Raw genomic sequence first — 72,089 nt, forward strand, 5'->3', positions numbered from 1 at the left:
GACACTCTTAAAGGTGTTATACGACGACCTGAAAGGTGTTATGCGTCACTTAGAAACGTGTTATGCTACACTCTTAAAAACGTTATTTAAACTCGGAAATATGCTATTCTACACCTTTTAAGGAGTTGCACAACACTCATATGAGAGTAAAAAATTAACTTTTAGTTCGATATAAGAGTTAAAAAGGTGTTAAAATACACCTCTATTGCACCATTTTATTCTTATCTTTAACACCAATTTCTCAAATAAGTGTTATTAAACCCTTTCAGGGGTGTAAATGAACACCTGTAACGGTGTCAAATTTGGACCCATATAAACTACTTTTAAAGGTGTTAAAGCACACCCCAATTTCTTAGAGTGTATTCCGTCTTAAAAAAAAATCTATCCCTGCTAATAGTAATTTGATTGAACGAGACAGAATTCACTTAATGCTCCTACCCTCTGTGTCTCCTTTGAGTAAAAGATTTGACTAACTTTGAAAAACTTGAAATATTAGTCGATTCTAATACTACCGACGATTATTCAAGATATTTTAATCGATTAATCAAATTGAATGCCAGTATTTGTGTTAGAAAACATAAGAAAATTATAAAATTTTCAAAAACAGAATAGTAACTCGGGAAATAAGAAAATTAATTTGGTACATTTTTACTAGTCCTAGGCTTTCAATTATATAGATTGTAATTCTTTAAGAATTAAGTTAATTTTGAATTCATTATGAGACGCGAGTAATTGTCTTTTGTCTCTAATGCGAGGCATTACTACAAAAGTCAGAATCAACTATTCGCACCTATTTTCCCTTAATTCGCGAAATGAATTGCTTTATACCAAAGGTACATGAAGACGTTTTCCTGACTTCACCACACAACGTTAATGGCTAACGGGCAGCTGTAATAAAATTTTCTATATAACTTTCAGGTAGGATTTTGAAATTATTAGCGATGAAGACCTTTAAAATATATACAATAAACCAAATTTTTTCAAGTTATGCGATTTTACGGAAAATATTGAAAAACTCTGAAAATTAACCTACTTAATAAGTAATTAACCCTTTTATCGGTTTTAGAAATCGCATGTTATTGCACAGAATCAGCCAAGTTCATTTTTCCGTACTCGATTGGACCATTTCACTCCGTGTCCGCCCGTCGGAATAAAGGAGATGATTATCGTGTCTAGACCTCAAGTGACAGACACTTCCAATTCCTGGTCCTTCTTAAATATGGACACCGAAGTAAATTTTGGTCAATAACAATATTAAATATTCTTTGAGTTTCGATAATGTTTCTTTTAGGTGTGAATTTTATTACCGTTAACCTTGGCCCTCCTGTCAATTTTGCTCGTCATTCACTCCATCGTAACCAACAAATACAAATCGGTGCCCACCAAGAAAGTTGTCAAGAAAATGACCCACGAAGCCCTTGAAAATGTTTGGGTGCACGCGTCACTCTTGTGCGCCGAACGTAAGCAATTAGGCCATCCCTAATATTTAAAACTAATTCAACTTCGTATACAGGAGATACAAATAACCCCCTTAATTACGAAAGATGGGTCCTTATTTAGACCTAAAGCGAATAGGATAATCATGTTTTGTAGCGATTCCTGCTGTTCTTCCGCACATTACTTGTCGTCTACTCGCTTCATCGTGGCTTATCGGAGTGACTTTCGTACTATTCTTCTTGGGTTGTTACTTGTGTACGGACTTCTTGACGGAAAGCTACAACTGCATCGACACTCTCTCGGACTTGATCAAATCGGGAATTGAGCCTGCATTTATAGATCAAGACGATTTCAAATATATTAAAGATTGGGTGAATATTATTCTTTGTGTTAAGTGCTTTATATATTATTCTGACGGCATTGCTTTGTATCAGGCGGCCCGGGACCCTGTTGCTAAGAAATGGCTAGAAGCGTTCGATGAGGAGAAAATGGTCAAGTTCTACAATCCTTCAGTGATTGATTCGTTCCAAGTTATTTTTTCGGTGGAAAGAGCTCTGATCATAAACTCATACTCGATGAATTTTATCTTCGGATTTTTATTAAATGATTGCGAGACGGATAAAGAGTTCTTCGTGAGAAAAGGAGGATTTTACTTTTCGAGACAAGTTTTTAACCTCGACTACAAACACTTCATTTTCAACACCTCTGGATCCAAAGTATACCACAATTGAACGCTCAATTGATGTCAGTAACAATTTCATTTTAAACCTATTAAAAGCATTAATTTCGGTTTTGTTTCAGGGTGGAACCGATGTTCGAAAAGCAAGTTTTGAAGTATCATAAACTAGCGTTGCAGTACTGTATTGAACAGTTCACGTGGAAGAGACCATCGCAAAGCACCGTAGCCTTTGGACCTGAGTAGCGTCAGCGTTCCTTTCTACTTTCTTCTCATGCTGTTGTTATTACCGAAATAATCTTCTACTAACTCCCTGAAACGCTGAAGATTAAATGGGTTAGAACATGAAATGGAATTACAGTTTTTTTCGAAATATTCTAAAGAAACGAAATCACTAGGTGTTACGTAATTTTAAATACACGTTTTCACGTATAGGGAATAATTAGGCATTTAGGATATGAATTTGATTGACTATTATTATTAGAATGTTCCGTCCATTTCCGTCGAAGTGTTACGGATTGGATTCGAAAGAGTTCCTGAATTTTTATTTTTTATTCTAATTTTTATTTGTTTATTTGATGTACCTTATGCTTTTGGGGGGTTGCACACAAGCCGACTTGGCTTATCGACCCGATCCCCTCAGTTCGAAATAAATAAATGTCATTTAAAATTTTTAGTAAAATTGTTAGTCGCAAAACACGGATATTCTTGTAGAGTTTTTAATGTCTAGGAAAATGCATGGAAATTGCAATTGCGCATATATAAAGAATTCCTCATTCTTGCATTCACATACTAAATTAGGCAATCATGTATAGTGTTGTGCCGTGCATAGATAACAGAAAAACGTGTAAAAAGCTTTACATAATTTTGAGGGTTACCGTCTCAAGTTCTCAACGCTGCATTGGTAGTTTTTTCTAATGATGTTCACAATATTGTTCATGCTATACTCCAAAATCCATCATGATGTTGAATGCCCAATTTTTAGAAAAAAAAAACCTAAAAACTTTATTGGAAAAATCTATTGATTAAATTCCACATGATTTATTCAAATTTATTGAATATATTTTTGTCACAATAAAAAGTTGATGTTTAGTCCATAGACAGGGTACAATTTTATTGTCTAGACATTACATATAAAGCATCAAACACACCGACTTTAATGTAATTTTAATGCAAAATTTGTTCAATTTATTGAATAACATTTTGAGAAATAAGCCTCGCTCAAAATATGTCTGCAGTTTTTTACGCAAAATATTGTGCAAAATATACCCATTCCATTTCCAAAAAACATTTTATGGCATTATATTTAAACATTGCACGAATGGCAATCTGTATAACGTATTTTTATGCTTTGTAACTTAAATAATGGACCCCACGTTCTTTGCGCAAATTATTGAGCGTGAAGGGTAAGCTTTAACAAAGTATGAAAATACTCCTGAGGTTAGTTTTTTATTATTTGGTTTACTTCCGTTCCTGATCCCACCCTAAACATTGATCATGCTCAAAAGAAAGAAAATTATACTATTTGTTTAATTTCAACGGGATTAGTACGTAAATCTGCATTCGGATTTGTGGGATTATTTGAAAATCCTAGTGACTAGATATCCGACGTTTCGCTTTTTCTGAAACGCATTGCCGCATATCAGTTGAATGGGAATTCTGTCCAATGGTATCTCAGTTCAATTGGAGGTTACCGAAATAATTAATAATTGAATTTCTTGTAAATTGGCCATAAGAACATTATATATTATTTTTGGAATCTAAAATGTTATCGTTATTCAAAAAAGAGTTAAAGAGTCAATTAAGATAGATGCATTCCAAGCTAAGTTGCAAAAATTTAATTTTCACACTGCAGATATTTTATTTTCTTCTAAAAGTTAAAAGATTAAGTTGTAATAATGGCTTGAAAAATTCCATAAAACCTGACCTATATTATTTTGACTTAATATGATGAAGTAAATTTGATGAAAAAGCTACCAAGCGTTATGTTTCTGCCTCATTGTTGAATTGCGTGTTCTTAGATAAATAAATATTCCCATGCATTGAAACCCCTTTCCCCTGATTAAATCTTATCAAGTTTTCAAACATCTGAAAGGAAAGTTTTACTACTCGATTGAAAAGTTCATTTGGAAGAGACCATCACAAAACACAGTAGCCTTGGACCTGAGTAGCGTCAGCGTTCCTTTCTACTTTCTTCTCATGTTGTTGTCACGAGCAATAGCCGTTTTCATTACCGAAATTATCTTCTACTAACTCCGTTAAACGGTTAATATTAATTAGGTTTGAAGTGTAGGGTTCTAAATCGGTAAATTACCATGGTAATTTACACGGTAACTGTAATTTACGATTTTCTCGGGTAAATTACGAAAACGGTAATTACCCTGGTAATTACCGTGGTAATTTACGCTGGTAAATTGCCACGATGGTAATTTACCACCGAATTTTTATTTCTTTCACTTGGAAAACGGTCTAAAAGCTCCATATTTTGCTCTACCCGTGCAAGCACACATTTCTTCCCATGAGACATGAGTAAGTCATAAAAGTTCGAACGGCAAGCGTGGGAAAAATTTGATTGATGTCTGCCAGACCCGTACTACTAATAGTTCTCGGAACCTCAAATCCAGGGGAATAAAATTATGGAACTCTATCCCTCGCGATATAAAAAAAATTAATTCAATGTCTGTTTTTAAAACAAAGATCCTAGAATATATCAGAGATCACTTTTAATTTTAATTAACGTTTACAAGTTAAACCGGACTCCTATGTAAACCAGTTGAAAACTGATAGGAATATCCATAAATAAAGCTATTATTATTATTATTATTATTATTATTATTATTATTATTATTATTATTATTATTATTATTATTATTATTATTATTATTATTATTATTATTATTATTATTATTATTATTATTATTATTATTATTATTATTATTATTATTATTATTATTATTATTATTATTATTATTATTATTATTATTATTATTATTATTATTATTATTATTATTATTATTATTATTATTATTATTATTATTATTATTATTATTATTATTATTATTATTATTATTATTATTATTATTATTATTATTATTATTATTATTATTATTATTATTATTATTATTATTATTATTATTATTATTATTATTATTATTATTATTATTATTATTATTATTATTATTATTATTATTATTATTATTATTATTATTATTATTATTATTATTATTATTATTATTATTATTATTATTATTATTATTATTATTATTATTATTATTATTATTATTATTATTATTATTATTATTATTATTATTATTATTATTATTATTATTATTATTATTATTATTATTATTATTATTATTATTATTATTATTATTATTATTATTATTATTATTATTATTATTATTATTATTATTATTATTATTATTATTATTATTATTATTATTATTATTATTATTATTATTATTATTATTATTATTATTATTATTATTATTATTATTATTATTATTATTATTATTATTATTATTATTATTATTATTATTATTATTATTATTATTATTATTATTATTATTATTATTATTATTATTATTATTATTATTATTATTATTATTATTATTATTATTATTATTATTATTATTATTATTATTATTATTATTATTATTATTATTATTATTATTATTATTATTATTATTATTATTATTATTATTATTATTATTATTATTATTATTATTATTATTATTATTATTATTATTATTATTATTATTATTATTATTATTATTATTATTATTATTATTATTATTATTATTATTATTATTATTATTATTATTATTATTATTATTATTATTATTATTATTATTATTATTATTATTATTATTATTATTATTATTATTATTATTATTATTATTATTATTATTATTATTATTATTATTATTATTATTATTATTATTATTATTATTATTATTATTATTATTATTATTATTATTATTATTATTATTATTATTATTATTATTATTATTATTATTATTATTATTATTATTATTATTATTATTATTATTATTATTATTATTATTATTATTATTATTATTATTATTATTATTATTATTATTATTATTATTATTATTATTATTATTATTATTATTATTATTATTATTATTATTATTATTATTATTATTATTATTATTATTATTATTATTATTATTATTATTATTATTATTATTATTATTATTATTATTATTATTATTATTATTATTATTATTATTATTATTATTATTATTATTATTATTATTATTATTATTATTATTATTATTATTATTATTATTATTATTATTATTATTATTATTATTATTATTATTATTATTATTATTATTATTATTATTATTATTATTATTATTATTATTATTATTATTATTATTATTATTATTATTATTATTATTATTATTATTATTATTATTATTATTATTATTATTATTATTATTATTATTATTATTATTATTATTATTATTATTATTATTATTATTATTATTATTATTATTATTATTATTATTATTATTATTATTATTATTATTATTATTATTATTATTATTATTATTATTATTATTATTATTATTATTATTATTATTATTATTATTATTATTATTATTATTATTATTATTATTATTATTATTATTATTATTATTATTATTATTATTATTATTATTATTATTATTATTATTATTATTATTATTATTATTATTATTATTATTATTATTATTATTATTATTATTATTATTATTATTATTATTATTATTATTATTATTATTATTATTATTATTATTATTATTATTATTATTATTATTATTATTATTATTATTATTATTATTATTATTATTATTATTATTATTATTATTATTATTATTATTATTATTATTATTATTATTATTATTATTATTATTATTATTATTATTATTATTATTATTATTATTATTATTATTATTATTATTATTATTATTATTATTATTATTATTATTATTATTATTATTATTATTATTATTATTATTATTATTATTATTATTATTATTATTATTATTATTATTATTATTATTATTATTATTATTATTATTATTATTATTATTATTATTATTATTATTATTATTATTATTATTATTATTATTATTATTATTATTATTATTATTATTATTATTATTATTATTATTATTATTATTATTATTATTATTATTATTATTATTATTATTATTATTATTATTATTATTATTATTATTATTATTATTATTATTATTATTATTATTATTATTATTATTATTATTATTATTATTATTATTATTATTATTATTATTATTATTATTATTATTATTATTATTATTATTATTATTATTATTATTATTATTATTATTATTATTATTATTATTATTATTATTATTATTATTATTATTATTATTATTATTATTATTATTATTATTATTATTATTATTATTATTATTATTATTATTATTATTATTATTATTATTATTATTATTATTATTATTATTATTATTATTATTATTATTATTATTATTATTATTATTATTATTATTATTATTATTATTATTATTATTATTATTATTATTATTATTATTATTATTATTATTATTATTATTATTATTATTATTATTATTATTATTATTATTATTATTATTATTATTATTATTATTATTATTATTATTATTATTATTATTATTATTATTATTATTATTATTATTATTATTATTATTATTATTATTATTATTATTATTATTATTATTATTATTATTATTATTATTATTATTATTATTATTATTATTATTATTATTATTATTATTATTATTATTATTATTATTATTATTATTATTATTATTATTATTATTATTATTATTATTATTATTATTATTATTATTATTATTATTATTATTATTATTATTATTATTATTATTATTATTATTATTATTATTATTATTATTATTATTATTATTATTATTATTATTATTATTATTATTATTATTATTATTATTATTATTATTATTATTATTATTATTATTATTATTATTATTATTATTATTATTATTATTATTATTATTATTATTATTATTATTATTATTATTATTATTATTATTATTATTATTATTATTATTATTATTATTATTATTATTATTATTATTATTATTATTATTATTATTATTATTATTATTATTATTATTATTATTATTATTATTATTATTATTATTATTATTATTATTATTATTATTATTATTATTATTATTATTATTATTATTATTATTATTATTATTATTATTATTATTATTATTATTATTATTATTATTATTATTATTATTATTATTATTATTATTATTATTATTATTATTATTATTATTATTATTATTATTATTATTATTATTATTATTATTATTATTATTATTATTATTATTATTATTATTATTATTATTATTATTATTATTATTATTATTATTATTATTATTATTATTATTATTATTATTATTATTATTATTATTATTATTATTATTATTATTATTATTATTATTATTATTATTATTATTATTATTATTATTATTATTATTATTATTATTATTATTATTATTATTATTATTATTATTATTATTATTATTATTATTATTATTATTATTATTATTATTATTATTATTATTATTATTATTATTATTATTATTATTATTATTATTATTATTATTATTATTATTATTATTATTATTATTATTATTATTATTATTATTATTATTATTATTATTATTATTATTATTATTATTATTATTATTATTATTATTATTATTATTATTATTATTATTTTTATTATTATTATTATTATTATTATTATTATTATTATTATTATTATTATTATTATTATTATTATTATTATTATTATTATTATTATTATTATTATTATTATTATTATTATTATTATTATTATTATTATTATTATTATTATTATTATTATTATTATTATTATTTTTATTATTATTATTTTTATTTTTATTTTTATTTTTATTTTTATTTTTATTTTTATTTTTATTTTTATTTTTATTTTTATTATTATTATTATTATTATTTTTATTATTATTATTATTATTATTATTATTATTATTTTTATTATTATTATTATTATTTTTATTATTATTGACATTATTTGTCTTACGGAAACATGGTTTAACAATGAACACTTTAATTCGAACTATTTTCCGGATACTTACCTTGTATATAGAGCTGATAGACCAGATATTGATTATAAGGATGTTAGGGGTGGTGGCGCTCTAATTGCTATTAAGAAATCAATCGTTAGTATTAGGCGGCATGATCTTGAGGGCGTCGCGGAATGCGTCTTTGCACAAGTTAAGTTGCGTTCCGACGAGTCCCTCTTAATCGGCGCTGTCTATTTTCCCCCTTCTTCCAATGACACCATTTATTATACGTTTAAACAACGCCTTCTCAAAGACTTACCTGACCAGGACACCAATTTATTACTCCTTGGTGATTTTAATTTACCAGGTGTGCACTGGACCACTAATGACACTCTGGGCTGCACCACCCTTACTACTAAAAAAGCGCGTCATATTTTCGAGATATGTTATTTCTATAATCTTAGGCAATTTAATGACTTAAGAAACTCTTGTGATAATGTTTTGGACTTATGCTTAGCTAATGTTAATGACTTAGATATTTTATCTTTAAGTGAACCTTATGTTAACCCGGATGCCTATCATCCTCCCTTTCTAGTTAATTATCCGATTCCCTCGTGTCCACCACCCCTCATACTGAACTCATCATATAAATTCATGAATGGGAACTATTTTCACCTCTACAATACCTTGCGCGACTGCGATTGGCTAACCATATTAAATTGCCAAGATGTTAATAATTGCGCTAAATTGTTGACACTCTATATTAAGCGCGCTATGGATGCTGCCATACCTATCCAGGTCGGTAATCGAACCTCTTCATTTCCGAAATGGTACTCTTCTGAGTTGCGTTCTGCCATTTGTCGCAAGAAATACTACTTTAAGAAATATAAGCGTACAGCCTTCCTGCCTGATTTTATTAACTATAAAAAACAACGGGCACTAGTAAGACAATTTTCAAAGCGTGATAAAAACTTCGAGGGTAAACGTGTCTGTCGTGACGCACTAACTCATCCTAAGAAATTCTGGAACTTTGTTAACGGTAACATCAAAGATGTTTCCCATCGCATCTCCCTGAAAATTGACAAGGAAATGGTAACTGATCCTGAGTTGCTTGCATCTCATTTCGGGGACCATTTCTCTCGAATATCAGTAAATAGTACTCCATTCAATAGTCGCTATGATTATGACTCATCTTCTATCAGGCATAACGCATTATCCTCCATGTTTTTCACGCATAACGACATTAATAGTGCTATTACCAAACTCCCCAACAAAAAGTCCACCGGCACGGATGGTATACCAGCCTTTATTTTAAAAGGTTGCCATGACCTCTTACTACAGCCGCTTGCCCATATTTATAACTTATCTATCACGAAACAGACATTCCCTACCATTTGGAAAGAAGCGGCGGTTACCCCTGTATTTAAATCTGGCGCAGCTTGTGACGTTAAAAATTATCGTCCCATATCTTTATTATCCACACTTTCCAAGCTATTCGATATGCTTGTACATACTAAATTACAGGAGTGGTTTAATACCTTTCCAAATGATTGTCAGCATGGTTTCGTACCGGGGAGGAGTGTTGACACGAACCATGCGGCATTCATGGACTACGTGGCACCGGAGGTCGAAAGTCGTGGTCAAGTCGATGTCATATATCTCGACTTGGCCAAGGCTTTTGATCGTGTTTCCCATGACTATTTACTGGATAAAATGCGCATATTGGGTGTTGGCGGTGAGCTTCTTGGTTGGTTTAGTTCCTATTTACACCAAAGAATTAACCGTATTAAGTGTAATGGTGTACTCACCTCCGTTGAGTACAAGGTCAATTGCGGGGTTCCACAGGGTTCATCTCTTGGCCCTTTGTTATTTAACTTATACGTATACGAATTGCAATATTTAATTAAATACTCAAAATTAATAGCCTTTGCGGATGACCATAAGGTCTGTAAAATAATTAATTCCTCTGATGACTGCGCGGCTCTCCAAGCTGATTTAAACGTAATAACGGCGTGGTGCGACAGGAATAATTTGCCTGTCAATCCTACTAAGTCCCAACAGGTCGCTTTCACTAGGCGCATAGGTAGAAAAATATGCTTTCCTTATAAGGTTGGGAACTCTCCCATTCCTCGAGTGTTAAGGGTAACCGACCTCGGTGTTATATTCGACAGTGCCTTGCTTTTTCGGGAGCAGGTAACCTGTACCGTAAATCGTTGCCGTAGGACATTGGGAGTGGCTTTAAAACTATGTAGGCCCCTCAAATCCCTTAAACACTTCCGACTGCTCTACCTCAGTCTTGTCCGCTCACGTCTTGTATACGGTTCGATAGCTTGGAGTGGCTGTAGTACTTACCTACGGAAATGCATAGAGGCCGTTCAGCGTAAATTTGTTTCATATGTCCATACATTCTTCTTGCGTAATCTAGATTACGACTCTCTTAATTTATTAAATCACTTGGGCCTTCCGTCCATAGACTATCACTTATCAATGATAGACATTAAATTCCTACATAAATTAATTCATGATCAAATTACATTGAGTGAGCTACTTGCTAAACTAAACTTTTTGGTTCCCCTTCGTCTTCGTAAAAACGTAACTTTTCATGTGCCTTGTAAAGATCTAAATCCAATCTATCGTATGCAAAAAACTTATAACAATTTTTCTAACCAGTTCGATATCTTTTCAATGAAACTTAAACAAATCTGTTAGCCAACATAGTTTTTGTAATTATTATGTAAAAATGTAAATATCCTGTAATTGTATTCAACACTCTACTGTGCATAATCTAGTGAACTACTTGTATAGTTTTTTTTATGCACAATAAAAATCAATTTCATTCATTATTATTATTATTATTATTACGCCAATAACCTGCCAATTAACCCTACCAAATCGACTCAGGTAACCTTCACGAGGAGAGTGGGCAGAGAAATCTGTAATACATACACCATTGCAAATACTACTATCCCTCAGAAATTACAGGTGAATGATCTTGGCGTTATTTTTGATCGTGCCTTGCTTTTTCGCGAGCAAGTGGCGATTACAGTTAATCGCTGTCGCCGAACTTTAGGCGTTTCCTTAAAACTATGTGACGTAGAATGAGGAGTAGTGACCCTTTATCCGTGTATTCAGACGTATGCATTCTATGGTTTTTAAGAATTCGAAAACGACTTAAAAACCATAGAATGCATACGTCTGAATACACGGATAAAGGGTCACTACTCCTCATTCTACGTCACCTCTAGTGACGAGGAATTTGACCAGCTAAGCGATCCCGGAAATTTTCCAGAAAATTGTTTAATAACAGAATTTAGAGGCCCCTTACATGAAAATCAGAAATACAAGAGCAACCATCAAGAAGCCCATGTTAGGATTGAAAATATAAGTAACAGCTCTGAAGAAGATCATGCCTAGACAACATAAGCTAGTAAATATATACTACCAGAACACAAGAGGCCTACGTAGTAAAGCGAATACATTCTTTGACAACCTGATAGAAACCGATCTAGATATCATATGCCTAACCGAAACCTGGTTAAACAATAGCCATTGTAGTATCGACTATTTTCACAACAATTACACCGTGTTCCGCACTGACCGTACGTCACATCTTCGCGGTGGTGGAACTTTAATTGCTATAAAGAACAACTTTAAGGTAGTCCGGAGACCTGACCTCGAATGCCATTTTGAAGCAGTTTGGATTGAAACTCGACTTAACAAATATAAAAACCTCTTGCTGGGCTGCATCTACCTCCCACCACAGACACCCATTACATCTTACGAACTATTGAATATTACCCTTAAGAATAATTTGCTAAAATTTAAGGGCGACATCATTCTGCTAGGAGATTTCAATCTTCCACGTGTAGAGTGGAATCAATGGAGCTTGGAACACTGTAATTGTTATACTAAGAAAAAAGCTCAACATATTTTCGAACTATCAAATCTTAACAATCTTAAACAGATAAACACAATCAAAGAACTACAAAAATGACATACTTGATCTCTGCCTCACCAACAATCATAAATGTAGAACAAATATAGTGACAAATCCCTTAGTCCCAATAGATAACTTCCATCCTACTTTCTTAGTGGAATATGAAACAAATGGCCTTAAAGACCAAAATTTAGACGAAAATGTATTTACCAGCCTTAATTACAAAAAAGGAGACTACCTAAGGCTTTACAAAACTATCAAGACAATTAATTGGGACCCCATCAAAACATCTAACGATCTAGAATTTGCAGTACAATTTATAACTGGTAACATACAAAAGGCCATGAACGAATGTATTCCTACATATACCAAACCGAAAAACATACTCAAAAAAAGATACCCTAACTGGTTCTCCCGTGATCTTATCAAGAGTCTAAAAAATAAAATATACTACCACAAAAAATTTAAAAGAACAAAAAACTCCAATGATCTACAGAAATACAAAGATACCAGGCAAACCGTAAAAGATTTATTAAAACGCGATAAGCTAGATTATTCCTCAATAATATGCAGTAGTATAAAAAAGGACCCAAAAACATTCTGGACCTATGTAAATAAAAAATCGAAAGAGCAGAAAAAAAATATCACTCTGAAGAAAGGAGACAAACTCCTAATAAATAACCTTGAAATAGCCACTGAGTTTCGAGAAATTTTCTCCAATATCGCAAATGACACTTCAAACGACCTCGAATTCTCTCCAAAATGCATTCAACGGGAATTTTTCTACACCAAAATAACAGAAGATGAGATTAGAAGTACAATCAAGAAACTAAAACCCAAGTTGTCCTCTGGTGTTGATGGAATTCCCAATATAATTATTAAAGGCTGTAGCGATCTTCTGTCCCCAATACTTGCCAGAGTATATAATCTCTCTTTGGAGCAAGGTCTCTTCCCTTCAGCGTGGAAGGAGGCACTGGTAACACCAATATTTAAAAAAGGGCATCAAGGAGATCCTTCCAATTATCGACCAATTTCTCTACTGAACAGCTTAAGCATGCTTTTTGATATGATTATGAGTGCTAAACTATATTCATGGTTTAAAGTAAATCTTCCGGAAAGCCAACACGGTTTTGTAAAAGGAAGATCCGTTGAGACAAATCTTATAAGCACACTGCAATACATTGCACCCATTGCGGAAAATAGAGGACAGGTTGACATTATATATGTCGACCTATCTAAAGCGTTCGATCGGGTATCCCACAAGATACTTATCCAAAAACTACAACACTATGGATTATCGGGTAAACTGCTTGAGTGGACTAAAAACTACTTAAGTAACCGTAAAAATACCCTCAAAATTAATGGGGAAAAAACAAATGTCACGTACAATGTAACTTGTGGCGTTCCACAAGGGTCATCCCTTGGCCCGCTATTATTTAATATTTATACAGCTGACGCACCCTCGTTTATTAACCACTCTAAAATCCTCCAATTTGCCGATGATACTAAACTTGGGAACTCTGTATCGACGGACTCAGACTGCGAAAAACTTGAAACCGATCTCATTAATCTTAACAACTGGTGCACCCAAAACAATATTCCCATAAATAATGATAAAACCTTTATAATGTCATTTACTAGAAAAAAATCTAAAATTGCATATAATTATAAACTAAATGGAGAAACCCTTATCAGAGTCCAAACCATAAGAGACTTAGGAGTCATATTTGATGAAAAACTAAATTTTATCGCACATATTAAACATACCTTAGCTGATTGTTATCAAAAGCTAGGCCTAAGTCTCAAAATTGCAAAAGATATAAATTCACCAACTTGCTTTGTAAAACTTTATCTAACTCTGGTCAAACCAAAATTAATATTTGGAGGCCTGGTTTATAGCGGCTGCAGTGAATATCAACTATCCAAACTAGAACGGGTACAGAATAAATTCCTGAATTACTACAAATACTACTTTTTGCCGAAAGATACACATAAGACAACCCAAAGTAAATTAAAACTAGATACCATCAGTAAAACCCTAATTAAATTAGACATCATATTCCTGCAAAAGCTAAATGGAAATTTTATAGACTGCTCCATGTTGTTAGAACAAATCAAGTTCCATGCTCCCAACCTGAAAACTCGCCTCAGAAGCGACAGATTATTGAAACCCAACATAACTTCACTAGAGCCAATGAGCAGAATGATGAAAAACTATAATATTTATGGATCTCATATAGACATTTTTGACAAAGCAAAACCCTCCCTGAAAGATATTTGTATATAACCCTATAACTCTAATTTTTATCTTAGGACTTCTGTTTTTACCTCGCGACATTTATTCTTATGTATTTTCATATTCCGACTTATATTTTTAACTTATTTTTATCGTATGTTTATATTTTTATCTTATGTTTATATTTTATCCTATGACATATTTTTACATTATTTCTAAATAATTATTCTAAAATATACCCTTCACCCCTAACTTATTACCTCATCCCCGTGTAAATACTTGTAGGTCATATACATGTACCGTTTATTTGCACGTAATAAACACTATTATTATTATTATTATTATGTCGGTCTCTAAGATCGTTAAAACATTTTAAACTGCTCTACCTCAGTCTAGTACATTCTCGACTTGTTTACGGTTCATTGGCATGGAGTGGCTGTAGTTCCTATTTACGACAAAGAGTAGAATCGGTTCAACGGAAATTTATATTATACACCCATACGTTCTTCTTGCGAAATCTCGCTTACGATTATCAATTGTTACTAATAAGGCTTGGCCTTCCATCTCTAGCCCACTTACTTGAAATTATTGATATTAAATTTCTTTCAAAATTAATTAATAATAAGATTAAATTAAGCGACTTACTCGCAAAACTTAACTTTTTAATTCCGAATTCTCTCCGTCATACCGTGACTTTTTATGTACCAATGAAAGGTCTTAATCCAATTACTCGAATTCAGAATACGTATAATAAATATTCCCAGACAATAGATATATTTTCCGTACCGATTAAAAATATACGCTAGTACAAAGTTAATCTCAATCCCATGTATATATGTAAAAAGTGTATTTTCTGTAATTATTGTATTGCTATCCTATGATGTCTGTCTATATTCTCGTGAACTACTTGTATAGTTTTTTATATAGACATTAAAAATCTATTTCATTTCATTTCATTATTATTATTATTATTATTATTATTATTATTATTATTATTATTATTACAAACATGATAAAATGTAATGGTGCCTTAAGCTCTTTTACTTACCCTATAACATGCGGTGTACCACAGGGTTCATCCTTGGGCCCTTTATTGTTCAACATATATATATACGATCTACAATATTCAGTAAAATCCTCCATGCTAATCGCGTTCGCGGATGACCTTAAAATCTGTAAATCTATTAACTCTCGCCAAGATTGCACTAAACTCCAAAGTGATTTGCACGCTATTGCTTCATGGTGTGACGCCAATAACTTGCCAATTAGCCCTACCAAATCGACTCAGGTAACCTTCACGAGGAGAGTGGGCAGAGAAATCTGCAATACATACACCATTGCAAATACAACTATCCCCCAGAAATTTCAGGTAAATGATCTAGGTGTTATTTTTGATCGTGCCTTGCTTTTTCGCGAGCAAGTGACGATTACAGTTAATCGCTGTCGCCGAACTCTAGGCGTGTCCTTAAAACTATGTCGGTCTCTAAGATCGTTAAAACATTTTAAACTGCTCTACCTCAGTCTAGTACGATCGCGACTTGTTTACGGTTCATTGGCATGGAGTGGCTGTAGTTCCTATTTACGACAAAGAATAGAATCGGTTCAACGGAAATTTATATTACACGCCCATACGTTCTTCTTGCGAAATCTCACTTATAATTATCAATTGTTACTGATTAGTCTTGGCCTTCCATCTTTAGCCCACTTACTTGAAATAAATGATATTAAATTTCTATCTAAATTAATTAATAATAAAATTAAGCGACTTAGTCGCAAAACTAAACTTTTTAATTCCAAATTCTCTCCGTTATACCGTGACATTTTATGTACCTATGAAAGTTCTTAATCCAATTAATCGCATTCAGAATACGTATAATAAATATTCCCAAACAATAGATATATTTTCCGTACCAATTAAAAATATACGCTAGTATGATGATAATCTCAATCCCATGTATATATGTAAAAAGTGTATTTTCTGTAATTATTGTATTTGCTTTTATATGTCTGTCTATATTCTCGTGAACTACTTGTATAGTTTTTTATATAGACATTCAAATCTATTTCATTTCATTATTATTATTATTATTATTATTATTATTATTATTATTGTCCCTTCCAATCTACGTAGGTGTACTACGTTTTATCCCTCAAAGTTTCAGCTCAACCCTATCTTACGTATGCAAAGGACATGTAATCTCTTTCAGGAGAAATTTGACATATACTGTACAGATTTAAAACTCTTAAAAGCAATCATACTTTAATATTTAAATAATTAATTGGATTTTACAATTTCGGCACATAATTAAGCTATGTTTTTAGAACGATAAAACCAACCAATTCGTACCTATTATAAAATTTGAGCTATTATGGATTTTGTGACAAGTGTGTATAATCTCGTGAGCTTCATGTAGCTTTTTTTTATGCACAATAAAAATGTATTTCATTTCATTTCATTTCATTATTATTATAAAGGAAATGAAAATTGATTTTCTCGTCTATTCTTGTTGTCGAGTTCGTTTACGTCAGCTGGAAAGCTGTAGTTGCTAGAAATTTCTAGAGATGGGCCAATACCAATATCGGTACCGAAATTTGACTAAACCGATATATCGGTATCAGTTTAAACTGGTTTCGGCCCTTCTCTAGAATTTTGTTCTAAAATCGTAAAATAGCAATAATTCGCAAAATTGGTAAGAAAAAGCAAGTGGATGTTACTGTTCAAAAGTATTTTGGGGCTGCAAACATCAAAACTCGGTGTTTAAATAATGTACTGTACGATATGCTATAAAAATAATAGCTGTGTTCAAGTGATATTTTTCATTATTTAGCTTATAAACGATCAACATAATATAATTTTTGAATTTCGTAAATTACCGTGAATGGTACGGCGTAATTTACCATTTTCCAAAATTACCGTAATTTTCGAACCCTAGTCAGAAATTCTTTGATCGAAGTTCGGATCTTTTAGAGCGCAGTAATTTCATTGTCGGTGATTTCTCATTATTCGCAACTACAGAGAAGAAAGAACAATTTAGAAAAATCGTTTTGCAGATTTTATATCTAGTTAAATTTAGGAGATTATTTATATATTTTTAATGGTTTTAGTTAATGGTATTTTCAATATATTTGAGAGTCATGATCGATGATTAATATGAATTTCGATGCTAAGTTGGTTTATTATATATTTTTTTCATAAGTAATGGGATTTACTCGCAATTTATTTATGATTTATTAGTAATTTCTCAACCTCCGAGGGTGACCACTCTTCTAAATTTCCTATTGTTTCCCTATATTTTTAAGCCCTTCCTATTTTCTCCAATATTTTTACTTTCTTCCTATTTTCCCATAATTTCATGGTAATTCCTATATGGTCCCATAATTTCATGGTAATTCCTATATCGTCCCATAATTTCATGGTAATTTCTATATTCTACCATAATTTTAAATTAATTTAGAAATTTCAGTGGTCATCCTAGATTGAATTCACGTTTTCGATTTTAAATGCAATTAAATTGAATACTCTCATGCAGGATACTACAGATTCTATATAAATTTAGTGAAACGTACCATTTTCGGCATTGGATGCTCCCATTGCTAACACCAGCAACAAAACAACGCAAAGGGTTGAGAAGTACTTGCTGTTCATCTTTAGGCAATAGTGAAGAGTTTCGTTGACAGTAGAATTTCCAGCAGTCTGGTTATCGTAATATCTCTGAATGATGTATGTATGTTTAGATGTATCGCAAAGTTCTCCATCGAATGCGTGCGTCGAGCAATGCCCATGGTCTAGAGTTTTAGACTCCACTCACCCATCCATGACGCAATTTTAATTATCTCGGCAAGAACAATAATCATCCAGGCTAAGGCCATAAATTCATAACAAAATTGCAGGTTTCATTTTTGCGAAAAACAACTAGGTTTTCGTAAGAAAACATTCAACTACATTTTGTATATTTTGAGCATCGGAAATGTAACTTCTATCGCCATGTTGCCACCCTAAAGGACACAGTTTACAAGGTTTTTTAATCGGAATGTTTTAGGGGTGACCCCTTAAATTTATCGTTTGAGTAACACGCACAATTTTCACCAACCAATCACGCGGCGTTTCAAAATCATAAACAGAGACTCGGACAATGAAGATTTTAATCGGTAATATAATTAACCGAATATGATAAATTCAGGACAAAAACACTTAACTAACTTTAATGAGTTTGTGTCTGATTTCATTAAGTGTGCGATAATATTTCTCTTTATTTCAGTATTTATACATTATATTAAACATTATTGTACTTAATTAGTATATTTTTATTACAATAATTGCGAGTGTTTTGAAGCTGCCACCTTTTCCAAAATATTCTCCTATTAATTTGCTGCCACCTTTTCCAAAATATTCTCCTATTAATTAGCTGCCACCTTTTCCAAAATATTCTCCTATTAATTAGCTGCCACCTTTTCCAAAATATACTCTTATTTATTTGCTGCCACCTTTTCCAAAATATTCTCCTATTAATTAGCTGCCACCTTTTCCAAAATATTCTCCAATTAATTAGCTGCCACCTTTTCCAAAATATTCTCCTATTAATTACCTACCACCTTTTCCAAAATATCCTCCTAATAATTAGCTGCCACCTTTTCCAAAATATTCTCCTATTAATTAGCTGCCACCTTTTCCAAAATATTCTCCTATTAATTAGCTGCCACCTTTTCCAAAATATACTCTTATTAATTTGCTGCCACCTTTTCCAAAATATATCCCGCGAACCAGTCCATAACCTGAGGATCACAAACGGTTATGAAACGCTGTAGTGCTAAACCGCTGGTTGGGAAAATAGCGCTATATTGAGAAACGCGGAAACAGCAACCGCTGTTTTGGGAAATAGCGCTATATTGAGAAACGCGGAAACAGCAACCGCGGTTTAGCTTCCACGCGGTTTTGCAAACCGCTGTTTTGGGCACCGCTTTATTCCAAAACGCTCTTTTGAAAACCGCTCTACTACCCGTGAACCAATCACAACATGTAATATATGCTGTTAAAGAAAATGGTTTTCCGGCTCTTTTAGATAAGGAATTCTTTGATCGAAATTCGGATCATTTAGAGCGCAGTATATCCATTTTTGGAGATTTCTCATTATTCGCAACTATAGAGAGCCAAAAAGAGCGGGATTGATCGAGATTTTGCATCTAATTAAATCTAATAAGTTTTATATTTAACTATTATATTTAATTGCGTACTAAATCATTTTGAATCTATGATAATTTACGCCAGGATTTTACATCTAATTACGTAGTTATTTTCGTTATACCAGAAGTAAGATAAGGGGCTAGAAGTAAAGTGCTCTAGCATTGGTAATAGATCCTGGCACTAGTGAACAAATTTGAGGATTTTTTGCCGCTTCCATCGCGCCTACACTAGAGAGAAAAAAGTTGGTAGAGTTCCAAAAACATTTCCTACCCCCTTCCCCTCAATCTAAAGCGGCGGAACACAGACGCGGGTGCTTGAATCTAGTTCGGCCGTCTACCGCCACGAGCGTCTCACGTTTTGGAGGGAAAATTCAGAAACCGCTACCAGAGGGCCCTTATCTTACTTCTGATTTTACTGGATTTCATTTACGTCAAAGATGAATTTCAATGCTTTAATTTATTTTAATTATTTTGATAAAATCAAGGGATTTTCTTAACTAAATAAATTTAGTCCCGATTACCTCAGATTTATAATATGTACTTGGACTGAAATATAACTGAACTTTAGGCTTATTTTCATTTGAGTAAGTGTTATTTTAGGGGTTTTTTAACTACTTATTTAGTTTGGTCTTCAAATTTGACGGCTTTTTTAGTTAATTAATGTGTATTTTTAATTATGCTAGTTAGATCTCAGTATTCAAGTGATTTTTAATTGGTTTATGATTAATTAGTAACTAGATTAAATTGATAATTTATGATGATTTAAGCGCAATAAATAGCGTGCGTGAATTGAATACTCTCATATGCAGGATACTACAGATTCTATATAAATTTAGTAAAAAATACCACTTTCGGCATTGGAATCTCCCAGCATCGCCACCACCAGCAACAAAACCACGCAAAGGGTTGAGAAGTACTTGCTGTTCATCTTTAGGCAATAGTGCAGAGTTTATAGCCCAGGACTTTTAGGGTTTCACCTAGAACATTTGAACATAAAGATGAAAATTGGTACATGTGTTGTTTTTGACTCAACAAAAAATATACTAAAAGTCCTCTGCTGTAGAGCGCGAGCTTTCGCCGCCATATTGGAAAATGGCCGCCGGGAATGCGAGGTACAATGTATTACAAGTTCTTCTTCAAAAACTATGAAAATTGGTACACATTATGATTGGAACCACATAAACATCATGGCAAAATTTTACAGCTCTGTGTTCAATATTTTGGTCGTCATATTTAAAAATGGCCGCCGTGCATGCTAGGTACAGTTTATTTCACCATGTTGTTCGAAAATTATGAAAATTGATAGGTATTATAATCAGAGCTGTGTGAAGCTCATAGTAAAATATTGAAGACATTAATCAAATAGTTTGGCCGCCATGTTGAAAAATGGCCGACATCAATGTCATTTAGATACAGTATATGGTTCTAAAATTATGAAAATTGGTAATAATTAGGTTGAAGATCGTCTAAACATCATACTTGTATATTGAAGACGTGCTACTGATAGTTTAGGCGCCATCTTCGAAAATGACTGCTGGAAATGCTAAATATATTTCAAATATATAAATCTTTTCGAAATTCCTATTTTGAATAGATGATTTTCATTAACGTAATAAATAACAAAAGATGGCCATCTCGAAGCTGAAATTATCGACGCCATCTTTAAAAATGGCCACACGAAAATTATTGCCCTTAAATCTGAAAGAAAGATAAGTTATTCAAAGCTGTTATTCTCAACATGTTGGTTAGAGAATATAATTTAATATGGGGTTTATACATTCTAGTGTTGTTTAAGATTAGATTTTAGACAAATCTCTAACATTTCATTCATATTCATCGTCATCCTGAAGATTTTTTTCATAATAATTGCATGTCGGAGGCGGTATATTCCTTAATGATCGAGAATTGGGGGATCGAAAAATGTCTTATTTGATCGAAATTAGTTTGATTGAAGATAATTCTGACGGGAGGGCATTTCGTCCCTATTGATCGAAAGTAATTCTGATCGAATAAAAATTATATATATCCCCCTAAAATAATAATATGATAGAAATAGTATACATTTAATCTAAAATGCAAGAGCCTTCATCGACCCGCTTGCGTAATGGATACGGTATTGGATTGCGGATCGGGAGGTTGCTGGTTCGAATCCTCGAAGGTATGTTAAAAATATCAAATATAATTCTTGTTGTTTCTAATCAAGTCATACACTTTCAGATTTGCTATATAGTGACGAAGAACGTTTATTAAATACAATGTGTTGTTTCTAATCAAGTCATACACTTTCAGGTTTGCTATATAGTGACGAAGAAAGTTTATCCGAGGGAAGTTTATATCAAATGTATTTCCTCTTGATTTTGCCTATTACCAAATGAAAGGGTACCTTTTCCAAAATATTTTCATAGGGTCAGGTCAGGTTAGGTTAGGTTAGGTTAGGTTAGGGTTCTGCACTTCTACTCCTTACATGAATTCTTTAGGATTGCAGTACCAGAAAACGAATAAAATATTAAATAATATCCAAAATAAAATAAAATTAAATATTACATAACCTAAAGTAAACCTATTTTTGGTTTTAAAAACATGTTGAACGATAGACGAGGATCAAATGGGATTCAATCAAATGGGATTCTATCAAATGGGATTCGATCAAATGGGATTCGATCAAATGGGATTCGATCAAATGGGATTTCGATCATTTGGGAAAGTTTTCGATCACCCGTTTTTCGATCAAATCGACCCAAACGGTCAGAGGCCTCGATTAGGCGCTAGACCTAGCTGGGGGCCTTATCAGCGCCCCTCCCCATCATATTCCAAATTGAACCTGCGGAACCGCCGTTATGGCACACTGGATCGGCCAGCGCCCCGACAAACGCCACTTGAGCAGGTGACAGAAGCTGGACACGTCAGCGGCAAGCCCAGTCAGGAGGTGGTCGGCGACAGGGAAGGATTAAGGCAGCAGAAGGCTCGAGTGGACGGAAGAGTTCCCTCCAAGCACAACAGTGCCATACGGTCCAGACAAATAATGCATCCGCGACCCCTAGAGGGTTGCCAATAGCTGGGGCGAGCCAAGGCAACACCTGGGCGGGGACGAAGCGGCCCAGTAAAACCTTTACGGAACGGGGCAAGGATCGGTCTGAACCCAAGGAACGCCCCAACCGTAACACTGAACTCAGGCCTGAATAATGAGAAATCTCCAAAAATGAATATACTGCGCTCTAAATGATCCGAATTTCGATCAAAGAATTCCTTATCTAAAAGAGCCGGAAAACCATTTTCTTTAAAAGCATATATTACATGTTGTGATTGGTTCACGGGTAGTTGAGCGGTTTTCAAAAGAGCGTTTTGGAATAAAGCGGTGCCCAAAACAGCGGTTTGCAAAACCGCGTGGAAGCTAAACCGCGGTTGCTGTTTCCGCGTTTCTCAATATAGCGCTATTTCCCAAAACAGCGGTTGCTGTTTCCGCGTTTCTCAATATAGCGCTATTTTCCCAACCAGCGGTTTAGCACTACAGCGTTTCATAACCGTTTGTGATCCTCAGGTTATGGACTGGTTCGTGGGATATATTTTGGAAAAGGTGGCAGCAAATTAATAAGAGTATATTTTGGAAAAGGTGGCAGCTAATTAATAGGAGAATATTTTGGAAAAGGTGGCAGCTAATTAATAGGAGAATATTTTGGAAAAGGTGGCAGCTAATTATTAGGAGGATATTTTGGAAAAGGTGGTAGGTAATTAATAGGAGAATATTTTGGAAAAGGTGGCAGCTAATTAATTGGAGAATATTTTGGAAAAGGTGGCAGCTAATTAATAGGAGAATATTTTGGAAAAGGTGGCAGCAAATAAATAAGAGTATATTTTGGAAAAGGTGGCAGCTAATTAATAGGAGAATATTTTGGAAAAGGTGGCAGCAAATTAATAGGAGAATATTTTGGAAAAGGTGGCAGCTTCAAAACACTCGCAATTATTGTAATAAAAATATACTAATTAAGTACAATAATGTTTAATATAATGTATAAATACTGAAATAAAGAGAAATATTATCGCACACTTAATGAAATCAGACACAAACTCATTAAAGTTAGTTAAGTGTTTTTGTCCTGAATTTATCATATTCGGTTAATTATATTACCGATTAAAATCTTCATTGTCCGAGTCTCTGTTTATGATTTTGAAACGCCGCGTGATTGGTTGGTGAAAATTGTGCGTGTTACTCAAACGATAAATTTAAGGGGTCACCCCTAAAACATTCCGATTAAAAAACCTTGTAAACTGTGTCCTTTAGGGTGGCAACATGGCGATAGAAGTTACATTTCCGATGCTCAAAATATACAAAATGTAGTTGAATGTTTTCTTACGAAAACCTAGTTGTTTTTCGCAAAAATGAAACCTGCAATTTTGTTATGAATTTATGGCCTTAGCCTGGATGTTTATTGTTCTTGCCGAGATAATTAAAATTGCGTCATGGATGGGTGAGTGGAGTCTAAAACTCTAGACCATGGGCATTGCTCGACGCACGCATTCGATGGAGAACTTTGCGATACATCTAAACATACATACATCATTCAGAGATATTACGATAACCAGACTGCTGAAAATTCTACTGTCAACGAAACTCTACACTATTGCCTAAAGATGAACAGCAAGTACTTCTCAACCCTTTGCGTTGTTTTGTTGGTGGTGTTAGCAATGGCAGCATCCAATGCCGAAAATGGTACGTTTCACTAAATTTATATAGAATCTGTAGTATCCTGCATGAGAGTATTCAATTTAATTGCATTTAAAATCGAAAACGTGAATTCAATCTAGGATGACCACTGAAATTTCTAAATTAATTTAAAATTATGGTAGAATATAGAAATTACCATGAAATTATGGGACGATATAGGAATTGCCATGAAATTATGGGAGAATATAGGAATTTCCATGAAATTATGGGAAAATAGGAAGAAAGTAAAAATATTGGAGAAAATAGGAAGGGCTTTAAAATATAGGGAAACAATAGGAAATTTAGAAGAGTGGTCACCCTCGGAGGTTGAGAAATTACTAATAAATCATAAATAAATTGCGAGTAAATCCCATTACTTATGAAAAAAATATATAATAAACCAACTTAGCATCGAAATTCATATTAATCATCGATCATGACTCTCAAATATATTGAAAATACCATTAACTAAAACCATTAAAAATATATAAATAATCTCCTAAATTTAACTAGATATAAAATCTGCAAAACGATTTTTCTAAATTGTTCTTTCTTCTCTGTAGTTGCGAATAATGAGAAATCACCGACAATGAAATTACTGCGCTCTAAAAGATCCGAACTTCGATCAAAGAATTTCTGACTAGGGTTCGAAAATTACGGTAATTTTGGAAAATGGTAAATTACGCCGTACCATTCACGGTAATTTACGAAATTCAAAAATTATATTATGTTGATCGTTTATAAGCTAAATAATGAAAAATATCACTTGAACACAGCTATTATTTTTATAGCATATCGTACAGTACATTATTTAAACACCGAGTTTTGATGTTTGCAGCCCCAAAATACTTTTGAACAGTAACATCCACTTGCTTTTTCTTACCAATTTTGCGAATTATTGCTATTTCACGATTTTAGAACAAAATTCTAGAGAAGGGCCGAAACCAGTTTAAACTGATACCGATATATCGGTTTAGTCAAATTTCGGTACCGATATTGGTATTGGCCCATCTCTAGAAATTTCTAGCAACTACAGCTTTCCAGCTGACGTAAACGAACTCGACAACAAGAATAGACGAGAAAATCAATTTTCATTTCCTTTATAATAATTCAATTCAAGTTTATTGACTCTGTACAACAACATCCAATTAGGACTTTTCATAGAAATACAGAGTGTTAAATTAAAATTCAATTTTGTCTATATTAAATTACTTAAATATTATATAAGATTTAAAAAATACAATGGTTAAAACAGTTCTCCATATATTTAAATACATCGTCGAATAAAATTTAAGGTCTTAAAAGCATTTCTTAAGTTCCGCCTGGAAGAAACTTTTTTTGGAAATAAATATATCTGGGGCGTTACATAGATTATTGTAAGTATTTTGTATCCTTAAAATAGGATTTAACAGATTATTATTTGTATTGTAGAATGAAGTTTTTTCCCTTGTTTTCTGTTGAGCGTGGAAATTAATATTCCCCAATAGATATGAGCAATTGACATAGTTATGAATTAGGTTATATAAGAATGATATCTCTAAATATTTAAATCTGTCTTTAAGTGGTAAAATGTTCAATTTTGATATTTCATATTCATTAAGATTTTTAAATTTTTTATAACAAAGGTCTAAAAATTTTCTCTGTACTCGTTCTAATTTAATTATGTTGTAGTTTGAACAACCCCCAAAAACAAGACTACCATATTCGAGTTTCGTCCTTACTATGGTTTTATATAATGTAACAAATATATCCGTATTGTTAAATGTTTTTGCTAGGCGATATATTGCATATAATTTTCTTAAGGAGGTATGCTGTATTATCTCTATGTGTTTGTTGAAGTCTAATTTTGTATCCAGCATTACGCCCAAATCTTGCATATCATATTTCCTTGGTAAGTTCTTATTCCCTACTAGATATTTGTATGAAATAATGTTCGTCTTCCTCGTATACGATATAATGTAAGTTTTATCAGTATTTAGTGGTAATTTATTAAGTTCAGCCCAATCATTTATCAGTAGAAGTTGTTCATTCAAGATTCTACAGTCCTCTCTAGTTTTGATTTCTCGATATATCTTATTGTCGTCAGCATAAGCCTGGTTAATGTAGGATTTATCCCATAGCAGATCATTATAAAGATTACAAATAACAGGGGTCCTAATTCTGAGCCTTGAGGAACACCTTTTATGGATTTGAATGTGGTTTGTGTGATGATTTGGTTAACTTTTAAATAGTTTTCTCTATCATTGAGGTAGTCTGCAATCCATTCTAGCATTCTACCATGCATTCCATACCAATGAAGTTTTATAAGTAAGATTTTATGGTTCATTCGGTCGAATGCTTTACTTAGGTCCATATATATACAATCTACTTGTTTCTTGCCAACGACTTTTGGTGCCAAGTAGTCCAAGAAAGAAAGTAAGTTTGTGTTGATGGATCTGCCTTTACAGAACCCATGCTGTGTCTGGGCCAAAGATGGTTCAAACCAGGTACTGACATATTTATAAATGATTGATTCGAAGATTTTCGAAAAGGTGCTGATAATTGTTATTAGTCTATAATTATTGACATCTCCTTTGAGTCCTTTCTTGTGGATCGGAACCGCTTCTGATTTTTTCCATTTACTAGGAAAAATCCCTTGGTTTAAGGAAGCGTTAAAGATATGCAACAATGGAGTTATCATTGACAGGGCACACGCTTTTATAACAAAACCAGGTATGTTGTCCATACCTATAGCTTTGTTTGGTCTTAGCTTCCTGATGGCTTCATCTATGTCCTTTTCCTTAATTCTAAGTGTGCTAAATTCTTGAAGTTTTTGTCCTTTCATGCGTTCCTTGAGTAAGTTTTCATTGTCCGATGTCAAATTTGTACTACTTTGCCCATCAATTAAGCCAAAATGTTCTTTAAACCTCATAGCTATATTATTGTTGTCCGTTATAAGGTTACCACTCTCATCCTCTAGGCATAGATTGTTTTCCGTCCTAGGGTTTAGCCTGTTGTTCACATAAGACCATAGATTTTGGGGTTTATCATTCAGTTCTTTAATAATCTAATTTCCGTACTTTAATTTGTCTAGCTTCAACAATAGTTGTGTTTCTCTTCTTAGATTTTGAAAGTTACTTAAGTCCGCCGGATCCTTGGAGCGTTTGTATTTCCGATGGTAGTAATGTTTCCGGTTCAGTGACTTCCGCAGCTCTATCGAGAACCAGTGAGGGTATTTAGATCCTTTTCCTACTTTCTTGTAAGGGATAAAGGTTGCAAGGCCTTCGTCAAGGATCTCATGAAGTTTCTGAACCGAGGTATTTATATCATGAGAGGTAAGTACTTCCTCCCATTTTTGATTTTTTAGGTAGGTGTATAGGCCCTTATAATCTAACTTTTTAAAGTTAGGTTGGTTTTTCAGGATTTGTGATCTCACTGGGGCAAAGATATCGTGTGTGTCTTGTATGTATATTTGTAAAGGTGGATGGAATAAGTCCACTTTTGAGAATGGTGTTGCGTCTTCGCTACTCCTTACGCATGGGTGGTTTGTTAAAACTAAGTCTAAAACGTTTCCTGTATTATTTTCCACTCTATTGAGCTGATTAAGATTTAAACTTAAGGCAAATTCTAAAAGTGCTTCTGCCTTAGGTTTCACTGCTGAATTGCAGTTTGTTGATGTAAGCATGTCCCAGTTGACACCAGGAACGTTGAAATCTCCCAGTATTAGTATATCACCTTCCCAATTTTCCAATTTCTCAAAAAGTTCATTGAAGTAGGTAACGTAATCTTCCTTGGGCACTTGGGGCGCAAAATAGTGGTTACCTATCAGGGTCTTCCGTCCGTTTAATTTGTATAGCTCTATCCACACACATTCGCCTCTTAGTTCAAGATCCATTCGACGCTTTACTTTAAGATAGTTTTTCACTAATGTCATACTACCTCCCCCCCGTTTTTCAGCCGTACTTGTTAGGTAACGATCTGCTCTGTGTGCTGTCATATCCAAAGGCACAAAATCCATATTGAAGTGTGTATGATTAAGAAATGTTTCTGTAAAGCAAACGATGTCTTAATCGGAATTGTCAAGGTTCGCTCTGACATCATCTAATTTTGTGCGTAGGCCCCGTACATTCTGATACGATATTGATAACTTCCTTGACCTGTTATTCATTGCTGGTTGTGGAAAATTCATTATTGATTTTTGGTTCTTGATCTTCTTTCTCAGTTCGTTTGTCCTCGTATTTTTTCAGGTTTGAATCTAGCTCGATTATGCTTTCCGATTTAGAGGTTGTAACGTCAATGCTGATAGTACTTGAGTTCTGAGCGTTCTCCAATTTATCCAATTTATCCAGTGTGGTTTCGTCGAGTACACTGTCTCGTACTTCGTCATATTTCCGGTTTTCACGTAGCCATCCCTTGTATACTGAGTATACGGAGTTGACCGGCCAGGAATCAGGGTTATTTAGCTGCTCGAATTCGCTATTCCCCACAGCAACGTGGTACGAGGCATACGTTGGAAAACGGGTTTTCAATCTTGTAACGACCACGGTTTTCAATGAATATTCTTTCACCAGCCAATTTTTGAATTGTTCTGTTGGCATAGCGGGGTCTATGCGAGAAACAAAGAAGGCTTTTTTCCTAATTATCTTCGTGTTGTCTGGGAGCCTTTCACAATAGTTGAATTCTTTTTTCCCACAGAGATGGTTTTTGTCTCCTTCTTCGGCAGTCTATTTTTAACGTTGTTTGATATTTCCGTATTGTTGTGCTTTAAAGGTTTATTCCTGATTGCGACCTCCTTGTAAGTTGGCATTGGGATTGCGTTGCCTTCTTCAGTTAATGCTTTTTCAACTTTCTGGTCAATGATGCTCATTTGTCCGGTGATAACAGAATTTTGCAGTTTCAGCTCCTTCAATTCCGCTGTTACCCCTTCTATTTTCTTACATATTTCTGGATGTCCTATCTGTGCCTTTTCTAAGGGAAATGGAACGTTGTCTAGTGATACTTTTATTCCTTTAAGGCTTGTTGTTACCTCTCCGTGTGACGTAGTCCAGGAGAGGTTCTGTAACGGCCGTGTCTGTGTGTGTGTCTGTGTGTCTGTCTGTCTGTCCGTTGTTACACCCACGTGACCGCGTTCGCAGTTTGCGTATCGGAGCAAACGTGTTCGCCATTTCCGAACTGCTTTTACAGTCACGGAAATGGCTCCTCTACTTGAGTTCTCACACCACCATCTTCTGGTCTTTGTCCATCCCACACGGACACCAGTCTGTTCTTACTGGCTTCTAATCACCACCATTTTCTGTTCTTTGTCAATCCCACATTGACACCAGTCTGCACTTACACTGGCTTCTAACACCACCATCCACTGGTCTTCCGTCTATTCCACATTGACACCAGTCTGCACTTACACTGGCTTCTAACACCACCATCCACTGGTCTTCCGTCTATTCCACATAGACCCCAATCTGTATCATTGGCTTCTACTCCATTATCATCGTTTGGTTTTAGGATACACGCGGCGATCAGCTAGGGTTACGAGAAACGTCTAGCCTCCCTAAGGTGGGATCGCCACCAAAGGTTTTCGCAATTGCGCTTTTCCTTACTATTATAATGGAAACGAATCGTATATATACCCCAAATTTGAAAAAAGCGGGCAAGAGGGGTACCCTTCACTTTAAACGTCAATATTAGCAAAGTTTGAGAAGATAATAGGTATAACTTTATTTTAAACGATTTAACTATTATTAATGTTAATTATTGAAGATTAAAATAATTAAAAATAATTATATTTATTTAAATATTAAAGATAAACCTCTCGTGCAAAGAGAGAGATTATCATTATCTCCTATATCTACCAAGGCCCGTGCATGCGATATATTTCCTTCATTGCCTCCTATATCTATCAAGGCCCGTGCATTGTGATATATTTCATTCATTGCCTCCTATATCTATCAAGGCCCGTGCATTGTGATATATTTCATTCATTGCCTCCTATATCTATCAAGGCCCGTGCATTGCGATATATTTTTCAAAACAACAACAAAAATGGGAAACCCCAACTCAGAAACATAATAACGTTTTCATTGGATACTTAAGTTTATATAATCTTCTTGACACGGAGAGGTAATATTTTGGTTTTCCCAACTTGTTATTGATTTATTTTGTTCTTTTAGGTCCGAAATTTCGTCACCGATGTTCTCAAGAGCTTCCGATAGTGGTTTGTGCGTTTCCAGGTAGTCTCGATCTGCTCTTGTTTCGCTTGTTCTACTCATCGCTTCATTAATTTTGTTTACAATATCTGGATATTGTTCTCTCACAATAAATCCAAGATCATGTATTATGCTTTGGTGCAGTTCAGAGTCTTCATTATTTTTAATTAGAAGTTTTTCCTTTATGCCATCCAGTTCTTCCTTGATTTCAATGTTTTGTTCGGTGATTACCGCTACTTCTTTCCTCAGGGAGCATATAACCTCACTGGTGTTATTATACTTAGCGTCAGATTCACTATCAGGTTTAGACTCATGTTTTTCCGTAGTTGGAGAAGAAGTGGCGCTAGCTACTTCATCCCTCAGCAAGGTTAACTCTTCCGTTAATCGTTTCTGTGCACTGTCCATTGCTTTGAGATCCAGAGCAATGTTGTTAAGAGTTTCTCTGTGATCACTTAGAGCATCATTTACACATAGCGGTAGGAATTTGGTGAGAAAATCAATAACGGCTTTGCCCGCGGGTTTGAGATCAGTTTTCCCCATAGGTTTTCCCTGACTGGACTGTTTTTCCATTTGTGTTTTAGTTTTAGAGTTATGAGGTAGTGAATAAGATGGCGAGGTAAGCTTCGAAACGCTTGTTTGTGATTTGTTTAGAGTGTCATTTTGGCTAATGGAGATTTTTGAAATACTAGTAGTGGCTGTGGGTAAGATATCACAGTGACCGCAAATAAAGGTATCATTATCTTCAATGGCCTTATCTAAGCAATTTACATGGATTATATAAATAAACTGGGTACATTTTACACTTTGTTGTTTCCCAAAAACCTGGGACTTACAAGCATATTTGTAAGGTGCCATATTAATCAATTACTAAAGTTAAACAAGGGTTAAGTTAACCTTGTTAAGTTAACGCGGTTCTTTTACATAGGGTAATTAGCTAAAACAGGTTCTTCAATCTTAAAATCTACTGTATATATCGAAAAACAAAGAAGGGTCCAAAACTTAAAAAAAAAAAAAAAAAAATTATTTTAACTTAATTATTTTTCTTAGCTTTTAGGTGCGGGCATCGACTAACGATGAAGGTCTACGGACGTCAAGGACGATCGAAGTCAGGTTGGACGGACAGCTGGCACTTGGGCCTCGGTCACGCGGGTAAGTACTTGTACACTTTAAAACTGAGTTTTAAAACTGAATTTTTCCGTAGTGTTTAGACGAGCGGCAGACGTTTAATAATAATAATAATAATAATAATAATGAATGAATGAATGAATGAATGGTAGTTTATTGTGTATAAAAAAAGCCTTCAGGCTCACGAGATTATACACAGGGATAAGAAAAAACAACAAAATACAAATATACAAATATACAAATATTTACAATGTTAAGGAATCTTCGACTAGTTACCATAAGTTTTAAGATGGAAATTAAGCCACGCTATTTAATATCATTAAAGTTAATTGAGAATAAATCAAAATTATCACCTAAGGTGTTAATTGTAACCTGCATTCGATTTAAAGGAACAAGAATCTTTTTAGGGGCAGTAAAAGTCCTAGGGTACCGCGTTGATCGAGGCACGTGGAAACTTAATTTTTCTATTAAATTGGGCAAGTTCAACCTGTTGTATATTAATTTGTAAACAAATTTGAAGTCATTTAATTGGCAAAGGTAAGAAATGGGTTTTAAATTTAGAATTTCGAGTAAATGGTGATATTCATATAGTTCATTCTGAAGAAAAAATGTTGGGCAATATTCTACGAATTTACGTTGGACACATTCCAATTTAGCTCTAAGGTACAGAGCGCTACTACCCCATGCGAGACAACCATATAACACTCGAGACCGAACTAAAGCCAGGTACAGTATTCGAAAATGTCTTAAAGACTTAATTTTTTTACAAATTTTGAGAGTGACAGCAAGTGTTCGGCGACACAAACCAACCGTGCGGGTAATATGGTCTGTATAATATAGTCCACGGTCAAATAGAATACCAAGGTCTTTAACAGAATTTTTACAAGGGATATCTACATTAGAGACTGAATAAGAATTGATTATCTCACGTGAGACCCTCCTAGTGAAGGACACGTGGATTGACTTGGCTGGATTAATAGCGAGATTATTTTTTGAGCACCAAATAGCAGTCGCATCAAGGTCCTGTTGCAATAGCTGGCTATCAAGTTTGGAATTAATAATTTTGGAAATTTTATTGTCATCAGCTAGTTGTAGTAAATGAGAATGCCGAATCGAAAATTGTAAGTCCGGAGCCTCCGGGATGAACTAGGCCCATGCATGTCAAATTTTATGTGGGGAAATATCCAGTTTGTTAGGAAAAATATTTTCACCATAGATGGCGCTTATTTTTCCGTTGTGACAGGGGTCTTCCTTAAATTATCGTTGATATTTTAGGGGTCAGTCATAAAATTTTTATGATAGAGAAAAGTTTTATCCTAAAATTAACGTAAATGTTTTTGGGGCTATTCACTTTTTACTGAATCTTTCGTTTAGATGGTATTGATGACAACAAAATAAATTATTTCAATTAAAATAATTCAGTAAGAGTAATAAAAACGTATACTTACAATCCGCGACCTTGGCCCAAATACTTAAGCAGTCGACAGGGTCACGGGGTTGAACTTTGTTTATTTTTCGGTCGTATCAGCGCCCCCAAACGGGAAAACACGGCGAACTAAATTAGTTAAAAAGATATTCTCGCTTCGCCACACGCATGGGCCTAGTTCATCCCGGAGGCTCCGGTAAGTCATAGAGATAGATGTTAAATAACAGCGGTCCCAGTGAGGAACCCTGCGGAACACCACAGGAGACCGCGTACGTAGAATTAGTAATGTGAGAGTTACATTTCAGGACGTTAACGCGACCAGCCAAGTAATTTTTCACCCATGCCAACAAATTGCCCGTCAATCCAAGTGCTTCAAGCTTATCACCGAGGTAGGCGTGAGAAACCCGATCGAAAGCCTTAGCGAGATCGAGGAAAATCACGTCGACCTGACCCTGACCTTCGACCTGAGGAGCTACATAGTCTAATGTACCAATGAGGAAATCTTGCCCGCGGTCGCGGAGGCTTTAAAGGTATGGCTTCGGACATAGCTCTAACCAAACACTGTGTGAGTTGGGTTACGCAACAATTAACGTCGTGGGAATTGTAAACAATTGACCAGTCAAAATCTCTAACGAGACAGTAAAGTTTAAAGTAGTCTCCTTTAGTGAAGTTATAGCCTGGGACAGAATTGGGTGTGGGTATCGAGAAATCAGCGTTAAGTGTGACTAGAAACGGGGGATGATAATTATCAATAGGTACGAAAGGATCGTGTAATTTGGATAGAGTTAGCCCATTAATGTTTGTTAAACAGAGATCCAGCAGATTTCCTGCACCGACAGGCTTATTAATTTGGTTCAAATTTAGTTCATAGCAAACATCAAAAATAAACGGCGCTTTTAACCGAGTAATAGCGGTGCAGCCCTGAGTGCCATAAAGTCCCCAGTCAACACCGGGGAGATTAAAGTCTCCTAACCATAATATTTTCCCTTCGAAGGTTCGTAGTTTATCAATTAACGTCGACGCATATAGCCGATACTGGGCATCCGTCGTTGAAGGCCGGAAATAGCCACAACCAAGGATTAAAGTGGTATGACCATCTAATTTTATTTCCAGGAAAACACACTCCTCAGCAACCTCCAAATCCGGGCGCCTGGTAAAGACTAGGGTCCTTTTTATGGCAATCAAAGAACCGTCACCACGAACACTATGAAACTCTGGATCTGGTCGATCCGCGCGAAAAACCGAGTAATTATCAGGAAAATAATCCAAATTAAAATGGGTATCATTTAACCAAGTTTCTGTTAAGCAGATAATACTAAAGTCATGGGCAAGAACATTATTAAAAAATTCATTAGATTTAGTTCGTAAACCTCGCACATTTTGGTAAGCAAATTGTAGGTCAATCATCGTTGTCGTCTGTGGGAGGATGAGCTATATCCACCTGGTCTGTGGGTTCTTCTTCGAGTTCCGAGTTATGTTTTTGGCTATCTTTGAGTTCACCATAAAAGTCCATGATTAGGCAGTTAACAGGCCAAACAGCAGGCTCACGAAGAGCAGCCAATTCCGATTGATCCTCACAAGTGACATAGAATGAAGAATGTCTCGCGTTCTGGTGTTTAGTGCGAAGACGGACTCAAAGAGCTGGTTTAGCTTTTAGAGTGACCGCCTGTGTTAGAAGGTATATCCTTAATTTGAAACGAGTTTCTAATAGAGAGCTGCAAAATGAAAATATTAAACTCCAACTCCTTCCAACTCCAAGGCAATACGCAACAATGACTCCAAATCCTCCCAATGCCATAATCAAAAGTTTCAACTCCGCAGAACTCCGCCAAGCGAAATGTAAAACTCCTCCCAACTCTTTCCATGAAAATTAAAATTTCTTAAACTCCTCCCAACTCCTTCCATGAAAAATAAAATTTCTTAAACTCCTCCCAACTCCTTCCATGAAAAATAAAATTTCTTAAACTCCTCCCAATTCCTTCCATGAAAAGTAAAATTTCTTAAACTCCTCCCGATTCCTTCCATGAAAAATAAAATTTCTTAAACTCCTCCCAATTCCTTCCATGAAAATTAAAATTTCTTAAACTCCTAGCTTCGTCCATTAAAATCTTTCTAGTTTCTAGTCTTTGGAAGATTTCTTCACTCTTTAGAATTGGAAAAATTGAAAGTTGTAGCTCATTAGTTTTCTTTCAAATTTGGCCTGAGATTGATATCACGAGTACTTATAAATTATGATTTTCAAATAAGGAATAATATTTACTCATAAAATTGTTCTAGACATTAAAAGTTAAGATGTGGGGGGAAAAGGCGCTACGCGTTGTCGTTGAGTCATATTTTACGCTTAGTATCTTAAATTAGCTATTTAATTAAAATCGGACTGATTCGCTTCGCAAATGCTATTTTGAAGGACAAGACCATGAACTTCACGAATCAAGAAATACTAACACTAGAGTCCATTCTGGTATTAGTTGTGCCTGCCAATATGCCTACTGCCTTACTTTAATATGCCTCAAAGCTAGAAAGGAGACTCTTGTCAATGGGTTTAAGAGAAAAGGAAAGCGCCCGCGGCCCCACTGTGTGAGACACTCACTGAGGGGACGTGTCACGGTGGGTTACGGTTAAAAAAAGAATTTCGTACGAAGCTTCTGAAGACAAACAACGCTAAAGTCCGCTTTTAAATTGGAGACCTACCACTTACCAGACTTAAGTTTTCCAACTCCGTAGATTTCCATGTTTTAAGATAATTTTCCAATGCCTCCCAACTCCGCAATTCTAATTATCATTATTCCCATTGCCTCCCAACTCCGCAATTATAATTATCATTATTCCCATTGCCTCCCAACTCCGCACACGAAAACTTCCACTGCCACCCAACTCCAATTTTATCCCAGAAAAACATTTCCAACTCCTGGAGTTCCCATCGCTTAAACGCGGAACCCAGCGGGTTTCGGAGTTCTTCCACGGAGTTGCAGCTCTCTAGTTTCTAAAAATGAGGAAAAAGTAATTGGTCCATTGACCACTGATGAATTAAACCTAGCGGAAAAATATTGGATACGATTAGCTCAGGAAGAAAGCTACCCCGAGGAAATAAATTGCTTGTCTTCTGGTATTGGAATTTCTAAAAACTCAAAAATTGTAACTTTAAGTCCCATAATGGACAAAGAGGGTTTGTTGCGAGTAGGCGGACGTTTAGACGCCGCAAATATATCCTATCAGGAAAAACACCCCTGGATTTTAAGTCATAAAAACAAATTAACTGAATTAATGATTGAAGATTGTCACGTAAAATTAAAACATGCTGGGATAGATGATGTGCTAATTGAATTAAGAGAAAAATTTTGGATCAATAAAATTAGGAGGTTAATTAAAAGTAAAATACATAAATGCCCAAAATGTAAAAGATTTAGAGCTAAAGCACCAGTAGCGGTCATGGCCCCACTTCCGCCTGCAAGGATTAATCCTTCACCACCCTTCACAGTCACTGGCATAGATTTCGCTGGCCCTTTGTTTACAAGAAATGGCAATAAATGTTATATAGCGCTTTACACGTGCGCTGTTACTCGTGCCTTGCACTTGGAATTGGTCTCGGACCTTAGCACAGATAAATTTTTGTTGTCATTTAGGAGATTTATTGCCAGACGCGGTATAGTCCACGTTATTTACAGCGATAACGCAAAGACTTTTAAAAAGGCAGAAGTGGATTTAAATGAATTAGTTAAAAATGTAAGACATTCAGATGTTTTGGAATATTTTGGGTCTCTAAGAATTGAATGGCGCTACATTGCTGATAGGGCCAGTTGATGGGGAGGATTCTGGGAAAGAATGGTCAAAAGTGTCAAATCCTCCCTACGCAAAACTCTTGGCAAAGCCAGGCTTTCCTTTGAGGAACTAGAAACTTTGTTAATCGAAATAGAGGCTACAATTAATTCGAGGCCTATCAGCTATGTATACGATGGTCCAGGAGAGCCAACGCCTCTAAGTCCGGCGCATTTTTTGATTGGACGACGCTTAACGTCATTGCCAACTCGAACCTTTTCTAGTAACGAAAACATGACCGCTACTAAAGAAGAGTTAACCAAAAGGTTAAAATATCGCCAAACCCTCTTAGATAGATTTTGGTTTCAATGGAAACATAATTATTTATTAGAACTACGCTCTGCCCACCATAGGCCGGCTTGTACTCCTAATGACAGCCTTAAAATAGATGACGTAGTTCTCAGTGAGGACAGTAAACTTCCCCGTTTAATGTGGAAGTTAGCCGTAGTGGAAGAAACTATGGTTGGAAGAGATGGGGTTGTACGTTCCTGTATGGTTCGTCTACCTAATGGAAATCGGATAAGGCGTCCGATTCAATTGTTGTACCCCCTTGAAATATAAAAAAAATTGTTGAACCCTGTTCAAGGTGGGGAGAGTGTAAAAAACCGAAATGTAATTGTGAAAATGTATATTAATGTATAGTACACCTTGTTAGTAATTTTTGTTATTTTGTAAATAAGTGCTTTGTTTTTAATTTTGTGTATTATTAATTGTTTGATGTAAATTTTGTGTAAATAATTTTGTATTTTGATAAGAGATTTCCCCTAGAAGCGAAAAATAAGCCTTGTATAGAACTGTGTAAATTTACCGTGAAGGGTTTTAAAAAGAGATAGAAGGTTGGTAGATGTTTTTGGAAAACAAATTTTTCCCAACACGTTTTATTATTATTTAAAAACTAAATCGTCATTAATTCTATTAAATCGTTCCTACTACGCGAGGAAAACGTACCTGTCCCGCTAAAACAATTGAAAAGAAACTACTGCGGTGTTTCAGTCCGCCACGGTAGTATAAGTTAAAGCTTATTTGCTCTCCCAGATATATTCCGGACCTTAAAATCTACATTATTTTGGTGCCAAGTGAAACCCGGGATTAAATCGCGATAGGACTTTAAATAGGATTAAATTAGAAACAGTGAAAATGGCGACCATTAGACTATTGGAAAAACAAAGATCATCGCTACGTGGTGGTGTCACGCGGGCGTGTAATATCCTGAAGGATGAATTAGAAAAGGCTACGGTAATTAACGAGCAAGCCTTAAGTGACGCTATCGCGCAACTGGACGCAAAGGAGCCAAAACTAGAGGATGTGGACCAGGGCCGGATTAACAATATTTTGGGCCCTAGGCAAGGCCTTAGACCCGGGCCCCCAGCCCCCCAACAGACCACAGTTTAAGAGAATCTAAGAGACATACTATTTTCTATACCTTTAATTGACTTAACACTTAACTGCATATTTAAATTTCTTTTTGAACTCAATAGTTAAATTTCTTTCATTCTAACTCAAGAAATTTATCAATTATCTCTTCATAGTCTATGAAGTTGTTTAGTAAATCCTTTTCAATATATATAAGATAAAGAATTTAATTTTTACTGGGCTAATGTGGTTCTTAGGTAGTTTTTCACTCTTTTTAAAGCTGAAAAGGATCTTTCGCCACTTGCATTGCAAACACAACTAAATTCTCAAAACAATTTCTAAGTTTGGAAAAGTTGAAATGATATTATTAGTACGAATGAAGGAATGAAAGAATTCTGGGTTTTTGCTTTCTTCATTCTTCACGAAATGCTTGAAATGTAGCAGTTCGTTTTCAAGCTCTTCAAAATTTAAATCATTGCAATACGTTTCTGCCAATTCTTGGAAAGCTCCAGAGAAAGATTCATCGGGGGCATGAATGTTAAAAATAGGTTTGAACTTTTCATCAGTGTCCTTGTTAACTTCAGATTGTTTTTTAGTATTTGTCATTAGATACGACGTAAAACACTTTTATTTTGAAAGCGCCCCGTCCACTCAGTTTGTTTTTAGCCACATCGTATGATGTACATCTACGATGAGGCTCTTAGTTTGGCCTCGTTTGGTTCGTGTATTTTAGGAGGATGGGCATTTTAATAGTAACTTTAAGCATTGCATTTAATCAGTGGCGTCGGAACCGGGGGGCAGGGAGGGCTCAAGCCCCTGCTCTAACGAAATGTGAGGGGGCGCAGCCCCCTCACATTTGGTTTTTAATTTTCTTACTTTGTATTCATTTAGGTATTAAATTTTAGATTAAAAATAAAAAATTGCTATATTTTAGGACCTACTGCATTACAAAAAATTGTAAAGCATATTTTAGCTATACTTTCTGAATTTCTTTAATAGTAGTCTCACCCCTTGAGAAATACGGTCCAGGGCTGATACTAAGTCACTTTTTTCGAATTCGGTTACTAAAAGTCACTTTTCCAAAAATTAGTTACTATTTGCCATTTTTTTTGGATTTTTGAGTCTTTCGGTGTTATTTATCTTCTCGACCACAAAGTTAAACTTAATATATTTGTCTTATGACGGTTTAAACGAAAAAATAGCGAGATCACAGTTGATCAAAGTCCAAAATCGTGGAGCTCGCTTCGCTCGCTCAGCAAATTTTTAACTTATTATTTAAAATTAATCCAATTCAAATGAATGTTTGTTTTATTTTTGAATGCTTTGCATTCTGTAATTGAATTTCGCCGTAGACCTTTTATGAGGTGACCTTTCATTTGACTGGAAATATCTAAGACCATAGATTGGGCTTAATTACGACTCCGACCTTTAAAATATCTTTTAAATCGGTCATCTCTGAAAACATTTCATTTCAAGTGGCCCTTTTTATAGCTTGATTTACCCCTATTTAGTCCCTTTTTGCTTTCTATTTCTAAATTAATTAGTCACTTATTCAACTAAAATTGAGCGTATGAGTGAGTATCACCCCTGAATACCTTATGCATAGTCTCATTCCAGGTTAATATCGTCTTACAGTCTCATGCAGTCAACAGCTTTCAAAAGACGCTCCGGAGCAGGTTTGGGGCGTTATCCCATACATCCTCCCTGGTCTTCATCGGAGCCCGAGCCCCCCAACTTCAAAACACTTCCGACGCCCCTGCGTTTAATTGTATCAGTAAGGGTTAGCATTTTGAATTGTGTTTTACGATTGCTCGACATATTTAAAGCGAGATAAAGGATTATGGTGTTACCTTAATTAAAATGGAAGGTTTAATACTCCCTTTAAAATTCCTGTCACCAGTTGACAATAAGGGTTTCACGCTTTCAATCCCGCTCCCCTATATCAAAATTCAAAGAAATCGAGAGAATTTTCAAAAGCAAAAAGAAGTATATTCCGACGTTAAATTTAGAATGGCCTTAAGGAGATGTTAATTATTAGAAGTTACGTGTATTTCTCCACAAATCGAGAAGAATTTAAAAAAAGCACTAACTTGTGGCCCTAAATATTACAATTATAATGTAAGTAAATTTATTGAAGTAAGGATTAAGGGTTATTATTTTTGTTAGGGCAACGAGGGGTTATTCACTCTCATTTTCTGTACTTCTTTTAATGGGCATTTACGGGTATTTCGTTTAAACACTGTTAAAGGATGCTCATCGTGGGGGTACTCACGTTTTTCGTTCGTGTCACACTATTATAATTATAACAGAAGTAAAAAATGAAGTAATCATTTTAAAACAGTTCAGGTAGCGCATCGAGGGCTATTCACTTAAATTTTCTGTACGCCTGTCAAGTACTGTACGATGTGGCTACTATTACGAGCCCAACCCTTGGGTCGCCTAGTTCTTTCCTGCGCCTTTAACATATTTACGTATTTTTTTCCCCTTTCTTCGTTACTTTTGTAAATTATCTCTTTTGTGAGCTGAGCAATAATTTAAATTATTTCAAATTATCACGACCACCCCGAATAAAGCTTCTCAAGGAATCATACAATGCAACCCCAGTGTTTAATGACGGTCAGTAACAACACGATTCAAAATGAAATTTCTTTCTCCGAGGATTACGACTTCTCAAAATACATTTCCATTGAATTTTTAAGTTTCTTTTCGTCTTTTTCTTTCTTCCTTTATAAATTGCCATAATGTTTTTGGGTAACGGTTTTTCCAATATTACGCTGCCGTTACATCAAACCTGGCTTTTCCATGGTGTCAGTGACGTTATGTTTTGGTAGAGAAAGAGGGGGAATATATTTTTTGGTTTTTCATTTTCTCAATTTTGGAAAACTAGCTGATTACGGGCCCCTCAGATATCCGGGCCCTAGGCAATTGCCTAACTTGCCTAGTGGTTAATCCGGCCCTGATGTGGACAATCAAATTCTGAGGCTGATCCAAGATGAGGATCAACTAGACCATGAGCTAGCAGAAAATGAAAAATACAGCGAAAGATTGGTCCATTGGCGAGCACGAGCCAAGAAATACCTCGAGGAGAAGCGAGGCCCAGCGGATAGCGGACGACTTCGGACAGTAGAAAGTTCCTCAAGTATCGAGGCAGAGTCAGGACGATCGTCGAGAAACGGCCAAGAACCAGGCACGACGTTGCGACTACCCAAGCTAGAAATAAAGAAATTCGACGGAAACGTGGACAAGTGGCAAGCTTTTTTGACACAATTCGAGGGAGCGATCCACAACAACCCACAACTAAATGCTACAGATAAGTTTAATTATTTGAAATCATATCTAAAAGGGGCCGCTGAGGCGGAAATAGATGGACTAAGCTTAAACGAACAAAATTATCTGGGAGCAATTGAAATATTAACTAACCGTTTTGGCGGGAAAGAGACTCAAGCTAGTGATAGGTTGAACGCGTTTTTAAAGATGAGCCCAATTCAAAAGTCTACGGACGTAGCGGGCCTTAAAAATCTCTTAGTCACTTGCGAGATAGAAGTTAGAAACTTGAAGTCTCAAGGTCAATGGACCGATAGTTATGGCGAATTATTCGCTCGCATTGTTGGAGGCTTGTTTCCTTTAGATCTTTTAGAAAATTATACAAGATATAAAGAAGAAAAGGATCTATGGAAAATAGATGAAGTAATTAAATTCTTAAGTACTGAGATTAAATGTCGAGAAAGAGCCTTAGCCGTTCATAGGAGCGGCCTCCAACAAAGCGTTAAAACTAATGTAAGCATTGAAAAGCCCATAAGTAGAAGTGTACAACAAAATGTTAAAAATTACACTAGTAAGCCATTTTCGGCTGCGGCTTTAAATACGGGTTTGCATGATAGGGTTAGATCTGGTTATCAAAGAAAATGTGAATTTTGTGAAAATTCGGATCACTTTTATTATGAATGTAAAGAGATTCCAATCACAGAAAGAAGGGCAATCGCTCGACAAAAGAAGCTTTGCTTTTTATGTCTAAAACCAGGCCACAACTCGTTTCAATGTAGGGGTAGGGTGCAAGGTTGTAGAAAATGCCATAAGAGGCATCACCAGAGTTTATGTGATCTGGGAGATGATAAACAGGTTTCCAATACTAATTCCATGCCCATAAGCAACGGTCAGAACCATGCGCGTTCTGATAATCAAATTGTAGGTCAAACTGAAGTCAGGGATTCGGCTACCCTAGCTACTGGCTCTGCGGAGTCGAGTGTAGTTCTTCTACAAACGGCCCGAGCTTTTATCAATGATAAGTCAGGGAACAATGTTAGTGTTAGATGCGTCTTAGACGGCGCAAGCCACAGAAGTTTCATAAAAGAGGAAATATCTCGGAATTTACAGTTGGAAGTAGTGGGGACGGAAAGAATGACCCTTTTCCCATTTGAAAGTACAGTGCCAATACAATCTACGCGCAGAAAGGTGAAAGTAGAATTGAAAAACATCAAAACAGGTGAAATGGTCGAAATAATAGCTCTAGAAACTCCTTCTATAAACGGGGCCGTCTTCGCGGTACCCGGGGAAAAGGTTAGAGATGAAATGAAAAACAGAAATTTAGAATTAGCAGACTTATTTAGTCAAGATAATGAAGGAACCCATGCCCCTATAGAGGTTTTGATAGGTGCTGATTTTTTCTGGAGAGTAGTTAATGGGGAAATGGAACGCCTATCTCCCGATTTAATGGCAATGAATACTGTTTTGGGATGGACTGTACAGGGTAGATCAGAAGGGGAAGGGGGCAATACAGGGGTAAATACTATCGCTGTGATACACGTGGCCGTCCCCTCGGAAGAAACTTTAGTGTCCGAACAATTGAAAGATTTCTGGAATTTAGAATCACTTGGTATCCATGATAGTAAACAAACAAAAGTAAATGAACACGAAGCTGTTTTAGAAACCTTTGAGAAAAACATTGAGTTTAAGAAAGGTCGATACCAGGTGACGCTACCCTGGAAACCTAATCGAGATATGATGGGAGACAACTATGAGGTGGCAAAGAGAAGGACCATTAATTTGGTTAAAAAATTGGAGATGAATCCCAAGCATTTAGAGGAATATGACAAAATAATTGAGGAACAATTGAGAACTGGAATAATAGAAAGGGTAGAAAACGTTGAAGGTTCTACAGGACCCAACCCTTGCTATTACATCCCTCACCGGGGGGTCATTAGAGAAAATAGAGAAACAACTAAACTAAGAATTGTCAATGATGCCTCCTCACATGCTAGAGACTCACCCTCTCTAAATGATTGTATGGATTCAGGCCCTAATTTGCTACCTGAATTGTTCAAAATTTTGGTTAGATTTAGACAGCATAAGGTCGCAGTTATTGGGGACGTGGAGAAAGCTTTCCACCAAATTTCTATTGTAGAAAGTGATAGGGACGCCCTACGGTTTTTCTGGGTAAAAGGAATAAAAGGCAAGGAAAGAAATGAGATGGTAGTTTTCAGGTTTACTAGAATCCCTTTTGGATGTACAGCGAGTCCTTTCTTATTGGCCGCAACAATTAAACACCATGCCAAGAAATATTCAGTGTCGCACCCCCTAGCCTATGGCGTGCTGAAAAGAGATTTGTATGTGGATGATTTAGTCACGGGAGGTCAAAGGGTAGAAGATGTTGATCAGCTAATCCAACAGGCGACACAAATTCTAGGTGAGGCTGGGATGAACCTTCGAAAGTTTCATAGCAATTCAAAAGAAATAAGAGCAAAATGGGGAGAGAAAAGCGAAGGGTCGGTAAAACCCAAGCATACGAAAGTTCTAGGCCTAAGTTGGGATGAAGAAAAAGATACATTTAGTTATGATGTTAGTGAACTTTTGGAATTCCTAGTGACACGAACAAATACAAAAAGATGGGTATTGAAGGCAGTAGCGCGGATATTTGACCCCCTTGGGCTTTTAGCTCCGTTCTTAATAGGCGCGAAGCTACTGTTCCAAGAAATGTGGAGAAAAGGGTTGGCCTGGGATGAACCCCTCGAAAACGAGTTAGCGCAAAAATTTGAAGCATGGTGCTCTGAGCTCCCCCTCCTACCTAAGATAGAAATTCCCAGGTGTTATTTTGTGAATGCCCCCTATAAAGGAGAATGTGTAGTAGAACTTCATGGATTTGTGGATGCAAGTAACAAGGCCTACGCGGCTGTTGTTTATCTAAGAAGCCTTTATCCCATTTCAGAGAGTCATACTACAATGGTAGCTTGTAAAACTCGAGTATCGCCTATAGAAAAACTTTCTTTACCGAGGTTAGAATTGATGGGAGGTGTTTTGGGAGCAAGACTTATGAAAAACGTCATAGAAACTTTAGATATTGTCCCAAGGTCCATTCACATGTGGACCGATTCCACCATTGTTCTACACTGGATCCGAGATAATTCGTCAAGGTGGAAGCCTTTTGTATCGAAAAGGGTTAAAGAAATTCAGGGATTGGTTGACCCATCTTGTTGGGGTCACGTAGCTGGGAAGGAAAATCCCGCTGATTTGCCTTCTCGCGGCACGACACTAGAGGAATTAGGAAAGTCCCAGCTTTGGCTTCAGGGACCGGTTTGGTTGTCAGAAGGTGATAAACCCGAAGTAGAATTGGAAATAGTTGATGAAGAAATTCCCGAAATAGTTGTAGAAAAGAAAGCAAAGCCCGAAGCTAATTTAGCTATTGTAATGAAAACTAGCGTACCTATTTTGTCCCTTGAAAAATATAGTTCGGCTGGTTTAGCTTTTAGAGTGACCGCCTGTGTTAGAAGGTATATCCTTAATTTGAAACGAGTTTCTAAAAATGAGGAAAAAGTAATTGGTCCATTGACCACTGATGAATTAAACCTTGTGGAAAAATATTGGATACGATTAGCTCAGGAAGAAAGCTACCCTGAGGAAATAAATTGCTTGTCTTCTGGTATTGGAATTTCTAAAAACTCAAAAATTGTAACTTTAAGTCCCATAATGGACAAAGAGGGTTTGTTGCGAGTAGGCGGACGTTTAGACGCCGCAAATATATCCTATCAGGAAAAACACCCCTGGATTTTAAGTCATAAAAACAAATTAACTGAATTAATGATTGAAGATTGTCACGTAAAATTAAAACATGCTGGGATAGATGATGTGCTAATTGAATTAAGAGAAAAATTTTGGATCAATAAAATTAGGAGGTTAATTAAAAGTAAAATACATAAATGCCCAAAATGTAAAAGATTTAGAGCTAAAGCACCAGTAGCGGTCATGGCCCCACTTCCGTCTGCAAGGATTAATCCTTCACCACCCTTCACAGTCACTGGCATAGATTTCGCTGGCCCTTTGTTTACAAGAAATGGCAATAAATGTTATATAGCGCTTTACACGTGCGCTGTTACTCGTGCCTTGCACTTGGAATTGGTCTCGGACCTTAGCACAGATAAATTTTTGTTGTCATTTAGGAGATTTATTGCCAGACGCAGTATAGTCCACGTTATTTACAGCGATAACGCAAAGACTTTTAAAAAGGCAGAAGTGGATTTAAATGAATTAGTTAAAAATGTAAGACATTCAGATGTTTTGGAATATTTTGGGTCTCTAAGAATTGAATGGCGCTACATTGCTGATAGGGCCAGTTGGTGGGGAGGATTCTGGGAAAGAATGGTCAAAAGTGTCAAATCCTCCCTACGCAAAACTCTTGGCAAAGCCAGGCTTTCCTTTGAGGAACTAGAAACTTTGTTAATCGAAATAGAGGCTACAATTAATTCGAGGCCTATCAGCTATGTATACGATGGTCCAGGAGAGCCAACGCCTCTAAGTCCGGCGCATTTTTTGATTGGACGACGCTTAACGTCATTGCCAACTCGAACCTTTTCTAGTAACGAAAACATGACCGCTACTAAAGAAGAGTTAACCAAAAGGTTAAAATATCGCCAAACCCTCTTAGATAGATTTTGGTTTCAATGGAAACATAATTATTTATTAGAACTACGCTCTGCCCACCATAGGCCGGCTTGTACTCCTAATGACAGCCTTTAAATAGATGACGTAGTTCTCAGTGAGGACAGTAAACTTCCCCGTTTAATGTGGAAGTTAGCCGTAGTGGAAGAAACTATGGTTGGAAGAGATGGGGTTGTACGTTCCTGTATGGTTCGTCTACCTAATGGAAATCGGATAAGGCGTCCGATTCAATTGTTGTACCCCCTTGAAATATAAAAAAAATTGTTGAACCCTGTTCAAGGTGGGGAGAGTGTAAAAAACCGAAATGTAATTGTGAAAATGTATATTAATGTATAGTACACCTTGTTAGTAATTTTTGTTATTTTGTAAATAAGTGCTTTGTTTTTAATTTTGTGTATTATTAATTGTTTGATGTAAATTTTGTGTAAATAATTTTGTATTTTGATAAGAGATTTCCCCTAGAAGCGAAAAATAAGCCTTGTATAGAACTGTGTAAATTTACCGTGAAGGGTTTTAAAAAGAGATAGAAGGTTGGTAGATGTTTTTGGAAAACAAATTTTTCCCAACACGTCACCAAAAACCCTCCACAAAGAAACTGGTAAAAAGGGGGAAAGGGTCCCAAACGAGGGGATCCAAAGAAATATTTGTTAAAAAAGAGACAGAATTCTCTTAGACTTGAAATGAGAAGGAGCAAAGCGCGCTCACTGCTCCAAAGTAGAAATACTTAAGAAAAGCTATAAGCTTCGTTATTAGAATAGTCCTGCTGATAAAATATAGAAAGCTAAAAGTAGCTTCAGAGGATATTTTAGTTAACTGTGAAATAAAGTTTGTTTTTGTTTTATTATTTAAAAACTAAATCGTCATTAATTCTATTAAATCGTTCCTACTACGCGAGGAAAACGTACCTGTCCCGCTAAAACAATTGAAAAGAAACTACTGCGGTGTTTCAGTCCGCCACGGTAGTATAAGTTAAAGCTTATTTGCTCTCCCAGATATATTCCGGACCTTAAAATCTACAACTTACATAGTTTGTACTTACAGCTTTAAAATATATGGATTTGAAACGAGTTTTTTTCTGTTCAAACAGGTCTATTTTTTGTATGTCTATACGGCAATTATTGTACGAATTTTGTATCCTTTTTAAAGGATTTAACAAGGCCTTGTTTGAATTACCAGTATAAAACGCCTTAAAATCGCGAAGATTGTTTCGCGGTACATGAAAATGTATTTTTTCTAACAGAATTTTACAGTCTATATGATAAACTAGAAGTTTATTTAAAAAGCTCATGTCCAGATACGTTAGCCTATTTTTAATAGTTAAAAGCCTTTGTTCATTTAAAATTTCAATATAATTATAGCGACCGCGTTTAAGGAACTTTTCGTAAAGAATTTGAATAAATTTACGCTGTATTCGTTCAATGCTTAATAGTAGGTAGTTGCTACATCCCGACCATACTTGGGAAGCATACTCTATTTTGGATCTTACTAATGAAACATATAGCAGTTTTAAGATTCTTTTGGATTTTAATGTTGTGGCTATTTTTGTTATTGCCCATAGATACTTAATGCAATTGCTCTTTGTTTTAGCTATTTGGTCTAGCTAATAATAATAATAGCTTTATTTATGGATATTCCTATCAGTTTTCAACTGGTTTACATAGGAGTCCGGTTTAACTTGTAAACGTTAATTAAAATTAAAAGTGATCTCTGATATATTCTAGGATCTTTGTTTTAAAAACAGACATTGAATTAATTTTTTTTATATCGCGAGGGATAGAGTTCCATAATTTTATTCCCCTGGATTTGAGGTTCCGAGAACTATTAGTAGTACGGGTCTGGCAGACATCAATCAAATTTTTCCCACGCTTGCCGTTCGAACTTTTATGACTTACTCATGTCTCATGGGAAGAAATGTGTGCTTGCACGGGTAGAGCAAAATATGGAGCTTTTAGACCGTTTTCCAAGTGAAAGAAATAAAAATTCGGTGGTAAATTACCATCGTGGCAATTTACCAGCGTAAATTACCACGGTAATTACCGTTTTCGTAATTTACCCGAGAAAATCGTAAATTACAGTTACCGTGTAAATTACCATGGTAATTTACCGATTTAGAACCCTACACTTCAAACCTAATTAATAGTAACCGTTTAACGGAGTTAGTAGAAGATAATTTCGGTAATGAAAACGGCTATTAGAGAGTATGCAGCCAGTATGAGCAACAAAGATGGCGGCCACTGTTAAGGCGGGGGAGCCTAGTTTCTACGTTTTCTCTCTTTTTTGGGGGAGGAATACCTGTCAATCTTTGATTTTGTATGCGTAAAGATTTTTTTTTGTAAGCTTAAAGGTAGGAATGAATTTATAAAGACCATAATATAAAGTGTGAAATATTTATTTCGCAAGAACAATGACGACTAATTTGTGTTAATAAAAATGTCTGCAGACAAAGCCCCAGTCAATTAAAATATATACAATTTTACAAATTTAAAATTATTTAATGTAACCATAAGGTGCTGTAGTATAATCGGGGAAAACGCGAACTTTATCCACGACCACCTGATATGTTTTGGTCTGTTCTATCGTAATTAAAGTATGATTGGGCAGGCGACGTATTTGGGGTCCAATGGGTACCTGCACAGCGTTTATTTCGGGTTTCCCCTGGTTGTTCACCCCTAATAATTTTTTCATGATATCAAAATTAACATGATTCTCGGTTGATGTGTTTAAGTAGAATCCTTTAACTTTAATAATGTTAGTAATTTTATCAGTTGCGGGATCGTAAATGTTCATGGAATAGTTTTTAGCCCCAGCACTTCCGAACTCACAAATATATGCGTCTTTTCCGTAAGGTTCTAGTTCATTTTTTAATTCCCCCAGGTAATCCCCTGTCGGGAGTATAGGGACGCCATCTGGAGAGAGGTAGATAAGGCTATCTGTATCCATATAAAAACAGAGGTCACCTACTAGCTCAAGATGCTTTAAAAGATGAAGTCGCGCTATTGTTGTTGTATAACAAGCTATTACTACGTTTGTATGTTTATGAGCTATTTCATTTTCGGCAATGTCTTCTGATTTAACTAAGATGGTGTTGTCATTTAAAGTCAAGAGACTTTTTACTTCTTTATCGGGGTTAAGGATCAATTCGTATAGAGTCTTGGCGTCTTTTATGATGTCTGTTGAGGCGTGTCTAGTTTTCTGTCCAAATTTCCCCCAAAAAGAGTTAAGCATAAGCTTACTGAGGCATCTCAACCCTTCGTTCTTTTCAATTTTATCTATATCTAGATCTATCCCCTCAACTTCTTTGTAGTTCCTGACATATTTCTCTTTGTCCTCCTGTGTGATGCAATCGGAGGGGAAACCGCTAGCCAGGGTTTTATATTCGAGAAAGGCATTGACGTAGTCTTTAAAAAGACCACCTTGTTTAGTCTCGGTGTTGTATTGCGTTATTTTGTACGACCAGGCTTCGTACATGCGAGTAATAGTGTACCCCCTCTCTACAGCATACCTTAGCTCGTCTGTAACCCAGGTACCCCGCAGCTCTCTCTGATCAGGTGTGTGTGTACAGTTACCTTGAAACTGAGTTTTGCAACAAGTGTAGCATAGGGGGAAGGTTAGCTTCCCGTTTATCCGAGCGGGTAAAACAGGGTGTGTTAGATTTTGAGCTGGTAGTACATCACACTTGAGAAGGCCATCAAAAGAAAATATGTCAGGAAAATTATCTAAAATAATTTGAGGATGTCCAATAGGAATTTTACCCGTTTTGTTCACGAACGGATATAAACTGGTGAAATCAACGTAGTGAATTTTTTCTGTACCAGTTGTTTTATGGTACAGTTTGTTAGCGCTACAACGACCTCCAAAGAAAGCATCACGTGGGTTTAATCTTTTTGATGTTTTAATACGAATATCGTTGCGTTTTAAAAAATCATTTATTTCGGTGTTATTTGTTTTGTCCTGTTGCCACTCGCATTCCCATTTGACATTCACTTTGTAGTGGAGGGCTTCTAGTTTACAAATTTTTTTCTCGGTTTTTGTGTACCTCGTATTTAATGTTTGAGTGGGGTCACCGTGTAAAATCATGTTCCTATTTACGGGGAAATGAATTTTGCAACCATGATAATAGCAGCCCATGAATTCAAACACTTCTTTGTTTGTGGGACAATAACCATCTACCTTTAGGGTCTGCAGCTTAACCTCCTTGCCTCTAAAAGAGGATTGAATGAGAATGTTTCTCTCGTGAGACGTCCATTCTAACCATTCAATAGCGCCGTAAGATTGATTTTCCCCCAGTCTATAGTAGTTTGATGGGATGATGCTAATGGTGTTTGGTTTGAGATAATTTTTACGATAGACATAGGAACAAACGCCTGGGAGGGTAACGGAATTACAATTAAATGGGTCTACGTTAGTAACTTTAAGTAGGAGGGACCGAAAGGTTAAACACCCCAAAAATAAGAGTAGAGTGTCGTTTTCGCAATAATGATAAAGCTCCTTTAAAAAATTGAAGCCTTTACCCTTACGGACTTCTGAAGTGTGCCATTTTAAAAAAGTGTCCAAGTTTTTCCTGGTGAAATACTGACACCCGTAAGCTTCTGTCGGTGGTAGAGTGTCCTCCAATACGTAGTTAGTCTCCTCCTGTCTATCTATATCGAACTCGTGGTCCACTACGTTGAAAAGGAAATGAGGAAAATACCCTTTAGCGGCATTAGGGAGACCGAAAGTAGCGGGGAACTTGGATAAAGCGACTGGGATGAAGTTGTACGAGTCAAGGAATAACAGATTAGAAAGTTTCATTTCTAAAATACGTGTACCGTTAATTTTCAAAGATTCAGGTACAAATTTCTCGTCACGATTAATTATTTCTCTAATTAATAGTTGGTTGTCATAGTTACTGCCGAAATGAGACACCACGATGACTTTCTTCACGTCGAATAAGCGGACTAAGTAGTCGAGGAACAAACCAATGGGTTTGCCACCTGTGAAGCGTTGTTTGCGAGGCCCAAATTGATTACATTTAATACAATTAAAATCGAGGGACGTTTCGTCAATGCAGTCTAAGCAGACAGAGATACTAACGCATAAGATGGCTTGATGCTCGTACGCGCCCAACTTTTCTGGGCATCTTTTCGTTTGTATACATTCAATGTCGAAGAAAACGTACATAAGTTCGGGTAAATTACGGCGTGGTTTTTTCGCGGGGATAATGCAGGGGATTTTATCCTTGATCACTTGAATGTAGCATAAATGGTCGCTGGGTTGATGCTTTCCACAAATATGACAGAAAATCTCCCCACAGCTATGCCTAGTAGTACGTTTTCCGAAATCAATTGTTTTAAAGCAGCTTTTGCAATGGTAAAGCCGCTCGCAAAGGGCTTTTTTGTTACCAACCGGAACCAAATGGCTGTTATAACATTCGTCACCCCAGAATTTTCGTAGGCAGGAACCGCATGTTTTTTCTTGTCCATGGCAAACAGTCGGACGCATACATTTAAAGCAAAAATCATTGCATTTATGAGATTGAACACGCCAGTAAGGTGTGAGGCACTTCTCACAAAAGTATTCGTGACTAAACAATGGTTTTAAATTTGTTATGACATTATAATGATTACTCTCGTTAAGCAGGAAGAGACGTGGTCGGGTATCTGTAGGGTCGTTTTCGCCTAAAATTAGAATTGGAACTCTGTTTTCGAATTTATAAACAAATATAGAATAGGAGGATAAATAAACTTTAAATTTCTGGAATGAATCGGGGGTACCGCATTCAGACACAGAGACTCCTGCCTTTTGACAAAGATCTAAAGCCGCTGTTTTTTGGATTGTGCATCGGGGTCCTACTCGTGATATGGTTATGTAACGGTTTTTTAACTCGGTGTTGTTCTTATTGTTCATGTAGTCACGATGAGAAATAGCAACGCAAAGGCTACGCGCAAGACACAGATTATCCGTGTTTGGGATTCGTCGAATCCCCCTTCGATCCTTTGAGAAAATACTGAAGGGCTTAAGTTGACGCCGGTTAGACCGTCCATACCCTTCTGGTATTCTAACGATACTGAATATCATTTTTACAGGTCCTTGAAAAAAATGTTCGATTTCATCGTCATAAAGTAATTCGGCTAGTTGATCAAAGAGGAAAGAAGGGTCTACTTGATCTAATCTTTTAAAGGATAATTCGAGTTCCGAACGACAGTTTACACCTAGACTTCGTAAAGTTATTTGTACGTAATCTGTTGCTCGGTACTCGTTTAATATATGTTCCGTAATAGTACATATACTATCAACCGGATCGTCCGTTATATTTAGAATTATTTCCCTGCCATACATATTAAAATGTTCGAAAAATCTCTCGCTTTGCTCTAAAATCTCGCAAGAGGGTACATCTTCTACAGGAGATGGGGGACACCCCCCACCCCATTGGTCATAGACATCAGCCTCGTGCATCTCCTCGGCCTCCTCTGAATCTACAATGGAACTCTCTTCGCGGGGGGCGTAGTCGGAAAAGTTCAAGGACATGTATTCGAAGGGGTCGTTCTCCGTCCCGTCGTGTTGAATGGAACTCTTTTCGCTGGGGGCGTAGTCGGAAAAGTTCAAGGACATGCATTCGAGTGGTTCGTTCTCCGTCTCGTCTTGTTGACACGCGTTATCTAGAATCTCCCCCATCTCCCTGCCTGTTTGAGAATTATCGAAACTGGGTCTTAAAGATTCATGGTTATCCCGTTCTATTTCTTGCTTCCGCCTTTTCACGCGGTCCGAGTAAGCAATTTTTAAAGGGCTAGGAATTAAATTCCATAGATGTTCCAATTCGTCTAGTGTTTGACACGTTTCAGGGGTACGAGGAACGTTCTTCATATAGTCTATTAGATCGAGGAACGTTTGAATAATATTTAAACCGCCATTTATGATAAAACCGGGTAATGTTGAAGGTATATTAGCAGGATCTAAGTGTAAATAAGAGCAGAGAAAATAATAAAACTTGTATATTTCGACTATGTTCCAAGGCTTATTTACGGCCATTTCGTCAAGTGTCCAGCGAAGTGCTTCAGCGTCCATGTTGAGGTTTTGACGATTGATGTTCGACTGTGAAGTACTGTTATTTTCTCACGTTCTTTATACTAGATTCCTACCCCCCCTTCTCTTCCTCCCCTCAAGAGGGGTCAAGGACAGTTGATTTTTCGAAATTATTGACTAACAATACAAGGTACTAGCAAAGGCCATCGCAGCTGATTTCCGACATGTTTAAACACGTCTAACATTGTTTGACAGTGACCAATAGGTGATGGCTTGACAGGGTGTCGAATAGTCATATAACAAAACAACGAATTTGCAATAGATTTTATAATTCAACAAAAGGAATAGTTATAACAAAAGAGTTGGTGCGACATTCCATTAGGTGGGGGGGCTTCTTCAACAATGACATTGAAAAAAAAAATGTTAGGAAAGAATTCCTTCAATCAAATAGTGACAGGTCTATTTAAGGAATGTTGAGAATAGTAGATAAATAGGTCAAGTTTACTATTGTGTAATTTATTTACTCCTCAACTGTCAAGTACACAAAGGTTGTCAGGAATTCGTCGGATCTTGGAGATAAAAAAAACTGTTTATTGTGATATTTATCTTATTGGTCTTGGGAATGCTGGAATTCCTTAATCTCTGGTTTGAAAAACTTACATAAAAATACGCTTATAATCGAAGAAGGGAGGGGGTTCTTCAACAATGACCTTAGGTCTTTGAAGATGTTAGGAAAATATTTCGTCAATCAAATATTGACAGGTCAGGAATGTGGGTCATAATAGATAAATAGGTCAAGTTTACTATTGTGTTATTTACTTACTCGTCAGCTGTTATGGAGGCAAGTACACAAAGGTTGTCAAGAATTCGTCGGATCTTGGAGGTTAACCCTCAAAAACTACTTATTGTATTCTTTATATTACTGATTTTGGGAGTGTTAGAATTCCTTAATATTTGGTTTCAGAACTTTGACATAAAAATACGCCTACAATCTAACAACGGAACAGTCAAGGACAATAGATATTTCGCGATAGCTACTTAGGAAATTTAGTATAAAAACCGTGGAACACGACAGAGGAGAGTATCATAATTCGAGAAGACCTTAAACGTGCAACATGGAAAATCAAGAAGCTGTTAAGAGGAAGATTGGCGTAACTAACGAACGAAAAATCAACGGTAGATTCCACATTTCTAGAGAGTTGTTCCTGACGACGGGGTTCGTGAACGGCACCCTCGATCCCGAGATTCGCTTATGTAGGAAGCAGTCAATAAAAAGTTTCGCCATTTCAACAAGTACCTGGGAGAAGTTGATCCCCAGACTACCCGTATTAGCAGGCTGGACGGCGGGCCACGAAACCAATAACTTTGAAATCGTTTTGAACGATAACGCAAATGAAAAAACAACTGTCGTGGCGTATCATAATACGTGTCACATTAAAGATTTACTAAACGACGACTCCATTGTTTTGGACAGTATGGAAACAGCGGCATTGAACCGAGTTTCGAACGCCGTTAAGGAGCATCTTATTAAGTTAAGTAACCATGAAATTGTATTCACGCACATGGCTGATATTATTATAGAATTTTATAATGATATTTATGATAATTTATACGGCGAACACGATCGCATACCGTGTTTAGATGGGCAGCCCGAAAAATTCGATGCAGTGGTGGGATACTTCACCAATTTCGTAACATCGTACCAAGTGGTAAGGAAATTTAATTATGTACTGGAAGAAGAAAATCTTGAAAGTAAATTTTATAACTATAATGTATTCTCGGTAATTTCGGGTCAAATAACATTTTTAAAAGAGAGAATGCACATGTTAACGCATTTTTAAATTTATGTCTGTTTGATAATTTGTTTTTTTTTTCATTGATGTTTCAAAAATAAATTGAATTTAAAACTGAAAAACTGTTCCATTTTATATAACTAATACAACACAGAAATGATATAAATTTCTAGTTTTTAAATTTTAAGCCTAAGAAATATAAAAGTAGATATAACTAAAGTGTAGGAAAAACTTGTCGATTTTTTGATAGGAACTTATTTTAAATAAAACGAAGTAAATAAGGCAAAAACAATTTATTTTATTTAAAATATTTACAACAATTTTTTTTTTTTTTACTTCCCCCCTCCCCCACCTCAATCGATTGAGAGGTTTCGCACGAGTGTACGGACCCCCTCGAACATCACGTCGTCCCGGTTCTCGTACACTCGTGCGTGGCCCGGGGGGACTTCGAGGAAACGTACCCGACGGTACGTCGACAACTGGGCGAGCTCCTGCGTCACTCTATTGGGAAAGAGAAAGAGAGAGAGAGTTATTCTATACGTTAATAAATAAAGTATTGGATAACAACAAATAATAAAGAAATTAACTCACCGGAACCCGCGACAGTTGAGGGCCAGGAGGCTAAAAAAGAAAAATTAAAATTTAGATAAACGAATCATTAAATAATGCATGAAAACTTACTCGTGGGGTATAAAAACGCAGTTATTATACACGACCTGCCTTACTTGATTAAGCAGGTCGTGCATAAAGTCGTCATCCGCCACGACCTCCGCTAGTCCCGCCAGGTAGGTTGTTATTTCATATACCAAGCTGTAAATAAATAAAAATTATAATACCGTAGTGTAACGTAAAACAAAAGGTTCACTTACAAGTCCCCGTTGATGTTTAAGTCATCCACTCCCGGCCGGGGCATAGCTAGCCACGGATAGTATATGGCCGGGAGTGGTAGATATTCTAGTTGAGGTTCGGGTGAGGGGGTGCATGGTGGTGGTGGGCTCGGTGGCGGCGATGGATTACGGGGCCTTGGCCCTACCACGCAGAGTGGTCTTGGAGGTGGTGGCGAGGGGGCTAGCTCCAGGGACTCGGGGGTCCCAGAGCGGGAGGAGTCGGAAAACTCTATTGGGGAATACGGGGTATCAACCCCATGGACGTAGCTATAGAGAGAGAGGTTTTCTAAGTCTTAAATAAAACTAAGTTTTAAAAAAAGTATTTCTTACCATGTTGCGGAAAGGTCCATCGCTCCGTGTTGGCTGTCGTGGTGGTGGTTCATGGTTCAGAGAGAATGATAACTTTGAGGTCTCAACCTCTTCATTTTATACTTTTTACTAGGGTCAAGGCGTGTTCGAGAGCAAACAAATGACTTCGAGGTATTTAGTACGTACAAGGGTAGAAAATTTTCGCGGGCAAAATTATACGAAACCTTGCCATTGGACTAAAAATGTATTTCAGGCGACTTTTCTTTTCTTTGGGTGACATTTAGAGAAACCCCTTCAGCGTTTCTTCGATTGACCGTACAAGGGTCTTTAGTTTAACCGTATTTACCATCTCAAATAGTGACAGTCCATGTTAAAAGCTTCGCCCCTATAGTGAAAGGCAGCATGATGGCCCTACTTTTCAAAATTATTTCTACGCGTTCACGATGGCCTACCCGCGCCGCGCTTCCCCCCTCCCCCCGCGTATCGTTTGGGCCCCCCCTACCCCCCGCGTTTGGGGTTCGCGACCCGGGGTTTGCGCGTTCGCGTATTAATTGAATACGTTTAAGTACGAATGATAGTTACAAATAAGTTTCATTCGAGTATTAGCTATGATACCGTTCACTACACCTGGAAATTTGATTATTTTCGGTCCTTCGGGATCAGGTAAGACAGTTTTATGCAAACGAATAATTGAAAATAAGGACAAAATGTTTGAACCTAAAGTCGATTTAGTTGTTTGGCATTATAGTATATATCAGCCTTGCTACGATAAATTGAAAGAAATGGGCGTAATAATGCGTCAAGGTTTACCCGACGTTACTATATACGATGGCTCTAAAACAATACTAATCGTCTTAGACGATCTCATGTTAGAAAATAAAAATAATATTTTATCAGAAATATTTACTAAGCAATCTCACCATAGGAAATTATTCGTCATCACCCTTTTACAAAACATATTTGAAAAAAACTTGAGAACAGCCTCTTTAAACGCGCATTACATGATTCTTATGAAAACTGTGAGAGATCTTATGCAATTAGTGGCTCTCTCTAAACAATTGGCTCCCAACAACTCTAAATTTATTGTAGAATGTTATCTGGATGCGACAGAAAAACCTTACGGGTATTTACTTTGCGATTTAACCCAGAAATGTCATTCCGATTTAAGGTTTAGAACAAATATTTTACCGGGAGAACAAATAGTCATCTATACTCCCAAGAAGAAAACGATATAATTAAACGACATTACTAAAATTTAATCATTCTTTACGATGTCACCACCGAGAAAGGTCAAGAAAACATCGGGTATTAAAAAGAAAAGTTTAGCCGCTAAAAACATCAATTTAATAGCCGCTTTGGGGCAATTAAAAAAACCTCAAAGATTAGCTATTCTTAAAAACTCTAATCGAGAAATTATTGATTCAATCAGCGAGTGTTGTCACAACGCCTTACAAGGAGCTGTCAATCTGAAACCCGACGTATATAATAAATTGTGTAAGCACAAGAAACATATTCGTAAAATTGCTTGCAAAAATACTCATTGGAAAGCCAAAAGAACCATATTATCTAAACAAACAGGAAGCGGTTTCTTTAGTGTCCTCTTTCCAATAATTTCAAGCCTTTTAGGCGGTTTATTCTCAAAATGAATAAAACACTAGTTTACGCTAATAAAATGACATTAGTACCCTTGGAGCAACAACAACCTGAACAAAGTCATAGCCCATCAAATCAATTAATAACATCAAATAATGAGATTTCAAAAAACAATACAGTGTTATCGGAGTTGGATAAGGAGATGAGCACGATTATCTCAAATCAATCTTTAGATGAAAGAACCAAATGGGTTTTTTATGAAGAGGCGATGAAGCGTTACCTGAACATCTCCAAGCCCCGCCCATCGAATAAACAAGACAGCTGGATTAATATGTTTCCCCTGAAATATAGAGGAGCGGCGAAGAAAATATTCGACCACTTAGCAAGTAACGCTCCTAGTATACGTTGGGATGACTCGGGGGTTCTCTTCGTGAACGGCCTTAAGATCCCAGATTCAGATATAGTTCAGCTAGTTTATTTTACTATACAACCTACCTTCTTCAATAAGTACGGAGTAGCCCCTTCACTCGTAGGTACTCCACCGACGGGGTGGACGGAATTTCAACCCTTTGTGCTAAACTTTCTAGCGCCAAAAAGCAAATCAACGTCTCCATTAGCACCGCCCCCCTCAACCAAGGCATCGCCCAGTTCTGTACCGCTGAAGAATCGGCTTCGAACGTATATAAAAGCGAAGAAGAGATTAACATTTGACAATAAAACGAGCCCTTTAATTTCGAAGAAACAACCTTTTAAAGCCAAGAATACATTATGGGAGGTTTATCGAAGCTCCAAAAAGTAGAAACTTTAAAGAATACTTATCTCAACACCAAACACCGGTCAGGGTTCACTGGTTTAAACCCATTGTACAAGGCTGTCAAATCTCAAGGTATTTCGAGAAACGAAGTCAAAGCCTTTCTAGAAACCACTGACGTTTACACACTGCATAAAACAGCTATACATAAATTCAAAAGGCGTAAAATCCCCGTCTTTAACATCTCGGATAGAGTCGAAGTAGATCTGGCTGATCTGGGTTCAATCGCTAAATACAATGACGACTACAGATACCTGATGGTGGGCGTCGACTGCTTCTCCCGAAAAGCTTTTGTAGTACCCATGAAAAGAAAACACGCGACCGAGGCTACGAAAGCTCTCGAGGTTATCATCGAACAAAGCAAACCTAAAGCCATCTGGTCTGATTTAGGTAAAGAATTTATTAATTCACAGACGCAAAAACTTCTTAAGAAAAATAAAATCAAATATGGCTCTATGACGTCAGAAAAATTCCACTGTCCATTTGTAGAACGTTTAATTAAAACTTTGAAACATCGAATATTCAAAATGTTGACTCATTTCAATTCTCATAGATATATAGATCATTTGACAGACATAGTTAAAGGCTACAATGCCTCTTATCATTCCGTAATAAAAATGTCACCCGACAATGTTTCGCCCTCTAACGTTCTGGAAGTGTACAAAAACATTTACAAACCGGAAATGAGTACTAAGCCTACTAAAAAAGACGTCAAATTTCGTGTCGGAGATTACGTAAGAATAAGCAAACTTAAACCAGCCTTTTCTAAAGGTTATGAGCCAAATTTTTCAACGGAAGTATTTGTCATTGCCTCTATTTTGAACTTCAGAAAACCCGTATTATATCGTTTGAAAGATTTGGACAGCATGCATATAACCGGGTTGTTTTACTCTGATCAGCTCATTCGAACAGTGGAACCCAAACTGTTTAAGATAGACACTATACTCAAGAAACGTAAACGTAAAGGGAAATTAGAATATTTTGTATCGTTTATCGGTCTACCTAAATCGCAGAACTCGTGGGTAACAGCCGACAATGTCGAGAAAATCTGAATTCTATTTAACTCTACCCAGCGACGCTAGTATGGATGTCTACCCTAATAACACTATGGGTAGTTACATCACTAAACTACCCGATCCTATTAATTTACAAGGACAATGGGAAATTTCTTTAGTAGAAGTAATATATACAAGCAGTTTCTACAATGTTATATACAAAACGAGTAAGAGGAAGGCGAGCAAGAGAAAAACACTTGAAGATTTAGTTGAAGAAAGTGGCTCTAAAAAATTTAAAAACCCCAAGGAATGCGACGTAACCGACCTTGTTGAACGAAAAGATGGGAAACTGACCAGCTACGAAAGCTACCATCTACATAATATACCGGCCGGCCATTACAAATCACTTAACCACATTGTGGAAACTATCAATACTTCCAAAGTATGCGAAAAAACCTCTTCTTTATTTCATATTAACGAGACGACGGGGCATGTAAAACTAAAAACCGATGCCACTGGAGATACGAAAATTATCTTCAAAACACACGAATCATTAGCTGCAATTTTGGGGTACAGAAACCCTCTCAATATACAAGGGTTGAGCGATAGACCAGCCAGGTTAAACTATCACGTACCATCTCAATTATATATTTATTGCGATCTGGTTGAAGGACAAATTGTCGGTAACACCCACGCCCCCCTCTTACGTATTATACCCATCGAAGACAAGAAACACGGGGATACCGTGTGTCTTACGTTTGTCTCACCCCATTACGTCCCTCTGTCAAAACATTATATTAGCGAGGTTGGCATCCATATAAAGGACCACATGGGTGAACCGGCTTTATTTCAGTTTGGACTGTTGCACTGTAAAGTTCATTTAAGATGCGCAAGTCCAACGCGTTAGATAACAAAAGATGTGTTTACACGGATTATTATACCCAACAAGCGCAGTCAGGTGGTGGTCTGAGTTTTTACGTCGGGAAACAAGGGCAACAAGGGCATGGCCAAAACGGGGAAGGTATTGGCTCGTTCTTGAAATCTTTCGGTAGATACGTATCACCTTTCTTAATTAAAGGGGCAAAGTTCCTTGGTAAACAGTTTCTGGGCACCTCTTCAAATATCATAAGCGACGTCGCCTCTGGAAAGGATCTGAAAACTTCGGCTAAAAGAAGGTTTACCGAAACTTTGGATGATGTGCAACAACAATACGGTAGAGGGGTTGCAAAGAAAAGACTAGCTAAAAAGAAAAAAATACCAAAGAGAAAGAAATCTATAAAACAAAACAACACAAACAAATTTAAATCAGATAAACGTAAACTTTCATTCAAAACGGTTCGCGATATTTTCTCTCCCTAAAAATGACTGAAGCTTGCAGCACGGGTTTCGATATTTTCGCTCCCCCTCCTCTTCAAACAGCCATCGAAAATTCCAAATGGGTTCCTTATCAACCTTTGACATCTTTGAAAGGCGACCAACCTATTGAATTTGAAGTAACATCCAGTGGTAGCGAATACGTGGACACAGCCTTAACAATGCTGTACACCAGAACTAAAATTGTAAATGAAGATGGAACTGCTTTAACAGCCACTGACGAAGTTGGACCCGTAAATAATTTTCAGCATAGTCAATTTGAGCGTGTCGATTTGGAGTTGGGCGATTGCGCAACAACACCCGCTGCTAGTAACTACGCGTACACTGCATTGCTTTCGGCCCTGACATCCTACGGTCCGGCAGCTAAAGAATCCCATTTGGGTGCCTCCTTGTTTTACAAGGATACAGGCGGAAGCATGGATTCGCTTACAGCAAATATGGGTTTTGTTAAACGCCAGAAACTTGCAGCATTATCCGAGGAAATTGAAATGTATTCCAGCCTTTACGTAGATATGTTTAATATCCCCCGATACCTGATAAACGGCGTTTCTATGAAATTAAAATTACATAGAAGCAAAGCTAGTTTTTGTCTTATGGGTAAACTTAACGCGTCAGGCAATGGTTATAAACCCGTAATCGTTGAAGCCGTATTATACGTCTTAAAGCTTCAATTAGCTCCTAAAATTCTATTTGCTCACGAACAAGCTTTAAGCATTAAAGCTGCCCAATATAGTTACACTAGAACGGAAACTAAAATATTCACAATTGCGCCAAATATCTTAAACACATCAATCGGAAACATCTACCTAGGTACCCAGCCTTCGCGGGTTACAATCGCTATTGTAAAACACACCTCATACAATGGAACCTTGGATAGTAACCCCTTTGACTTTGGACATTGGAATGTCAATCATCTAGCAGCATTCATCAATTCTGAACAATACCCCTCCAAAGCCTTAAAACCACACTACAGTAAAAAGCAATTTGTCCGAAGCTATTACACTTTATTTTCGGGGTCAAACAGTCACTACAACGACAAGGGGAACAATATCTCTATGGATGACTTTGCCTCGGGCTACGCCATATACTGTTTAGACCTGACACCTGACGGTAGCGCGAGTCATTCCGATCATTGGAGTCCTACGAAGCAGGGACAGTTAAGATTAGAATTGGGATTTGAAAAACCCACGCCCACTACACTGAGCTGCATCGTACTATCCGAATTCCAGGCTTTGTTACAAATAGATAAAAATAGAAACGTGTCAATCGTTTGTTAAGAGATAAAATGAATGCCGAACAGATAACACGATTTCTAAGATTCACGCCACATTTCAGGGGGGTTTATCCGAGTGATTTATTACCCGAAAAAATTGACAAGTTTCCTTCGTCCCTTATAATAAATTTAGACAATCACTATAACGACGGTTCTCACTGGGTCAGTGTTTACTTTGATGGCAACCGACGTGGTTATTATTTTGACTCACTGGCTTTAGGGAACTTTCTCCCTTAGATTAAAGAATTTGTTAAAAGAAATTCTAGAAAATGGTCGTTTAACAAAAGAAGACTTCAAAACTTGTCAGGTTCGACATGCGGACTATACTGTATTGCCTATATAATACAAAGAACAAAAAGAAAGAGCCACGAATCATTCATGAAGCGTTTTGGACGAGATGGTTTGAAAAATGACATCATTGTTACAAACATGTTGAAACGCGTCCGTAAAGAATAACTTATAAAAAAATACTCTTTGTAATTTCTTTTGCATCTTTAAAAAAAAATAAATGTGTCACCTTTTTTTTAATACTGTGTTCTTTTATTTCATATATTAAGGAATGTGGGGGGGGGGTAATGCTTGGAATGTAAGAGGGGGAGGTAAAAAAAAAGGGGGGGGGAATGTTTGGCAGATGTATAAGTTGGATATTCACATAATCATTTTCATTCCTCATCATGAACTCGGAGCTGCAGAGATATCGTACTTTTTACTCCTGGCCTCAAGACGGAAACTATATAAAAACTTTAAGCAGAGCGGGGTTTTATTCCTTACATACCGACGATCTAGTACAGTGCTTCGAGTGCGACGGTATTTTATAAGCATGGAAACCCGATGATAATCCTTACGAAGAACATTTAAAACATTTCCCCAAATGCAACTTTATTAGGGGTGGGCTAACAAAAAATATACCCTTCAGTTTTGATGAAACAGAGACATACACCAAAAATATCAATAACGAAATCAAGACCGAGGAAAAAACACCAGAAAAACCCTTAGAAAACACCGAAGAACTTTATCATACCTTTAAAGTTAAAACTAAAGATCTCGAAAGACTAGTCCTAGAACTCTACGCTAGAAAACAACTTAACGCTTTGTATATCAAAGAACGACTTGATGCCTTGCGTAAGATTTAAAAATAATATTAAAATTTATCTTCTTCCTTACGAAGATAGACGAAATTATTTTAGAATTAATCAAATACATTTTAATATGAAAATTGAAAATGTATCTTTAATATTAAAACCTATACTTTTAAAGAAAATAAATAACTTTGCATTTTATATTATGGTCTTCATTTATAAGCCTACAAATTGAAAACTTATCTTTAATATTAGAACTTTTAAAGAAAATAATTTTTTACATTATATTAGGGTCTTTATAAATTTACTCCTACCAAAAATCCATTAAGCATACAAAATCAAAGATTGACAGGTATTCCTCCCCAAAAAAGAGAGAAAACGTAGAAAGTAGGCTCCCCCGCCTTAACAGTGGCCGCCATCTTTGTTGCTCATACTGGCTGCATACTCTCTGCTATTGCTCGTGACAACAACATGAGAAGAAAGTAGAAAGGAACGCTGACGCTACTCAGGTCCAAGGCTACTGTGTTTTGTGATGGTCTCTTCCAAATGAACTTTTCAATCGAGTAGTAAAACTCTCCTTTCAGATGTTTGAAAACTTGATAAGATTTAATCAGGGGAAAGGGGTTTCAATGCATGGGAATATTTATTTATCTAAGAACACGCAATTCAACAATGAGGCAGAAACATAACGCTTGGTAGCTTTTTCATCAAATTTACTTCATCATATTAAGTCAAAATAATATAGGTCAGGTTTTATGAAATTTTTCAAGCCATTATTACAACTTAATCTTTTAACTTTTAGAAGAAAATAAAATATCTGCAGTGTGAAAATTAAATTTTTGCAACTTAGCTTGGAATGCATCTATCTTAATTGACTCTTTAACTCTTTTTTGAATAACGATAACATTTTAGATTCCAAAAATAATATATAATGTTCTTATGGCCAATTTACAAGAAATTCAATTATTAATTATTTCGGTAACCTCCAATTGAACTGAGATACCATTGGACAGAATTCCCATTCAACTGATATGCGGCAATGCGTTTCAGAAAAAGCGAAACGTCGGATATCTAGTCACTAGGATTTTCAAATAATCCCACAAATCCGAATGCAGATTTACGTACTAATCCCGTTGAAATTAAACAAATAGTATAATTTTCTTTCTTTTGAGCATGATCAATGTTTAGGGTGGGATCAGGAACGGAAGTAAACCAAATATTAAAAAACTAACCTCAGGAGTATTTTCATACTTTGTTAAAGCTTACCCTTCACGCTCAATAATTTGCGCAAAGAACGTGGGGTCCATTATTTAAGTTACAAAGCATAAAAATACGTTATACAGATTGCCATTCGTGCAATGTTTAAATATAATGCCATAAAATGTTTTTTGGAAATGGAATGGGTATATTTTGCACAATATTTTGCGTAAAAAACTGCAGACATATTTTGAGCGAGGCTTATTTCTCAAAATGTTATTCAATAAATTGAACAAATTTTGCATTAAAATTACATTAAAGTCGGTGTGTTTGATGCTTTATATGTAATGTCTAGACAATAAAATTGTACCCTGTCTATGGACTAAACATCAACTTTTTATTGTGACAAAAATATATTCAATAAATTTGAATAAATCATGTGGAATTTAATCAATAGATTTTTCCAATAAAGTTTTTAGGTTTTTTTTTCTAAAAATTGGGCATTCAACATCATGATGGATTTTGGAGTATAGCATGAACAATATTGTGAACATCATTAGAAAAAACTACCAATGCAGCGTTGAGAACTTGAGACGGTAACCCTCAAAATTATGTAAAGCTTTTTACACGTTTTTCTGTTATCTATGCACGGCACAACACTATACAAGATTGCCTAATTTAGTATGTGAATGCAAGAATGAGGAATTCTTTATATATGCGCAATTGCCATTTCCATGCATTTTCCTAGACATTAAAAACTCTACAAGAATATCCGTGTTTTGCGACTAACAATTTTACTAAAAATTTTAAATGACATTTATTTATTTCGAACTGAGGGGATCGGGTCGCTAAGCCAAGTCGGCTTGTGTGCAACCCCCCAAAAGCATAAGGTACATCAAATAAACAAATAAAAATTAGAATAAAAAATAAAAATTCAGGAACTCTTTCGAATCCAATCCGTAACACTTCGACGGAAATGGACGGAACATTCTAATAATAATAGTCAATCAAATTCATATCCTAAATGCCTAATTATTCCCTATACGTGAAAACGTGTATTTAAAATTACGTAACACCTAGTGATTTCGTTTCTTTAGAATATTTCGAAAAAAATTGTAATTCCATTTCATGTTCTAACCCATTTAATCTTCAGCGTTTCAGGGAGTTAGTAGAAGATTATTTTGGTAATAACAACAGCTACTGCCGCTGACAACAGCATGAGAAGAAAGTAGAAAGGAACGCTGACGCTACTCAGGTCCAAAGGCTACGGTGCTTTGCGATGGTCTCTTCCACGTGAACTGTTCAATAGAGTACTGCAACGCTAGTTTATGATACTTCAAAACTTGCTTTTCGAACATCGGTTCCACCCTGAAACAAAACCGAAATTAATGCTTTTAATAGGTTTAAAATGAAATTGTTACTGACATCAATTGAGCGTTCAATTGTGGTATACTTTGGATCCAGAGGTGTTGAAAATGAAGTGTTTGTAGTCGAGGTTAAAAACTTGTCTCGAAAAGTAAAATCCTCCTTTTCTCACGAAGAACTCTTTATCCGTCTCGCAATCATTTAATAAAAATCCGAAGATAAAATTCATCGAGTATGAGTTTATGATCAGAGCTCTTTCCCCCGAAAAAATAACTTGGAACGAATCAATCACTGAAGAATTGTAGAACTTGACCATTTTCTCCTCATCGAACGCTTCTAGCCATTTCTTAGCAACAGGGTCCCGGGCCGCCTGATACAAAGCAATGCCGTCAGAATAATATATAAAGCACTTAACACGAAGAATAATATTCACCCAATCTTTAATATATTTGAAATCGTCTTGATCTATAAATGCAGGCTCAATTCCCGATTTGATCAAGTCCGAGAGAGTGTCGATGCAGTTGTAGCTTTCCGTCAAGAAGTCCGTACGCAAGTAACAACCCAAGAAGAATAGTACGAAAGTCACTCCGATAAGCCACGATGAAGCGAGTAGACGACAAGTAATGTGCGGCAGAACAGCAGGAATCGCTACAAAACATGATTATCCTATTCGCTTTAGGTCTAAATAATCTTTCGTAATTAAGGGGGTTATTTGTATCTCCTGTATACGAAGTTGAATTAGTTTTAAATATTAGGGATGGCCTAATTGCTTACGTTCGGCGCACAAGAGTGACGCGTGCACCCAAACATTTTCAAGGGCTTCGTGGGTCATTTTCTTGACAACTTTCTTGGTGGGCACCGATTTGTATTTGTTGGTTACGATGGAGTGAATGACGAGCAAAATTGACAGGAGGGCCAAGGTTAACGGTAATAAAATTCGCACCTAAAAGAAACATTATCGAAACTCAAAGAATATTTAATATTGTTATTGACCAAAATTTACTTCGGTGTCCATATTTAAGAAGGACCAAGAATTGGACGTGTCTGTCACTTGAGGTCTAGACACGATAATCATCTCCTTTATTCCGACGGGCGGACACGGAGTGAAATGGTCCAATCGAGTACGGAAAAATGAACTTGGCTGATTCTGTGCAATAACAATCGATTTCTAAAACCGATAAAAGGGTTAATTACTTATTAAATAGGTTAATTTTCAGAGTTTTTCAATATTTTCCGTAAAATCGCATAACTTGAAAAAATTTGGTTTATTGTATATATTTTAAAGGTCTTCATCGCTAATAATTTCAAAATCCTGCCTGAAAGTTATATAGAAAATTTTATTACAGCTGCCCGTTAGCCATTAACGTTGTGTGGTGAAGTCAGGAAAACGTCTTCATGTACCTTTGGTATAAAGCAATTCATTTCGCGAATTAAGGGAAAATAGGTGCGAATAGTTGATTCTGACTTTTGTAGTAATGCCTCGCATTAGAGACAAAAGACAATTACTCGCGTCTAATAATGAATTCAAAATTAACTTAATTCTTAAAGAATTACAATCTATATAATTGAAAGCCTAGGACTAGTAAAAATGTACCGAATTAATTTTCTTATTTCCCGAGTTACTATTCTGTTCTTGAAAATTTTATAATTTCCTTATGTGTTCTAACACAAATACTGGCATTCAATTTGATTAATCGATTAATATATCTTGAATAATCGTCGGTAGTATTAGAATCGACTAATATTTCAAGTTTTTCAAAGTTAGTCAAACCTTTTACTCAAAGGAGACACAGAGGGTAGGAGCATTAAGTGAATTCTGTCTCGTTCAATCAAATTACTATTAGCAGGGATAGATTTATTTTTTAAGACGGAATATCATTCATCAGGGTTATTCGAGTGCGTGTCCAAGTCCACGACCCCCTTACCCGTGACGGAGGGGTATGAAAGAAGAGGCGGGTCTTATTTTCATTAGGGCGTTGTTTGTATATCCGGGTCAAATAAACGTCGTCTGCCCCTTCGTCTGCCAAGTTGGTATGGGCTCGGATTGTAATTTCTAGCATCTCCAATAACCGTTGTGATAAATGCCAGAGTTTATCAATTTCATCAAACCAAAACATATTTGAAATACGATTTTTTTCTCTTTGATGAAGTTGTAGTGATGCTGTAAAAGTCTTCATAGATATTACAACACGAACAGGTTTTAACCAAACACTAAGCTCACAAAACTCCTGGCCATTCACCAAGCCTAGGTTAACTTCATCAAATTCGCTTACAAAATCATGAGGATAGTAGACACGATTGTCTTTAGAAAGAATTAGCGAACAATTTTCACCCTTACAGATGTACTCCAAATCCAAAACACCGGCACCAAATTCACTAACTACCTTCTTAATTGTTATTAAAGACAATTCCCGAATAATTTCCGAACCCTCGCTTTTAGACGGATCCATTTTGAACCCCTGTGAAGACGTTTATCTGTACAACGCAAGAGGGGTCGTAGTCATAACGACAGAGGTAAACAGGAATAGACCAAACCAACAAATCTTTTGAATTTTTACAACGGCTCAAGATCTCGAGCTCGGGTTTTGAGGTGAGAAAGGGATAACCTGATTGGCTTGATTTTTTCATGCGCAGAACCCGTTTTACCCCAAGAGTCAGACTCTAATAAAATAACAGATTTATTTTCATCGCCCAACGACAGATGGTACTACAGTAAACTTTGCTAGTCACGTGATCCTATCCCTTAGATGGAGACTAGACCAAGCCAACTTGTTTATTTGTTGGTTGGGTCTATTACGTATTTTTAGCCCTCCTTGTCAGCAACGTCACCAATACGTAGTTTTAGTGAGCCAATAAGAAAATTTAATTTTTTGGTTACGTGTTGAAGGAAGGGGCTCTATACTCGGCTATGAGTCGGACTGAAGTAAAGGCCAAACGTTGTCCATTCCTTCTTAAAAAATAAATCTATCACTGCTATTAGAAGCAATTTCCAAGTGTGAAATTTACTTCATGTTGAGGAATCGTTTTAAATATTCGGCCATGAACTCCAGCTGATCACCAAGGGTCCAGTCCTGATAAGAAACGAAAGTCAAATTGTCATCAGGAAAGCAATCTTAATTAAGAATGATTGAACACTCGCTTCAAAAAAGCCACCGAATTATGATAAACTCACCTGATTAAACTCAGAAAACGAAAAATTAATGGTTGTCTCTTGGGTGTACCTTTAATAATGAATTTGTCAATGAAAACACCTATGATTTGAAAATTCAAGTTATACCTGTATTTGAAATGTCGATCATTTCCGACAAATTGAATTTCGTTCAATGCCATTTTGGGGTCCACTTAAATCATAGAATGTTAAGAATGGACAATCGAAAAACTTCAAAGGCTGCAGAGGTTATGAGAGTTATTTCATGATTCTTCAGTAACAGACAAATTAATAGTGTTTGCTTTGAAGCAAAAAGAAATCTGTGACGTTAAACAAGACTTTCTAAACTGAAACAGAATCGAAGCTCAGGTGTAACCGAGGGTTAATCTCGCCGCTCGCGTTTTTCTCGAACTACAGCTTTCATTAAGTCTCTATCATGACGAAGTATCGGTAGAGTCATACTTATGGAACATATCTTGTAAACTCATGATAACATTAGAAGAGTTGGACAAGGGAAAGTTTAAGATGAGAATATTTGCCCTTTCAAAGATTGAATTACACTTTACTAAACCTCTTATTACAGAATAATTAAAACCATTACGGATGTTATATTTTTTGCAAAATTCTAGACTTGCTAAGGTTTGTGTCAAGATGATTTCATATAAGAAACCGAAACTTCGTGTGTTTCAAGTGTAAAATAAAGTTTAAGATTCTAAAATGCTAATTAGATACCTGTATATAAAATATCGGTTATTGCCAAGAAATTCCATTTCGTTCAGCGCCATTTTAGGGTCTCCTTATCAAAGACTGCTAATTTTTGCTGATAGATTTACCTTTTTGTCTCGAGTAACAGAGGAAACCGAGGATAGTTAAGCACGCTTGCTTTAAAACTAGAAAAATGGTTGGCATTTTGCGCTCAAAACATCATTAAGCGCTGGAACATCAATAAACAATTTGGGAAACCAAAATTAATCTCTCCGAGTCGACACAAGGGCTATCTACCCAATTGAGAGGTTTACTTAAATAATTAAATACATATAATTTATATTAATAATTTTAATTATCGGTAATTTGCCTTAATATTAGCAGAAGGGGATAATAGAGAGTATTATATACTTCTGATATTAGTTAATTCGTTTGACGAAACGTTATTCCAAAAATAATTATAAACATAGCTATTTTTAACGTTTGACTTCTAGCAAACACCTTTTTCACAATTTTTGTAAATTTACAATACATAAGGCCATTAAGGGGGGGCGTCTCTCGTAATCATAGTCGATCCCAGAGTATATCTTAACCCTAACGACGATAATGGAGAAGTCAGTATTGCTGTCTGCGAACGCGGTGACAGACAAACAGACACACAGAGACATGCCTTGAATCTTTTTACCTCTCCGAGTGAGGTATGTCAGGGAGAGGTTCTAATTTCGACGTCTCTGTCAGGCTGTTGTTATCGACTTACACCCCATGGGACCGCGTTCGCAGTCTCCGAATCGAAGCAAATGTGTTCGCTATTTCCGGACCGCATTCACAGTTCCCGGAAAATTCAAAACTTAAATCTATCCACAAATCAACTGGCCACTACTACTTCATCTGACTAGTCAATTGTCTATTCCACATGAATACCAATCTGTACTTATTGGCTTCAAACACCACCATCATTTGGTCTTTGTCCATTCCACATGGACACCAGTCGGTTCACACTGGCTTCTAACAACACCACCATCTTCTGGTCTTTGTTTTTGTCCATCCGACATGTACACCAGTTAACAATTTTTGTTAAGCCTTGGTACCTTGCACGCTTTATTGCGCTAGCGTCATTTTTAAAACACCAATGGCCGGAGAAAAGCATTCAGAAAGCCATGACGACAGAGCTCACGGGTAAACGTTTTCCAAAATCCACTGTCTTTTTTGGTGAGCTCTGCTGAACGCAGCCTAGATCAGTGAAAGATCTGATCGTAATCGGATTGTAGATTCGTGTTTTCATGCTTTTTATGGTGCGCAATTACTTTCAGTGCGTGAAGCCACAAATAAGCTTTGGTGTTATGTAACGTTAAAAGTCATGTTGACAAACTAAGGAAATCGTTGAGGTGAAACGAGAGGATA

General features: G+C 34.6%; 7 protein-coding genes and 3 long non-coding RNA genes across 11 annotated transcripts; 6 read left to right on the plus strand and 4 right to left on the minus strand.

Moving 5' to 3' along the window:
- The first annotated feature begins 1,320 nt into the window (after positions 1-1,320).
- Positions 1,321-2,659, plus strand: LOC149620837 (uncharacterized). Its single transcript, XR_016375463.1, has 3 exons — positions 1,321-1,808; positions 1,872-2,181; positions 2,239-2,659. It is a non-coding gene; the product is annotated as an uncharacterized LOC149620837 (long non-coding RNA).
- An 819-nt stretch (positions 2,660-3,478) lies between these two features.
- On the plus strand, positions 3,479-12,372 carry LOC149620838 (uncharacterized). The gene is made up of 3 exons (XM_089854618.1): positions 3,479-3,519; positions 9,354-11,463; positions 12,172-12,372. Exons 1-3 carry the CDS (start codon positions 3,479-3,481, stop codon positions 12,370-12,372), a joined length of 2,352 nt encoding a protein of 783 aa, XP_089710744.1.
- Positions 12,373-12,676: 304 nt separating this feature from the next.
- LOC149620839 (uncharacterized) lies at positions 12,677-17,038 on the plus strand. Its single transcript, XM_089854619.1, has 4 exons — positions 12,677-13,166; positions 13,363-14,459; positions 16,516-16,812; positions 16,970-17,038. The coding sequence occupies exons 1-4, from the start codon at positions 12,677-12,679 to the stop codon at positions 17,036-17,038; spliced, it is 1,953 nt and encodes a 650-aa protein (XP_089710745.1).
- Positions 17,039-25,749: 8,711 nt separating this feature from the next.
- Positions 25,750-29,323, minus strand: LOC149620840 (uncharacterized). Its single transcript, XM_089854620.1, has 3 exons — positions 28,386-29,323; positions 27,695-28,316; positions 25,750-25,794 (listed from the first exon to the last, which is right to left on the minus strand). The coding sequence occupies exons 1-3, from the start codon at positions 29,321-29,323 to the stop codon at positions 25,750-25,752; spliced, it is 1,605 nt and encodes a 534-aa protein (XP_089710746.1).
- A 7,889-nt stretch (positions 29,324-37,212) lies between these two features.
- Positions 37,213-37,860, plus strand: LOC149620841 (uncharacterized). Its single transcript, XM_089854621.1, has one exon. The coding sequence runs from the start codon at positions 37,213-37,215 to the stop codon at positions 37,858-37,860; it is 648 nt and encodes a 215-aa protein (XP_089710747.1).
- Positions 37,861-37,881: 21 nt separating this feature from the next.
- LOC149620842 (uncharacterized) lies at positions 37,882-38,436 on the plus strand. Its single transcript, XM_089854622.1, has one exon. The coding sequence runs from the start codon at positions 37,882-37,884 to the stop codon at positions 38,434-38,436; it is 555 nt and encodes a 184-aa protein (XP_089710748.1).
- A 576-nt stretch (positions 38,437-39,012) lies between these two features.
- On the plus strand, positions 39,013-47,235 carry LOC149620843 (uncharacterized). Its single transcript, XM_089854623.1, has 2 exons — positions 39,013-39,218; positions 42,210-47,235. Exons 1-2 carry the CDS (start codon positions 39,013-39,015, stop codon positions 47,233-47,235), a joined length of 5,232 nt encoding a protein of 1,743 aa, XP_089710749.1.
- Positions 47,236-56,233: 8,998 nt separating this feature from the next.
- LOC149620844 (uncharacterized) lies at positions 56,234-56,902 on the minus strand. Its single transcript, XM_089855601.1, has 4 exons — positions 56,822-56,902; positions 56,634-56,762; positions 56,544-56,573; positions 56,234-56,453 (listed from the first exon to the last, which is right to left on the minus strand). Exons 1-4 carry the CDS (start codon positions 56,863-56,865, stop codon positions 56,306-56,308), a joined length of 351 nt encoding a protein of 116 aa, XP_089711727.1. The 5' UTR covers positions 56,866-56,902; the 3' UTR covers positions 56,234-56,305.
- Positions 56,903-67,138: 10,236 nt separating this feature from the next.
- Positions 67,139-68,350, minus strand: LOC149620845 (uncharacterized). 2 transcript variants are annotated; one of them, XR_016375461.1, is made up of 3 exons: positions 67,839-68,350; positions 67,269-67,778; positions 67,139-67,205 (listed from the first exon to the last, which is right to left on the minus strand). It is a non-coding gene; the product is annotated as an uncharacterized LOC149620845 (long non-coding RNA). The 2 variants fall into 2 exon arrangements; XR_016375462.1 differs by having other exon boundaries at positions 67,152-67,778.
- A 1,442-nt stretch (positions 68,351-69,792) lies between these two features.
- Positions 69,793-70,893, minus strand: LOC149620846 (uncharacterized). Its single transcript, XR_016375474.1, has 3 exons — positions 70,113-70,893; positions 70,008-70,056; positions 69,793-69,906 (listed from the first exon to the last, which is right to left on the minus strand). It is a non-coding gene; the product is annotated as an uncharacterized LOC149620846 (long non-coding RNA).
- Positions 70,894-72,089: the final 1,196 nt, after the last annotated feature.

This window comes from Phalangium opilio, unplaced genomic scaffold, assembly GCF_054372755.1.
Source record: "Phalangium opilio isolate 3A_F unplaced genomic scaffold, DU_Popi_V2 ptg000209l_1, whole genome shotgun sequence".
Taxonomy (NCBI): Eukaryota; Metazoa; Arthropoda; class Arachnida; order Opiliones; family Phalangiidae; genus Phalangium; species Phalangium opilio.

Excerpts from the sequence above, each read along its gene's own strand:
- LOC149620838 (XM_089854618.1), top strand. The coding sequence starts at position 3,479 with ATGGACCCCACGTTCTTTGCGCAAATTATTGAGCGTGAAGG. Across the intron at positions 3,520-9,353 it reads CAAATTATTGAGCGTGAAGG|AGCTGATAGACCAGATATTG; the intron begins GTAAGCTTTAAC and ends CCTTGTATATAG. Across the intron at positions 11,464-12,171 it reads CCTTGCTTTTTCGGGAGCAG|GTAACCTTCACGAGGAGAGT; the intron begins GTAACCTGTACC and ends AAATCGACTCAG.
- LOC149620843 (XM_089854623.1), top strand. The coding sequence starts at position 39,013 with ATGGCGACCATTAGACTATTGGAAAAACAAAGATCATCGCTACGTGGT. Across the intron at positions 39,219-42,209 it reads AACAATATTTTGGGCCCTAG|GCTGATCCAAGATGAGGATC; the intron begins GCAAGGCCTTAG and ends TCAAATTCTGAG.
- LOC149620839 (XM_089854619.1), top strand. The coding sequence starts at position 12,677 with ATGCCTAGACAACATAAGCTAGTAAATATATACTACCAGAACACAAGA. Across the intron at positions 13,167-13,362 it reads TCAATGGAGCTTGGAACACT|TGGAATATGAAACAAATGGC; the intron begins GTAATTGTTATA and ends CTACTTTCTTAG. Across the intron at positions 16,813-16,969 it reads CTATCCCCCAGAAATTTCAG|TACGATCGCGACTTGTTTAC; the intron begins GTAAATGATCTA and ends ACCTCAGTCTAG.
- LOC149620840 (XM_089854620.1), bottom strand. The coding sequence starts at position 29,323 with ATGGATTTTGTGCCTTTGGATATGACAGCACACAGAGCAGATCGTTAC. Across the intron at positions 28,317-28,385 it reads TTGAAGCTAGACAAATTAAA|GCTAAACCCTAGGACGGAAA; the intron begins GTACGGAAATTA and ends TGTGAACAACAG. Across the intron at positions 25,795-27,694 it reads AAGTCGTTGGCAAGAAACAA|TTAATGGTATTTTCAATATA; the intron begins GTAGATTGTATA and ends TAATGGTTTTAG.
- LOC149620842 (XM_089854622.1), top strand. The coding sequence starts at position 37,882 with ATGGTCAAAAGTGTCAAATCCTCCCTACGCAAAACTCTTGGCAAAGCC.
- LOC149620844 (XM_089855601.1), bottom strand. The coding sequence starts at position 56,865 with ATGCCCCGGCCGGGAGTGGATGACTTAAACATCAACGGGGACTT. Across the intron at positions 56,763-56,821 it reads TTAAACATCAACGGGGACTT|CTTGGTATATGAAATAACAA; the intron begins GTAAGTGAACCT and ends ATTTATTTACAG. Across the intron at positions 56,574-56,633 it reads TGCGTTTTTATACCCCACGA|CCTCCTGGCCCTCAACTGTC; the intron begins GTAAGTTTTCAT and ends TTTCTTTTTTAG.
- LOC149620841 (XM_089854621.1), top strand. The coding sequence starts at position 37,213 with ATGGACAAAGAGGGTTTGTTGCGAGTAGGCGGACGTTTAGACGCCGCA.